At 37.2% G+C, this 72,089-nt stretch overlaps 2 protein-coding genes across 2 annotated transcripts; both read right to left on the reverse strand.

The window, feature by feature from the left end:
• Positions 1 to 3,141: 3,141 nt before the first annotated feature.
• Positions 3,142 to 7,496, reverse strand: LOC107287781 (ADP-ribosylation factor 4). Its single transcript, XM_015816327.1, has 3 exons — positions 7,414 to 7,496; positions 5,741 to 5,866; positions 3,142 to 4,352 (listed from the first exon to the last, which is right to left on the reverse strand). The coding sequence occupies exons 1-3, from the start codon at positions 7,414 to 7,416 to the stop codon at positions 4,266 to 4,268; spliced, it is 216 nt and encodes a 71-aa protein (XP_015671813.1). The 5' UTR covers positions 7,417 to 7,496; the 3' UTR covers positions 3,142 to 4,265.
• A 15,149-nt stretch (positions 7,497 to 22,645) lies between these two features.
• Positions 22,646 to 50,992, reverse strand: DENND6A (DENN domain containing 6A). Its single transcript, XM_015816335.1, has 20 exons — positions 50,804 to 50,992; positions 48,466 to 48,642; positions 48,346 to 48,388; positions 44,001 to 44,113; positions 42,556 to 42,636; positions 41,398 to 41,503; positions 41,017 to 41,096; positions 40,289 to 40,351; positions 35,840 to 35,895; positions 34,410 to 34,532; positions 33,320 to 33,415; positions 30,412 to 30,506; positions 29,725 to 29,790; positions 29,571 to 29,635; positions 28,659 to 28,748; positions 27,943 to 27,996; positions 27,747 to 27,856; positions 26,671 to 26,773; positions 26,301 to 26,375; positions 22,646 to 25,318 (listed from the first exon to the last, which is right to left on the reverse strand). The coding sequence occupies exons 1-20, from the start codon at positions 50,990 to 50,992 to the stop codon at positions 25,193 to 25,195; spliced, it is 1,911 nt and encodes a 636-aa protein (XP_015671821.1). The 3' UTR covers positions 22,646 to 25,192.
• Positions 50,993 to 72,089: the final 21,097 nt, after the last annotated feature.

Genomic DNA, 72,089 nt, shown 5'->3' on the forward strand with positions numbered 1-72,089 from the left:
CAGTTCAGTCTTAAAAGTGCTTGTGGAGAACCAGCCTACACTAATTACGTTGGAGGCTTTCATGGATGTTTGGACTATGTTTTCATTGATGCAAATGTTTTGGAGGTTGAACAGGTAATTCCACTGCCAAGCCATGAAGAAGTAACTACCCACCAGGCCTTACCAAGTGTTTCACACCCATCAGATCATATAGCACTAATATGTGATATAAAGTGGAAATAATTCAATTATTTTCCGAAATGTCTGCTACTTGTGAAAAGTTCAGTTGGAATGCTTCTTTGATCACAATTATATCTCATTTTTAATTCTTTGTAAGTGGTCATACTTTTTATAACAGCGTTCTTATGTACCAGTGCTGTATTATTCTTCTATTAATGAACAGAATCAATACATTTTGAAACTATCATTGTCCTACTTCATTTTTAGATGACTTTTAAAATAAGGAGTAAGACTGGTTTGTTTAAACTAATATTTATCAATCAGTCACTACTGACATGTTGAGGGAATATCCACTCTTGTCTTTATAAGACTGTATTAAAGATTCAAAAAATATTCTGGCAGTTCCCACTATTGGGGGAAAAGATCTTACTCATATAAACCAAAATAATTTGGGTTTAAATAATAGTGATAATATTGTGGTATGCTTGAGCAGTGATATTTTTTCTGACTACAGAGACTGATTTTGCTAGGGAGTGGTGATTTTGGTTAATTGTAATCCACCTTTAGGGGACCTTAAGGACTATTGCTTCCTTCTGTGTTGGAAAGCTTTTTAAAAAAGAATTTTCATGGTTTGAGCAAGGTCTAAGCAACAAAGACTGGGTGGAAGACAACTGCCTCCTATCCCACTTCTGTATTTCATTTTAAGCAAAGTTAAGTAATAAAAGAGATGTTGTAGTTGCAGCAGCTCCATCTTTGAGAAGCCTCTCTAGTGTCTTGTGTCTGATGGAGGCTAGAAAAGGTAATTAAGCTCCAGTTAACCCTCTTCCAGACCGGTTCACAAGACCAAGTTAAGAAGATACTCAACTGTTAATCCTGTGTACAAGGGTAAACTGTCTCCTTTATTATCTAAAGATGTGATCAACATACTGGTATTGCCAGTAACCTGGTTAAACATGTTTTGCATCCTGAACCATTAAATCCTGAATCTTTGTTAGCTGCCCAAAGTTACGAATTTGAGATAGGTGGCAATATAAAACAAATAAATACATAAACTAGCTAAAATGATTAGTTAACTGTTTGATATGTGTCCCCGATCATGAGTGCTAGGTCTACTTCTCGCAACTTATGTTAACTGTGACTAATAATGGGGGATATTGGCACCCCATTTCATTGCCCTAATTTGTGTAAGATAGACTATGTTATGGCTAGCTGCATTATGGCAAAAGGTCATGCAACCATAGTTACGGCTACTTTTATGATGTCAGTTTGCATAGATCGTTAAACTAGATAAATTTAATGAATATCTGATTAACCATGTTTTAGTATCCCATATGAATACAGTATAGTTCATTTTTGTTTGTCAGACCTGTTAATTTATGTAGTTTCTAGATCCTTTATTTGCCTAACCAGATTACTACAGTATATTCATTTTGTCGTGTTATATACTACTAAAGCTCTGATTTCTGTAACCTTTAACTGGGCAAAACAATACAACAAAGAGCTAAATATTTTGAATCAAGGTAGCTCAAATGGGCTAATTTACAGATTGTGTCCAAAAACTGGCACCCATGACTCTTGCAGAATTGAAATTTGGCAAATTCTATAAATGTTTTATGATATAAACATCATAAAACAAATTTATGACATAATACAAATGTCAAAACCTATTTCTTATTCTGATGTTGGCTCTGCTATATAGTTAAACATGGAGTATTTTCAAGGATGATACATTTCTGAATGTATCCCAACTTTTCCAGTTAAGGCAGTACACCCAAAGCTCTGCCGTTGTCAACTGCATCTTTAAAATGGTTGAATCCAAGAATCCTTTGGAAAATCATGAGATGCAGTTTGGAAACATATAGCGATTTTTAAAAAACCACTATCCTGAACCCTACATTTTGTGCTTAGAATACAAAACAATTTAACTGACATAATGATCTAATAAGCTGCAATAACCAACGTTGATCATTTTGAGTGGCAAGAAATAGTATTTCAGCCATAAGCCATGATATAAATGCAAATTTATCCCTTAAGAACAGCATCTTTTAAAAAAAAACTAAATCTCTTTTGTTTCCTGTAAGGATATTCAAGCAGCCTTGCCTCAGATATACAAACTGGAAATAGCATGAGCTATTTGTTTTTTAAAAAAATATTTTGGGGGTTGAGCACCAGATTTAGTTTTTCCTCATTTGAATAGCGTAGCAATAATCAGTGCTCCTGCTTGATTAAGATTGGAATGAGAACATGAGCCAAAGAAATAATGCTGATCTGTGCAAGCCCTATTAAATAACACATGGTCTTATTTTTTTTTGAACCAATAATTTTCTGAGTAGATATAGGAATGTTGTAAAAGTAAAGTATTTGCCAAAATATCTTATAACCTTCGGGTAGATAGAATGATTATTAAATGTATACATACATGTCTGGACATTTATAATCAAAGTCAAAAAACCTGGAGAAGGCATCAAATGGATTGCCAAACATGCAGTCATGAGACCAATGTTCCTTAACATTTTTATTAATGACTAGGATGAAGAGGTAGATGGAAATATGGATTCTGTCGACACTACATACCGCTATTACATCTCAACATGTTTGCAAAGTACTGATGGCAGTTCTCCAATTGTGCTAATTTCTTAAATACCATAATTTGTCAAAAGTATAATAAGCCTGAGAAGATATAGCTTAATATGAAGTATGCAGCTAATGTATTATTATGTCAATTTAGCAGTTTGGAGAATTATTTGAATGATATAAAGTAATTCAATAAATTAAAAATTCAGTTTTAAATGCATCATTTTTGTGGTGCCAGTTATAACTGAGATTAAAAGAAATTAGAAAATTCAGATTTTTGAGCAGAGATATACAAAGGTTTCCGAATTAAGCGCTATCTAAGCATCAGATAATTGACCACGTGGAAGGAACTCGCAGGACAATTGCTAGCAAACCAGAGTGTTCTGTCAATCATTAATGAAACAGACTCTTTGGGCAGTTTGAACTTTATTACCATTCTGAACTCTAAGTACTCTCATATCTGGACATCTTAAAAGGATTTAGATTTACAGCTTCAAAACACTTTTACAGGATTTACCTTTGATAATTAATCAGTTATGTTGTACACAACTTTAACTGCCCATCTTAATTTTTTTGCCAAATTGAAAACAATTCAAAATCTATTCAGATCTGTTTGTGTTCAAGGTACAGAAAAAACTCCGTTTATTGAAAAAGAATCTGTCACACATTCATATTATCAGTTCCACAAACGTAAAATTCAAGGAGCATACACAAAGCTATACATTTGTATCATTTTAATTAGGAATAATTCTGAATAGGTTATAAAGAAATTAATCCATCAAGTCTGAAGAATTTTCAAAATCTCTTCATGAAGATATGTTCACCAATAAACAGTAAAACTTTAGCAGAACTATTATACACTGGGCAAAACAGGCTGATACTGAAAGCAACATGCAAAAAGAAAAAGAGACAATCTGCTGAATATTTAAAAACTCCAATGAGCTTGTTGCAACCAGCACAGTAAGTATTAGGCTGAGTTCACACAAAGGCAAAAGTGGGTCAATTGGGAGGGGAAGTTAATAAAATGTTCCTCAGTGCAGAAGATTTGAATAGTGTTTTAGAGAATTCTTGGCAACATCAGGAAGTGTTTTTATAAGGGAGAGAAATAAATATAAATGGAATGGTAGATTAAATCAGCAGACTGTCTTATGGAATGAAACAAGGTATTGGTAACTTAAGAGATAAGAGGGGTCTTAAATATACTTAAATTGAATTGGGGCTCAATAAGCATTCAATAGATTTCAAAGTCACAACTATATTCAGGCATTTAGGCTAACAACAAAAGGAAAAATCAGAAGATACACTTTTTCCAAATTAAGGAGTTTCTCTTTTTAATCCAAGCCTATTGTCACCTTGGCAACATATAGCTTGGAGAACAATAATTGGCAACAAAATAAGTAAAAATGCTGTAATATCCTGCCCAAATCAGTTCCAGATACTGTATATTAACCAAGATGCAGCTAATTTTGATGTAACAAGCCTAGACCACTTATATCAAACGTGTCCTTGGTGCGAAAGTCATCCAGTTGCAGTTAACGCTTTGATAGCTCGTTTGACAGCCAATCAAGTCCCTCGTATAGACCAGTACCTTGTGTAGCACAGGTAGCCTGAACATACCACTGTAGAACAGAAAGAAGTGATATTTTAATATTTGGTACTGTTCTTGAGAATACATTTCAGTTCTAAAATCCAGGACAAATTCCCATGTCTCTCACTATATTAAGCAATAATAAACCAGAAGACAGGTAGGAATGTCAAAAAACGTCCTGGAAGAAGGCAAATGCAATCAGCCTCTGTACTGCTATCATCTCCAGCAATTACTAATTTCTAAAGAAATATTTTATGTAGAATTATAGTCAAAGATAGCATGAGTGTTAACTTGAATGAATCAAATGACTTATTTCATTTTCATAGTTCTCTTCTTTCCACAGTAGGCCAGAATGATTATAGATGAATATAAACATAGCCCTTGTTAAAATGATTATACCGTGCTTCCCCAAAACTTACCCCGAAAATAAGCCCTAGTTTTGAGGTGAGGCGCACGCTTAAAAATCAAGCTGGGGGGAGGGGGAGGGGGTGGAGCATACCATTGCAGCCAGGCCTCCCATGGATCGACACTTGCCTTGCCGGCCCACTTCTTCTGCGGCCGAAGGAGCAGCTTCATTCTGCAGCTGAGAATGGAGCTCAGGCCTGCATTTCTCTGTCAGAAGCCTTTCTGGAAGGCCTGGGCAGCCGATAACCGAGCTACGGATTCAATCCATAGCTCGGATCTCGGCTGCACAGGCTTTCCGGAAAGGCTTCTGACAGTGAAATGCAGGCCTGAGCTCCATTCTCAGCTGCAGAATAAAGCTGCTCCTTTGGCCGCAGAAGTGGGCCGGCTGGGCGGGGCTGTCGGTGGCATTGCCGCAAGGTGAGTGGAAAAGATCCCCCCCTTCCAAAATAAGACCTGGTGCCTCTTTTGGAGGGAAAAAAAACAAGACCAAGTCTTATTTTCAGGGAAACATGGATATATCAACAAAAGCAGTCCTAAAAGAAACACCAATTCAAATATTGCTAAACATAACTACAATTATGCTATCAGAATGCTCTTAATTATGATCTTATCAATGGTTTATTTCTTAACACAAAAAATTACAATCTTTCTCTAAAAACAGAACTATAATTCAGCTCAGCAGTTTATTGTTATATTTTACTCGTTAAAGTATCAACTCCTCTTAGAACAGCTAGTGCTGACAGCTGAAACTGAAATTCAGAAACCTCTGATGGGCTGCAACCAAAGGTCTGAATCTATGAGTGGATAGACACATACACATTGGCAGGAAAATGGGTTCACTAAAACACTATGCCAATCTCCCTTTGCAGTATTAAGTGCCACTTACAGACATTTGGGTATTGTTTTCTGAAGAAAATAGGAAAACACTGCCCTACTCAATAACCCAAATACTTATACCAAATGCCAGGTTTTTATTCAGAAGTTTCACTGAATGTACAAAATTTCAGTACTTACAGTTCTATTACGCAGGGACTGAAGGCCTAGTTTATCTGTCATTTCACTGATTGCCATGGCATTTGGCAAGTCTTGTTTGTTTGCAAAGATAAGGAGCACCGCATCTCTCAACTCGTCTTCTTGAAGCTGGAAGGGGAAAAAAAACATTAGAACTTCCCTCTTTTAAGTTTCTTACAAACAAACCTGCAAAGGAAGAAGACAACAGCAGAGGCTGTATTTTTCCTTTATTTCGCCAAATGGTGTTCAGTCACTAATATCACCAAATTACCGTATACAGGTTCTTTTTTTTACTACTTTTCTTTTCATTGTTTTATGTTGTTGGTCGAACTTTTTTATCGTCAACGTCCATATTCATCATATTGATCTATTTACAACTTTCCAACTACATCTTACTGACGCGTTGATTAAAAGGTATACATATTTCCGAAGTAGAGATAGAGTTTAAACCCTCTTAGATAATAACAAAGAGAAACCAAAAGGAAAAGGGAGCAAGCATGAATGCAACAACTACAGGGAGAATTAGTTGGTTAAGTGTCCCTGGGAAGATGCTTGGCAGAATTCTGACTGAAATGGTGCCAAAGGTGACAGTGAGCCAAATGCAGTCTGGCTTTATGCTGGAGGCATGCAGACTAGTTTTCTACATTAGGAAATGCATTCACTGAAAAAGGTACTCAGGTGAGAATGAAAGTTTATTGGACATTCATAGAAAGAGCATGTTATGTGAATGTGTGAGATTGGGAGGTTAAGTTATTGAATGTTGTAAGACCTATATATCATAGAAATAAAGTATGAGCATTAAATGGACCACATTTCAAATGGCTCAACCCTGAAGTTCTCTTGACTGTTTTAGGTATTTATGGGTAAATTTCTAAAGAGTAATGATAGAGCTGTTAGATGCATGACATGTAGGAATATGAATGAGCATGTACTTTTGTATTCAGATGCCATGTTGCTGGCTGAGAAATCTAAATGATTTGCAGAAAGTATTAGATAAGTAATATATAACAAAGAGAATGAATCTGAAAATTAATATTCCTATTTTTAATGTCGTATGCCTCCTAGAAGTTTTAGGAAGTCAAGCAGCTTTACATTTGATGAATAAATGCAATATCAAAAAATAACAGAAAGCGGTATGAATAAATCCAAGTTATACATAAATGGTGACAAGCAGGAGCAACTAAATGAGTTTGGGTACCTTGGTAGAATGTCTACTAAAAATGGAAAAATGGATGAAGAAATCTCACGATTTACAAATGCTGGTAGAACTGTAATGGGGCTATATGTGCACTACTGCACAAAATGTTTCTCTAAAAGTGAAAACTGCTTTATATAAATGCATGTTTGCATCTACTTTTTACACCAGGAGAAGCATAAAAGTAGACCGAATGCTGTGGGACTGGATCACTTAAGAAATGTGTGCAATAATACAAGAGAAAAAGAGTCAAGAATGAATCACTGCTGAATTATTGTGACTGAATATAATAACATATAGCCAATAGGAAAAAAATAGTAGTTTGGTCCTTATTGTGAATGATTACAACTAAATGACAAAATAAATGAACTATGGATGGAGGAATGAACTGAATATGAGGAGCAAGAACATGGCCATCCAACCTGGCTGGATGCAATTGACAAGAGGAATGCAAGATGTTTACATTCTGATTAAAAGTTACCATTTTCTGCAGTTCTTCTGCTGCTTCTTGAATTCTCTCTCTGTCATTGCTATCTACCACAAAAATGAGACCCTGGGGGGGGAAGTATTAACATAGTGAGACAATAATAAATAAAAAGACTCAAGTCAATTCTGTCTTGATTTCATATATCTTTACCACCAAAACAGTTTCAAATATGAAATCATGCAAAGTATCAAGCTTTTCTCCTAACATGCCATCTGTTCCTAGGTGCCAATACCTCAAAAGAGCCAGGAAAGGAAATAAAGTATATCCAAACTTTAGCAATTTATTATAGCTTTCAATGAAAAACCATATCTTCAGCTACAAATGAATTAACAGTATTTGCAAAATGATGCAACTTGCTCTAGCCAACTATAAAGAATGCATCTCCAGAATACTATTTCTATCAAACAATCCGACTAAATGATACCATAAGGTTTCTTTTTTAGTTTAAGCTTTCAAACGGTTACATTTTTGGACTAATTAGTTTCCATTCCTGCACTGAACGCTGGACCAAATGGCCCTTGCTGTCTTTTGTGAAGTTTCACTTATGCTTTCAGCCATTTTTGCTCCAAATATAGTTTTGCCCATCATGACTGAAGTTCTTCATTAAGCTACATAGCAAAACAATTCTATTCTGAGGGGATAGTAGCATAGAGGACTATATCTAATAGACTGCCCTCTGATGGAAAAGAATGGAAACAATGTCCAATGCCTCAGCTCACCTTGTGTGTTTCACAAGACTGGAAGAGGAGCACAGCTCATGAGAACAACTATGTAAGTGACATGAGACAGCTACTATATCCTGCAGTTTCCCTTCCCAATCATTTGAGAAATGCTGGGAACCAAATATCTATACGGCCACACTGTTGTAGTTAATTCTTCAGCCTTGCAGAATCATAAGCCCAAGGGACCTATGTTTGCGATGAGGACATCACAGATAAAATCCTTAAACCTTGACCTATCTTGCTGGCATCTGGAGAAACATAATCTTCAAGACACTTTTTGTACTGGTTTTAGCTATAGGATCCCGTCCCCAACAATAAACAAGTACAGGTAAATGAAATAATAAAAACAAACATAAAATAATTCAGTTAATTAAATGCGTTAACTTACATAGCACCATGAAATAAAGCAAAATTAAGGATATTATTTAAATCCTAAATAACTGAGTGTCATACTCAATTAAGTTACTCACAAATTTTTATTTATTGAACGATCCTGAATGGACACATAAGACTTTTATTACGGAGGTCTCACCAGATTAAAATAGAACTGGTGGTTGTAGGGTTTGTCATTTTGTTTATAAAAATATAAGATGACAAAGGTGTAATTTCGGATTTGTTTTTATTCTTTCAATATTAATAGTCTTTATAGTATTACATCAAACTGCAGTATTATACAAACTAGCTAATTTTAAGGACATTTCAATGCTTAAAGAGCTGATTGATGTAGGGGTGGGGATGGTATTATATAAACCTGACAAAAACAAAATATATTCACAAAGAGCTAAAAAAAACATAATTTGTTTAATCACTTTTTAAAAATTATAGTGCTAGAACACAAAAGAAATACAACAAAGATTTCTTCTTCTTGAGTTTTTATCTTGGCTTGTAGAACATTTTTCAATGTTGGTTTCTTTGGGCTTCTTTTATCGGATTATTATGAATAAAGTTGATCTTGGAAGCAAACGAGTAGCAGGAAAAATGGTATACTGGCCATTGACACTTTCATCTCTGGCTCTAGAATTTCTCTTTGTTGGGATTATCTTTAGTCATAAAATTTATGAGCTCAGTAATAATGTACCATAAATAGTGTAATATTCTAGAAATTTCATTCAAGCATATACTGTGACAAACTGAAACTTCCCTAAAAACCTAAACTTAATTAACATTATTATCAATAATATTAATAAATTAATATATTCCTAAGTTCTTACCAATTGTTGGAATTGTAGTGACAATCTCTCCTAACTTGAGTTTATAGAGAATTGTGGTTTTTCCAGCTGCATCCAAGCCAACTAGGAGGGAAAAAAACAATAAAGCCAATTTTCACTCTTCACACTTGTTACAACAGGTTCAGCCATGTGTGTTTTTTCAAAATAGATTTTCTATCCTGTAAATGTTTCTTGTCCACCTCCTAGGGTGGGTTATATCATAATTGTACTCTAATAAATCATATGATAAAAATACAATTTTTTTCCCTCTTCATTTTGCAATTTCTTTTCCTATTTTGAGATTTGTAACTGGTGTCACTTCTGGACCTGCTGCTTAACCAAGAGTTAAATATCAAAAGCAAGAGTTCTGAACATTAATTCTGATTCACTAGATCTGGTATTCAATATAGCTTGCAATATTAATTTTTTATCTCTAGGTCATCTGAAATATTCAGCTTTGTATCATTTTGGTTCCCAAATAGAAGATTGCCAGTTTCCTCAACACAAGACTGAATTAACTATGAACTGGCAATTGGCAAGTCTGAATAAAAATGGACAACAATATGTGCCAATCAACACTGATAAAAATTTGATTCATTATAGGGAAAAAAACCTCTACCTAGCTCTCCCTGCAACATCAGTATAAAACAAAACGCTAACATCTTTGAAATAGGGTCATGGGGGGGGAGGAAATATTAGCATAATTGTAGAAAAATGCAAGATTTGCAGAAGTATACTAAAATTGTGTTTTTCCCCTAAAAACAAATATGTATTATTGAAATGCATGTTACTATAAAGTTCAAATTCACATGAGTTGCATTCCATGCTGAGTAACCATAATATGTTAGCCTTAGAGTTTTTCAATTAACCTTTTTTTTAAAAAAAACAAAGACATACTATATTTTTACATAGGTTACCTAGATAAAAGCAAATTTGCATTTTGAGCCTTATTTAGAAAAATGCAGTAATGCTAAACAAATATCTTATACTTATAAATACAATAAATACTGTAATAATGCAGTTTCAGCCTGAGGCTGAAATATATTAGATATTAAAATACATAAAACATGACAATTTTGCATAAAGAAATTAAGCTCAAGAACTCACAAAATTTTGCATTACATGTTGCTATCCTTGAGAGATGTGAAATATTTTGTAATACAGCAGAATGCTAAGAATTAGCTTGGCAATTATGCTTCTTTTACACATAGCATTTCATAATTATTTAGTAAGCATGCTGGGGATCCTGATAACTGTAATTAAAAAAGACTGTATACCAGGGGTGTCAAACTCGCAACGTCACGTGTCGTGTTGCGGCGTATTGCAACTTTTTTTCCATTGCTGGCAATGGGGTGGGCGCGGTTTTGGCATGACGCATTCGGCGTGCGGGCCGGCAGTTTGACACCCCTGCTGTATATTGTCCCCTTTCCCCTGCAGACTTATGCATACACAAATGCTTAGTATGAGAAGTATGTAGTATAAAGCACAGGATTGTCATAAACAATTCAAGCAGATTCTGTATTAACCTTCCAAATGTGAAAGCTACATGGAATTGCAAGGTGAAAGGGGAGAGGAAAATTCACGTTGTTACAAGTTTTAAGATCTAAGCCAAGGTTTCATATGAAATTTTATATTTTGGGGATACAAACGTCAGGGTTAATCATTCCTAACTCGGATAAAGTACTTGCATATGCTAAGGTAGGCTGACACCAGAAATCAGAATATTTTTATTCCCTTCTTTCTATTTGATGAAGGAATGTGAATTTCAACTGGAAATAAGAAAAAATAAGGCTATATTATGCTCAACAGAAAGCCTTCTGAATCTTTCTCACCAAATGTGCTGGGCCTTCACATTTTCTTATGCTATTTTTTTTAAAAGAAATGTTTCTTAGAATTTCATATATAGTTTGTGAAAACATGTGACTTCATTTTACACCATACAGTGTGAAAAGCAGTTCTTGCATATGAACAAAATGTATAAAATTTATAAAAATCTAAATATGGCATTTGATTGACTTTCCTGATTTTCAAGACAATGATGTAGCATGGTCAAAAATAAAAATGTCCAGAATACTGCATTAATTTTAGGATTTCCCTATACAAAGAAAAACAACAATTGAAAAACTATTATTGTTCTACATAGGCACTAAGCAGTCAAATTCTTGCCACAGCCCTTTTTATTTTATAACATCAACCATATGCCCATGAAGGTATGTTTTTGATTTGCATGCAATCCAATCATCTAGTTAATTCTCATATAGTTTACTTAACTTTCAAATTGAGCCATGGCTGAAGTATAGAATCAAAGTCTGAAACTATGGCTTGTTATTAAAATAAGGAAGAATCGCAGAACTGGAGCTGAAGCATGCATTTAGTCTCACAAAATAAAGTTCATTATTTTCCCCCTCACACAGTACCATTTTTTATGTGTAAACTGAGAGATGCTCTTACAAGAGGACTAGAGAGAGGTACATGGGAATAGAAATGGGATGTTACACTCTACTTTTTGATCAGTTAAGAATATTTAAAGCAAGCCTTCCTCGTTTATAAAAATGTAATGCATGGGGTTTTTAATTTGGAAGAATATATTTCAGAGTGAAGAATAAGGTAGGGCTGGAATAAGCAAATAATATATAAAGGGGGGGAGGTTAGAATTTGGTAGGGAAGTGAGCAGCTCTGCAGGAAAATTGAAAATGGTGTGATAACACTATCCCACATCCAGAAATCAGATATACAGCATTCTCAAGAAAAAAAAGGGAAAAGGCCTTTAGAGATGTCACCACAAATTAAAAAACTATGTATGTTTTTTTCATGGCAGCTAAGCTTCTGAAACTACACCTTAAGTAGCGTTCTTACTTACCAAAGTGAAAAATATACTTTGGACTAAAATGAAACTTCTTATCTAGGGTACTGTCACTGATTGAAATACTTTAAAATATATTTAAAACAGATGATTAACAGGAACAACTTTGTCCTTATTGAGAATATCTGGAACTGTTAAGCTGAAGCTGTATAAGAAAAGTTACGGCTGAGCATTTTTACATGATTTTTAAAAAGGATTAAAACAGATCAATATTATTTCCTAAAGACTGGCACCTAGTTTAGTAATAAAGTCAATGACTATAATAGCTGTAATAATAATGTGCTATAATGAAGCCAAGCATTGGTAATATCCAATGATTGCAGTTCAGAAGAGTTTTTCCAACTATGCCTCTCTATACAATACAGCTTGCTCTGTTCAAAGGGACCACTCAACCCATTGAAGCTACCTGAGGAGAGAGAGAGAAAAGAAAGTTTGGTTGTGTGAGCTCTGGGGTTTTTTTTGGGGGGGGGGGGGGTTGCACACGCACTGGAGAGCCCTGTGAGAAAATTCCAACATACCCAATTGTACTGCAAAATTCAGATAGGCACTAAAATGCTTAACTCAATTTTTAAAATATCCCATTATTTATTGACAGAAGAAATAGTTTTCTTGAGTTTTGTGTATAATATTCCAAACTTTGGTGGAAGAGAATTTTTTTGGGGGGTGGGGAGAGAACCCAACCCTAAAATGCTTTTAACTCTCTTTACAATTACTGCATTTTTTAAATGATGTCAGAGTATTTCCCTGGTGAATACAAGTTTTGAAATCATGCAGAATTAATATGAAATGTAAAAAAAACCCACACTGGGATATTGTTTCATCAGCAAATGAAAGTCAAACTGATACACCTACAATGTCCATGAAAGAGCATGCTCTCAGTACTCTTATTTTTCTGTACTGTATGCACAAGTCTGATACATTCTTCATTGGATGAATAAATAGAAATCTGTTACTGTGTCCAACATTGGATCTGCATAGTTTAATTTGGTACAACAAGCCATACTTTAAACTATGTTTTCAACTCTAGTTGGCATAATAACAACTAGCCAAGGAAGACAGCACTTTTAGTACTGAAAGGTATGCAGCCAGAAACGTCTTATTTAAATTTGTCCTATAATACTGCTGTTTCAGTTATAAATTGAAACTAGTTTAAATCTAAAACTTGAAGTTTCCAAAATTCTCTTCTGGCTTTTAGTAGTGTGAGAAGACACATAAGTCAAACTAGACCATGTTTTCATTTTTCAAATGAGAATTCAAGATATATATTAAACAAGATTCAGAACATATGCTGGGGTTTCTGAATAAATAGAACATCTTCAGGCAGCTGAAATATTATTTTTTTAAAAATAAACTTAGATGAAGAAACTATCAAAATATTATCCTTAGCTACAAGAGAATAACAGAAAATGTTAAGAGAAAGCACAACTCTATAATTCGAAATAAAATCTTCTCTTATCAGTTGCACAATTTCAAATACACATACTTACTCATTTAACCTGACTTCAAAACCATGGCTATTTTAGAACAGCAACTATATATTTAGGATAAATTTTCAAACTAATATTATAAGCTATCAGCACATATAACCAATGCTTTTATACACCTTTTCTGCGAACATCTGTTTTTTTCCCTTGTTATTCAGGTCAATACCTAAAAGTATTTTTAGTATCTCAATTTAAAGCCCATCTCCCAACAGCAAATACTAAAAATATATGTGCTAAAGGTCCAGCCTCATACACAGATTCATTTGTACAGTTAACATTTCAACTTAAGCCCTTGCAATTAGAAACGATGTGAGAAGAGGTCAGAAAAAAAAGAAGAAAAAAACCTGTAGGCGACCTTGATTCGAATGCCTATTAATAAGCATTTAGGGCACCTCTCTTCTCTTACTTTTATGCCAACCCTCTTCCTGGTGCGGAAGAACATTTGGGATTGAACAAAAATAAAACAAAAAAATAATGTTTTTAAAAGGAACCCTAGCAACCACGAGGGCTTTGCAAAGGACCAGACCTAAGACTTATTTTGAAACACAGGAAGCTCCATCGCACGGAAAACAAACCACATCCTGGCCAGGGCCTCCGGAGGGGCTGGAGAGAAATCGCCTTGACCTAAACCTGCTTCCAAAGTGGATTCCTCGGGAAGATCCTGATGAGATCCTTGAGATCCCGGCTCTCACCACCCCGAGCCTCCACCCCGCCCCGCGCTTCTCTCTCTCCCTTTCTCCTTTCTCTTTCGGCGGCTCAGGCCTCCCCGAAAGACACGGCGGCCGCTTCCTCTGCCTCCGGCCTCAGTTGCGCCCCTGCCGCCTAGAGGAGGCGTTCGAAGCCCCGCCAGGCAGCAGGCAACCCCCGCTACGTGGGGGGACTCGAGCGCGGTGAGGAGCAGCCCGGTCTCCCGAGCGACGCGCTGGGCCGCCGGTTATACCCGGGGTGGGGTCACCGCGGGCTGCCCGGATCTGCGCCCAGGAGGGAAGGCTGCGCGGGGTGCGGAATCGGCGACGCGGCCTCTCACCCATGAGGATGCGCATCTGCTTCTTGCCGAAGAGGCGCGAGAAGAGCGAGGAGATGGTGAGGCCCATGGCGGCTCCCGGCTGGGGCTGCGGCGCAAGGAGCGAGCGGGATGGGGCTGGCCGCGTCGAAGGGGGAAAGCAGGAGCAGCGAGCCGAACGCCGGTCCCTGCTGCTCGCTTTATTTCGCTTCGCTTCCTCTCCGGGTGGCGCTGAGCTGCCGCAGGGCGCTGAAAGGAGCTGGCGGCGTCCGCTCACCGAGGCTTGCTCTGTCTGCGTCCGGGGAGCCTGGCTCGCTCTTCTTCGCTCGCTCTCTGCCACGTCACGACCGCCCCGGCTCCAACGCGGACAGAATCGCGTCACGCCCGCCACATCCTCACCGCGGCACCGCCCCCACGAACCTTGGAACCAGGCTCACGAAGGGCAAGAAGACTACAACTCCCGGGGTGCCCCTGGCTCGCAGCAGCCTTGAAAGCTTTAGTCTTGCGCTTGTGCGGCACGACGGGAAAAATAGTTCTCGAGAAACCCGGAGGTTTAGCCTTTCTAAGTGGAATGTGGCGCGGAGCATGCTGGGGACTGTAGTAGTTTCTTTTTTAAAACGCTTTCTGAACTGCTCTTCCGTTTTTTTTTCTGCTGCAATGTGTACTGGGAGGCATAGTCTTCCTAGTCGAGCTCGAGGCCTACTTCCGGTTGGTAGAGGCTTGAACAAAGGTAGTGCAGTTTCAGTTGTCACAGATTTCATTCCTGCAAGTGAGGAAACTGGATGACGACGCTCTAGATTCCAGCTAGTCCGAGTCTCATATGATGGAGGGAAGTTATCTGAGAGTGATTCATTGCAGACCAGCAAAGGTTCTCACCTCCATTGGACTAACAACAGCAGTAACAAAAAATGCTTTAAATCAAGAAAACTTTGAGAAAAAAATTAGAAGCCTATCTATCAAAGAATGGGTGTACCCAGTTCTGATACTGAAATTCCTGGAGTGAACTTGTCCCCTATGGTCCCTTTACTTTTATATTCATTTTTTTTGTTCTTTGCTTTTGAATCTGACAACTTCTGACAACTGCTTGGACTAGTCTCTCCAATTTTCTTGTCAAGTTTTTTTAGAAGCGGTTTGCCATTGCCTCCTTCCCAGGACTGAGAGTGAGTGGGCCAAGGCTGTACCTAAGGCAGAATTAGAACTCAAAAGTCTCCTGGTTTCTATCTTGGCATGTTAACAACCAGTGCTTTTTTTATTAAAAAAAAAAAAAAAGGTGCCGGAACTCACACATGTTATACAACCCGCCTTGCCTATCCTACAAGGGTCCATCCAAAAAAGGTGCCAGAACTCCGTTCTGGGTGTTCTATGACAAACAAAAGCCCTGTTAACAACTATGCCAAACTGGCTTTCCTTACCTTTATATACATTAATTATTCAGCTATTCACTAGTAATTGAGATTCACTAGGGAAGAAATTAGACCACAAGGGTAAACTTTACCATTAGGACAGAATGAACCAACTGCTTCAGATGATTCAGAGCTGTTCACCCCACACTGTTACCCCCATCTGGTGACAGATGCTCTGATGTTCAATATACATAAGAGAATGCTGTGTTGTCCTTTGTTTTCTTCAATAATAATATCCTGAGCTAGTCTAATATGTACACTCTTCTTCCACAGATGCTGGAAACAAACCAATTCTTAAAGGGGTATGATGTCTCTGAAATATTGTCAATCTTTCCCAAAAAATCATTACTCGACACCATTATGCAACATGATTTGTACTGATATAAAGTTTATTGAGAATTATTTTTTTGAGAAGTCTATTTGTTTAATAATGATTCTTTACTCTAAAAAGAAAACTTCAGCCAAAAACAAACTTATGGAACTTATTGAAAGTCCTGATGAGTTTTGCAGAATACCTAGCACATGTATTTATAGTTGCAATATAAGACATATAAACTACCAAAGTCCACAAACCCAGTCTAAGGTGTTAATCAAAATAATTCATCATCTAACCGATCAAATACAAGCATTCATATGTGTCTTTGAATTGCAGTGATTGTTCACAATTACAAAGTTTTCATTATTTCTCTCTAAAAATTACTGTATATCAACTATAACAATAAAATATATACAAATATTCACACTTACCTGAGGTTACTTCATCCCTGCAGTTCAATTGACTTAAACCAGCCCTAGTTTTAAGAAGGAGGCAAAGTCATGCAGTGGCAGATTTCTCAATAGGTATCTTTGAATGTTAATTCATTGTGAAGGACAGAATAAACAGTATGTGGTCTGGAAAACAGCTGAACAAATTAGCAAAATCTGCTTTCTGCTTTAAACGGTAAACTCATCAGAGGCAAATAGTTCTCCTTTGAGTAGTGGCTGAGAATGCAAATCTGTTTCCTCCTATAATGGATGTTCAAGTTGTATTGCTGTTGTAGCAGGAAAGAAAAGAGCAAATCAGTTCTACTTCAACGTTACCTCAAATTATAATGAAGCTTGCATGATGGGTTTTTCATTTATCTGTCTTCCGGTTACTATTTTCTCTCTCTCTCAATACTGGTAGTCCTCGACTTACAACCACAACTGAGCCCAAAATTTCTGTTGCTAAGTGAGACATTTGTTAAGTGAACTTTGCCCCGTTAAAGAACTTTATTGCCACAGTTGTCAAGTGAATCACTGCAGTTGTTAAATTACTAACAACTGGTATTCCCATTGACTTTGCTTGTCAGATCATGAAATGATCACATGAACCTGGGACACTGCGACTATCAAAATATGCATCAGTTGCCAAGTGTTTGAATTTTGATCATATGACCATGGGGATGCTGTAGAATAGAGAATAAAAACTTTATTGTCACTTTAAATGTACACTAATCAGCATACATTAAAATTAAATTTCGTTGCATTCAGCTCTCAAAAATAGTAAGTCATTAGTTATCTTTTTAGTGCCGTTGTAACTTCGAATGATGACTAAATGAACTGTTGTAAATCAAGGTCTACCTGTTGTCAGTCCAATTTTTGAAATCATATGTTTTATTCATTTCCTTTTTCCCTATAGACATTTTAAAAATATTTTTCAGTAGATCTAAGCAGATAGATAACTGGAAGCTTGTGTTTATGCTCTGTTGGTATACCTTGGCTTGAGTTCATGAATGACTTGTACTCTCAAAAAATGACTTAGGAATTACTTTCAGGCATCAGGTTTAACATGTTGAATTTAATCTTGGTATTTTCAACAAATAGTATGGGCCATCCCCTGTTATAAAATGATAAAATATGTTTAGGTTAAGCTTGGCTATTGATTATAGATATGGAAATTGTACATTTTGCCCTCTAGGCAATTTTTCAGTGTCCTAGGTTAGCATATAGTCCTGAGATTCTTGATGATCTCTCATGTAAGAATTAACTAGGTTCAATCCTGCTCAGTTACAAAAGGCTACACTGCTTGGATCTGCACATATACTATGCCAATACATTATGACATCCTAGGATCTTGGAAAGAATGTACATTTTGGCATACGAAGGCCAAAACCAGCTAACAAACTAGCAGTTATAATTTCACATTTTTGTGTAAATAATGATAATGATGGTGATAATAATAATACACTTTGGGTGCAGTTCTAAAATATCTGAAGCACCACTTGAATCACCATCAGCAATGACAAAATCCTTATCAGTCAATTACAAAAGGCAGTTTTATTTGGAAAAGCTTACATCTTGCAATGGTACCTTTAACACCATCAAACACCATCTGCCTATCTCAGGTCCTAGGGAAGGACTCGATAGTGGATAATAATGCCAAATCATCTAAATCTCTGGCTACCCATGCAACCAGCCATAATAACATTATGTGAAATGTAGCTTTAGAGTTTTCATCACTTTTAAAGTGTTAAGTGCAACTCTTGCTACCAAGAGGATGTTCACACTTGCCATGTGTGACTTGAGTCATAAACTCTGCTAAACCAAAATGAAATTAATTATGTTATGGCCCTATCTATACAGCTTTGCTAAGCCAAAAAGCTTGTTTTTTACTGAAGAAACGAAAAGGCCTAGTAAAAACATTAAGTACAAAGGAAAAAATAATTAAAATTTGGGATGTACCCAGAATAAAATTTGTACACTCAAAGACTATCTATTAGAGTTTGTTAAAATATAGCTAATAAATCCTGATGAGATTTTTAAAATGTGTAAAATTTTCAGTTAATTCAATTAATACCTCTCCCACAAGCCCTTGAGGCTTCATATTACGATAAGCTGCATCCTGCTTATAGTAGCTATTGGTACATTCCGGCATCCACCACTCGTCTCCTGCCTAAACTCAGCATGCAAGAGAGATTGGGTTCTCATGCCCTGTGTTGCCTTTCTGATCAACATTTGAAATCTGAAAAAATTCTAGCTAGTTCAGCAGAGTAATGCCTCTTTTGCAAAAACAACACAAATTGTGGACAAGCTCCTGGACCTAATTCAGTGTATTGGGTGCTACCTATGAAGCTGTATATGACTTGGATCCTTGTTGTCTTCAGGACTATCTTTTTGCCCTGCATCATCTGGCAGAAAGAAGATCCTCTGAATGCTGAATAGGACAATTCGCCATGACCAACACGCCGCAGCTATCTTGTCATGGCCATCCCACTGTGGGACAACTCGCCGCAGACAGTTCCATGCGGGATAACTCAACACAATAAATGTTATCTACCATTTTTTCTTTCACATTGATTCCATGGACAAAAATGGAAATAATGAAGAAACAGTGGCAGATAACATTTATTGTGTTAACCCCGTGGAATTGTCCATGGAAAGTTGACCTAGACCCCTTCTGAATGCCCACTCTTAGAGAAATCAGGGAGGTGCGGATCTGAACTCTCAGAGTGAAATAGTTGATTACACAGAGCCCTGTGATGTTATCTGTCAAGAAGCAAGCAAAGACTTTGTACTTCTGCAGGGCTTTGAGGAATGAGTTGGAAAGACAGCTTCAGATTAAGACTGAACATTATTTTGGAATTTCGGATTTAATGATTGTTTTTAAAGTATTATTGCAAGCTTCCTAAAGTTGTTCAAGTAAATAACATTCAAATAATTGAAATCAATCAAATAGTGGCTCCTCTGAACCATTTAACAGTGTCTAGAGCAGAGGTCCCAAACCTTTGGGGCACCAAGGACTGGGTCCATGGAGACAGGTTTTTCCGGGGACCAGAGGGTGCGTGGTTTTGTGTGCTCCCTCCATCTTGCGGATGGGGCTTTGCTAGCATGCTGCAGTCCAGTACTGATCCACGGATTGGGGGTCTAGAGGATCTATCCCTTCCTTCTTTCATTGAGAGAAAAACCAATCTCAAAGGAGATAAAATCAATTTTAAAAATAACCCTCTTTAAAACATTATTAACAGTTAGACATGCAGTGTGAAAGAAGATAATTACAGAGCTTTCCAGACAGTAGTAATTCAGCAGTTTCCAAATTAGTTAAGAAAAAAAGAAAGAAAATGCGGTCTTCCAAGCAGATTGTAAGATGGTATAAATGAACTTGTACAGAGGGACTAAAAGAAAGTAAAAATGAGACTTAGTACAATAAAGAAAACAAAAATGCAAAACCTAATGCAAATTTCTGACTATACATTATACCAATTTCTGTAGTCCTGAAGCAAACAACCCTCTCCTTCAAATTCTTGGCATGTCTATCTCCTTGAAAATTTCAAATGTTAAATGAAGGCTGCTGGAGAAGATGGGACCTGTAATCTTTACTTAGCCTCTCTGCACAGTCTTCTACATTTCCTTTAAAATAACCTAGAGAGAGGGGGTAATTTGATTCTGAACATGGCAAACCGATATTTCTAACTTGTGAGGATGGGCATTGCCTTATGACTCTAATACTTAATTTACCTGATGCTGTCACAAAGCACATGATATGGCTTATACCAGATGGCTATGTTGCCTACAATGCTGCCCCTGCTGCTTTGGCAGTAGCCTCCCTCCACTGCTATAACTTTGTTTTTACTACTGTGACCAGCTGTTGCCATTTGCCTCACTTTTATTCAATCAATATCCTTGTCCATGTTAACACTACATCATGCTTTGCCTGTAATGTGAACCCAGTCAGTGGTTGAATTTATGCTTTGCAATAAGCCATGATGTGGGATGTATCAATTCACACATTTTAAGCCAAAATCAAATGTATTGTGGTTAGCAGAGCATGGCTCAGCCCAATGTGTGTGAAGCGTGAACAAAATTTAATTTCCATTCTTTGGAAATGTTGCAGCAATAAAAACAAACCAAACTTTCCAACATCAGGAATTTCCTGCCAATAGTTTCTTGCTTAGTTGTTTAAATTGAAAACATCTAGCTGAAATGAATATGCAAGTTGCAATTGTGTTGAAGCCAGAGCTCTCATTACTTTGCTTGTATTACAGTCAAAGAAAAAGGCAATTGGGATTACTGAATAGATCCATAACGGCTCTGCCAGATCTTGAACCTGTCTGTTGTCAAATTTGGGGTGGGGGTGGTGGAAAGCAGATGTAATGCTATCAGCACAAAAGACAAACAGATTTTATCCTTTACTTCTTTGCCCAGGCAATCCAAAGGCTTCCATCAGTGGCCATTTTTGGTTTGGCAGGTTATGGAGCCCAGCTAATACTTTTACTGTATTTGACAAATGTTAACATGAGACTAAATTTGAAAGAAAAAAAAGCTTTTAAATCTCAGCTACTCCATATTACTAATGAGTATGGGTTGTATTTTTTGACTGAAATTTGAGAGCCAGCTTGGTGCAGTGGTTAAGCATCAGGCTAGAATCCAGGAGACTGTGACTTCTAGTCCCATCTTGGACATGAAGCTAGCAGTGTGACCTTGGGCCAGTCTCTCTTTCTCAGCCCTAGGAAAGAGGCAATGGCAAATCACTTCTACAAAATCTTGCAAAGAAAGCTGTGAGGGCTACTACAGGAGACAACAGAACTCAAAGGTGAGTGCACGCACACACACACACACGTATTAACACAATATCCAGTATATACAATATCCTTGTGGCAGGATTATCAATAATGGGTGAAAGATCCTAACCAAGTTGCCATATCCATCATACATGTTAGCAAGACACCTTAGTGAGAGAACATGTGGCCCCATTCCCCTCACATGGCTCTTTTAAGTTTCCAATTTGTTAGCTACCTCATGCTGTGGTTAAATACTTTAAAATGTAGCACAAACACAACCAATATGGGCATCTACAGAGGAAGGGAAGAAGTGATGAAAGATGTAAAATTACACAAAGTCCAGGACAAATGTACTTGCACTAGATGCCCAGTTGAAGGAACACTAAGGCAAGGATTTGTATCATGTTGCCACATGTACCATAATTTTTTGTATCACGACTTGCTGCCTGCTGACTTTACCAAGCCAGTGATGAAACCTTAAAACAGCTTTCATTTTGGAACTTATTAACCTGATTATTGTAGATGATAAAAACCTACAATTATCAGGCTTTCCCTCCCAGAGAGGATTAGAAATCCCTTAGAAACTCAAAAGAAAAATCAAATAATTGAGAATACTGTATATATTTACTGAGGCAGTTTGGAAGCCATAACCCAAAAAAAAGTTTCACCAACAATTGTATGGATATTTAAGGACAAGATTTGTGTATAGAATCCATTTTCAAATGTCTTTTGCAATTTGCCCTTTTGGTAGGGTCTCCATCCATCATGATTTATTACTCTTTTTTCTCTCACAAAAAAATCTGTGTCACCACTCTCACATTTTCAATTTGAATTTAAAGGTTCTGAGACATACTTTTTAAAAGTTTAAATGATACAATGACAGTATTAATAAACTAGGGGGATAGAGGTAAAAATACTGGCATAGAGGTTTTTTGAGGTTCCTTGAGTGTCAGAAGTACCAAACGTTTTCCATCACATAACACACTGAATAAAGATAGAAAGTTTCTATAAAAGTGATATTTATTTCATTTAAAAATACTCTTGGAAAATAAGCTAATGTAGCTAGTTCAAATGTACTATGTAATGCTTCAGTTAATGAAGATTTAGTGGCCATTATTTAAAATGTGCAAAAAGAATATGAGAGACAATAATGCAATAGTGGCATAATTGCAGAAGTCAGCTTTTTACAATTCAATTTCATCTTGGTTTGGAATTCATATAAATGAATATTAAAATACATTTTCTTAAAAATACAGAGAGCAGTTTGGAACTAAATCTAAGGAGTCTAATAATGGTACAAAATGTCAAAAGAGAATTCTCTACAAAAGGCCTACATGTTAATCTTACTCAAAATGAATATTCAGTGAAACAATAATTATGAAATCTCTGATATGAATGTACATATAATTTTGGACACATTCTTGGAACAAATTCTCCAAGTCCTATTTCATATATGTTATAAAATGCTTGTTTGAACAAAAAAGTTATACATTAGCAATTATTTATTGCCTGTGAAAAATGGCTCATTGTACAGACAGATGTGATTTGCATAACCTCTTCGAAGAAATATAAGTTAAATTAATATAACGTAATAGCAAAACACCTTAAATGTTTTATAATACTGGAACAGACAGTAATTTAATGCAAATTAGTGTTCTTTCAATAGCTATGCAGCAGACATAATTTGAAATAACTGTTAGTCCAGTCCAACATGGGAAAATTACATCTATAATCTGTCCTTTTGGATCAACTGCATATGCACAAAACTGCATAGAATCTGGTTACAATCTGTAGGATTGTTTAATCCAAAACAGTACCTGTACTTACATGATGTGCAAATTACTTCTGTTAATGAACAATAGTATTTTGCTGTGTTATTCCCTGTTGCATATGATTTTTTTTCTGAGACTAGCAATTTACTGCATTTTATGGCCTAAAGTGACTGTCATTTTGGATTTTCATAAACCAGTCTATAATCTAGAGACCACAGGGACAAAGTCTGGTTTCCATTCATCCATGATGGTTAGTTGAATAGGGTCTGCCTGATGTAGTACACCAGAGGGGGAAGAAAGAAACATGGCAGCAAGAGCATGCTCACTAGTTGCACTTACAGTTAATGTGTCGTGTGAATTCACATAAAACAGTAGGCCACCTTTGAGGAAACTCTCTTTACACTAGGACATGTCAGAAGGGACCACTAACTTATACATTTCGCATAAGGAAACAATTTTTTTTCAGTACAGTAGCCCATTTGGTGTGCAATGTTTTCTGCAGCCTGATGTGTGTATATTCTTGAAAATATTTTAATGTTTATTTACATATTGATTTGATATGTGTGGTATTTTACATAGAACAGGTAGAATGAGTAAACATGAAGCCCATGTGCCTGCTTCATTTGTATGAACTTTGGCTCATTTTAATAATATCTGGAGATGGGAGGTAAGGACTGTTTCAAAAGTTTCCCCAAGAAAGTGATTTGTGATGTTTGAAGCAAGAGAGGCAGCTGATCATTGTATATAGATTTCTAATTACTTATACTTTGAAAGTGAATGTTAATACTACACTTTAATTTTAACTTCAGTACTACAGTATAGCATACCACTGTAAAGGTCTAATTAAAAAGGCCTTTAGTGAGAAATACCGACTGAACTCTACAAAAATTGAGAAGGAAGGATAAACTAATGATAGTTTTTTTCCACAGGTTTCTAAAAAAGAAAATGATTTTAAGAAAAAGCATTTAATTATGTTATAGTTTAGCTGATTAACATCTAGAATTAGATCTGTGATCAAAGAAGTAATTTACTGTTATGCACAGGTGACAATCAGCTCCATTCAGGTGTCACAAAGCAGATGTGACTAGTCCTCTTTTTCCATGAACTCTCCTCATCCACACATTAATTAATAACATCATAATTTGCTGGAGCATCTAAGCTAGATAAACTGGGACTACTGATAATCAATTGCTTTCCTGAAACCAGGATCTGAAGGGGTTTCAACCTCAGTTCAGACCTCTCTTTGCCTATAATTTGAACAGGATACTTTATCAGACTACAATTAATGCAAAAATCTCAAAAGATAAGTAGAAGAGCGAGAGGTGCTCCTGAATGCTGAACCATACCTTGGCAAACAGAACTGTGATGTCTAAGAAGAGCTGTCAGGATTAGACAGCAATCTGAGATTTTATTAGGAGATAAAATAAGAAAATACCCACTGGAGAATATAAGCTATCATCTTGAAGTGGGCAGTGTTCCAAACCAGCAGGAATATTGCTTCCCCTGAGTGGAATAAATCAGGCAGAGCACCACCAGCTGAAGCAGTTCTGCAACGCCAGCATTGCACATCTAATTCTAAAATACATTAAGATTCAATAAGAGCACTTAATTTTACACATAATTGACATCATCTTCTTCTGTATTCAAGTTGAGATTTAAAGTCTGCTTTAAAAGGCTTTTTAAAAGCATTGATCAGGTGTGTTTCCATAACAAGATATTTTTCATGCTTGCAGTTCTCCCAAGTCTCCTCCTTAAGCCTTTGACATGTGTGATATGATAAATATGGAAGTATTCACTAGTCACACAGAACCTGTGTTGGTCAAAATACCCTGTAAGTCGTCCGGCTGTGCAAGTATAATTGAATCAATGTGCTTCTTTAACTTTTCGATAGTTCCAGGTTTCACAGGTAAATTTTCTCCATCAGTCTATAATTATAAAAATGCAAATTAAAATGTTTTACAAGACCAAGTTATCACTGCTACATCTAATATCTATCTACTTATTTCTAAACAGCAAAATTCAGTAAAAATAAAAGATCAAAGGCTCAAGGTTTCTAATATTTCAGTTAGGCCTGGGAAAGATATTTCTCTGAAACTGGAGTGCTACTGTCTGTCAGTATATGGAGAACTATATTCAAAGATTTGAACCAATGATATAGGGCACTTTTACTAATTCATTTCTGACAGGTTTTCAATGTTTTCCACTCTTGGAAGTAAATTCAGTTTTAAATTAAATGGAAAATAGCTTTTCCTTCAACTGCATTTGACCAGCAGATGGAGCTGTGAACAAATATATTATTCTGGTAAGCACATTAAAAAAAAACCACATCAATACATATTTGGCAGTAATGAAAATAGAAAGCACTACACTTTTATATCCTGGAAGGGGGACAGGCAATATCTGGGGGATATTAAAGTGGACCCAGCCAGCTACTCCTTCTCTAGCTGATTTTTATCTTAATCAATAATATTAATTTTACAAAATGGGAAGCTGCCATGCTGCAAATTAACAAGAAACCTTCTGGTAAAATGGATGGGGTTTTTTTGAGCTCAACATTTAATAAATGTCCGTTGGTCTAAAAACGTTTGCCTATTTCTCAGTCTAAGGAATTAGAGCAACTGGTATGTTCATGTGAAACTGCAGTAAACATGTTCCACAAAGATGCCAGGAGAAAAACTATTGACTGGGGAGTAACAATGCTAGTTAGGAGGAATTGGGAACCTTGGTTACTGATCATCAAAATTCCTTCGCATTATCCTTTCATGGATAGGAGAATGGACAGATATACAATATAGTTTTCTTGGATCATTCTGACAATGTAGGTGTCAACTGGAATAATTAAAAAGGGACAACACATAAAACATTAGCAAAGGCATATAGAATGCTTTGGAAAAAAAATCTACATACCAATTTAGCTTTTAATTTTAAGACTAGATCCACTGTTTCCACTTCAGTATGTTTCTGACTCCAGAAAAGCAAGTCCTAGAAAAAGAAAAAATGTGCCTGAAAATTAATTACATCCATAAATATTACATCAAGCAAGATGCAAGAAAAATAAAACAAGTCTGAAACAACTAAACTATTATCGATTTTAATACTACTACTCATACCAAGATTCTGCAATGTAATTAAAAATCAGAGGTGGGAAACTATCCTCAGCACTTGGTATTTCAATTTGATATGCACATTTTCAACTGGATTTTCAAGTATAAACACTGTTCTGCACTTAAAGAATGGATAGGTGAGAAAAAGCTTCATGGAAAGATGCTGATCTAACCTCATTACACAATGCTTCCAAATGAAGTGCCTCCAGTTTCCGTGTCATTTCTTTTCGCCGTGTCCGGAACCAACCATCAAAATTGTAAGATTTCAGAAAATGCCTTTAAGACAAAAGGAAAATTTGTTTCACTACAGGAATATTCTGCAATCAAAGCAAATATCTATCTTTTTAACCAGATGTATTTCCAAGTGAAATGTATCGTATAAGATATAATTTTGAATTACTTACATTTGTATGTTGACAAAGAACCCTCTTATAATATATGTCTATGTCTCATAACATATAATTAGTTAGGGTTAGTAACATATATTGGCTTTTTACTTGCAATATAAGCAGCCAGAAAAAGAATGGACTGATTCTTATGAACTTCAGCATTATTGTGTTTTGAAGACATAATGTTTTGAATGTAGAAGAAACTTCCAAAGAACTATCTCACAAACCAAAATACTATGAAGTGCCCATGAAACTGTTATCTGAAGATGTTTCAAGAATGAATGATATATATATATATGCAGATGCACTTTTTAACATAATTTTCAGAGTCTTGTTTATAAACAGCAGGTTAATCATGAATTTCCTATCTATCCTTCATCTACATACTCCATTCCCAAACTATAAAGTAGTTAAAGCTGATCTTATAAGGGATTGTGGATAAAGGGCAATATTTGACTTAGCTAGCAATTGGAAAGAATAGCATATTACATTTTGCGCTTTAGGCATGATTCTTTAGGAAGCATCAAAACACATTCTAATACCTTAGTAATAATAGCCTTCAAAACATAAAATAGATTTTTAAAAAGTATGCATTTTATAAGCAAGAAAGGGCAAGTGTAATGAGATGGTTACATTGTGTCTAGGATGCTGGTTCATTCTCCTGCAATCTTATTCATATTTATGTTTGATTGTTATTTTAAATATGTTTTAACTGCTTTATTATACACTGTCCAGAGTCATGTTTGTGAGATATGTGGCTAAATACATTTGATAAATAAATAAAATTCAATGTAGCTGTACACGGTCTACTAGAACACAATGAGCATCATGCTAAGGCTCTTTTAGTAAAAAAAAATTACCTGTACAATCCTATCCAGTCCCCCTTTAACCGAGAAGTAAGCTGAGGCCCTGTTTTTTCAAGAGTTTTCATAAACTCCTCTTTGCTGAAAGGCTTCAATTGTGGAGGACTCTATGAGAAGACAGAACTATAAGCTAACGGGGCAGAAATTGTGTGTGTATACGTAATAAATTCTTAGCTTCTAAAAATATTCTCACCTTCCAAGGTGATATGCTTTTTTGTAGAGGCATTAAACTTGCTACGTATCTTTCCTGAACAAAAACAAGATGCAAAAATAAGATACTGTACAGAAAGGCAGGTATTAGCCAAATTTAACATTGTATTTTATCTGATTCAAAAAAGTGACCAGAAGAGCTGTTTTGAAATAAAAGGTATAAAATTGGCATTATGCTAATTCTAGCATCTATTCTGTGAAAGACCAAATTTTGAAGTGCAACTTTGCCTAACTTCAAAATATGTGTTATCTCTGTATATGCACAACAGTACGTGCATAAGATCTAGTACTTTTTATTCTTGAGAAAACTCTTAGAATTTTGAAATCCTAAAATAAATTATGAAATGGACACAGTACAAAATAAGAAAAAATAGCCGTGTTTACTTATCTTGGAATTACAAGTAAGGTGCAAAAGAACATACTGCTAAGAAACATGTTTTTAGATTCAGATTCCTTTGAAAGAATCTAGAACTGGAATCTAGGCAACTTATACATTTTGATAAACAATTAAAAAGAAACCGCACTCAGGATTATGATTTATTTTATTATCAAATAAGTTTTGTACAATTCTTTTTTTTTTAGAAAGGAAGTCTACTGTTCAAATTGTCTCCATTCTAGGCCTAGAAATAAATGATTAAAATGATAAAAAATACAGTTCCCACTAAGAAACAAATGGGTTTCTCGTTTACATTTACTTACTAGAGGAATAATGAAGCTTTGAGTCAATTCCAAGAAATAACGACGAAGGATTATGCTTTGGGCTTCTGCAGGACGCTTCTGTTGTACTCCCTGAAAAAAAGCAATTATGTTCACTGCAGATACACTCTACTGAAATTGATAAGCAACTGTTAATGTACGATGTTTATATTGATAATGTTTTACAATATAATGGGGGAGAGAATGTATGCCAGAATTTTTGTCAAATTATTTAAAGCCACAGATTAAATTATGCTATAGATCTTTAACATATGACAAGGATAAAATGCGGCCCATTTAGGTTCAAGACTTTGATCCAAAAACATAAAATCCAATTCTTGTTCTTTGTGTAACATGATAGTAGAGCACAAATATGTGAATAATGGAAAACATTGTGAAGGTGGTATTTTAAGGGTCCCATTCTTACAGAAATAATCTGTTGGGGAATGCAAGGTGGATGAAGCTGAAGTAAGCAATGGGTGGAACCAGAATACAGACAAGAATGAGGACTCCTTCTTTGACATTACTTTAAAAAAACTTTTTGCACCCTCTTCTTTCTTTGCCAAGTAGCCAGCTGCAAGAAAGGAATGTTTTTATCATAGATATCTTGCAGCAGGTTGGCTGAGGTGAAAGTTAGTTGAAAGGTTGAAAGATTGTTGCAGTTTTAAGGCCACAACTCAGTTCCTGAATACCTCATCAACATATAAATACCAAACAAGACAACAACCCAAATAACACGGGGACATGGCCATCTTCCGTTTTGTACAGTTACGAATTCACAGGAGGACGGACCCTAATTAGGAAATATGTGAAAATGGAGCATATTTTGTTCAAAAAAAGGGAGAAAACAAAGCAAATAAGCATTGTCTCTGTCCAGTATCGATTACTGCTAATACTTCAAGTTTGAAATAATACCTTTTGTAATTGTTTTACGATGTCTTCATCTTTGTTTAAGTATGGTTTGTATGATGTATAAACACCTAGGAAGGAAGAACACTACATTTATCTCTGGGGTTGATCCACATGGACTCCAAATTGAAAATTTATAATGTGAAAAAAAATGTATTACCTGGTTTGGAATCCAAAGTTTTTAAGTTCTTCAGCTTTTTTACTTTAACTTGCTTCGGAACTTCACCTGCCAAATGGCATGAAAAGGTCATCCTTTAATAAAATATTAGTATCTTAATTAGTATCTTTCCATTTTAGTTAATGCCAGGCCCCACGGGGGGAGGAGGAGGGGGAGAAATACAGAAGATAATACCTGCTTCCAACTCTTTTTGAAGGATCAGGTTGCTGACAATTTTCCCAGATAAAGTCTCCATGCATAGTTATTAACCATCCTGCTCCCCAGGATAAAGAAAAAACTAACTGGGGTGGAAGGGACTCACTATTGTGGTAGACCTTTTGAGAGGGCCAACATGTTGGCCCACATCAGCTTTCACACTATGACCAAACAGGCAAAATGGTGGTGACATTAGCATGATCAAAGCTCTAACAATTTGTACATGCAACGTATCAGTTGCATTTAACCACTGTTATCCACACCACCTTGACAAGGCAACACACTTTATATTGGGCTGCCCTTGAAAAATAACAAGAAACTGCAACTGATACAAAATGCAGTGACCCATGCAAAGTATAGGTGCTGTGCATGTTCCACACATATTTTACATTTAACCACAACGGAAGGAAGAATATAGGTTTAAATTTCTGTACATCTCAAAAAAAAAATCACCAATCAATTTAAATACTTTACCTGAGACTTTGATATCTCCTATTCGAATGATGTGTGGCCAATGCTGAAGTGTTTTAGCAAAAAATGGATTTGTCACTCCTAATATGACAGAAGGCCTGTAATACACAAGATGCTTAAATGAGACCAGTAAGAGGTGGAAATCTGCTAAGTTCCAGAGGGGAAGCATGTTGGAAAACACATAAACAGAAAATATGCAGCATATTTTACATTAAGCTCAGATCCAATGTAGCTCTTTCCCGAACAAAAGGGCTCACTTTGTACATTCATAATAAAGAATTTCGATTCAGCGCCAATGACAGAAGCTGCTGTTCACAGAAAGGACTGTAATTTTGCAAATTCCCCTCCAACTTGCTTCCCACATGCTGTTTTTTAAACCAATCTGCAGTTATGAACAGAATTAGAAAAAAAAATATTTCCCAATTTCTCTTAGCGAGACATGTTCAAATTCATAGATCTCCCATAAAGGGGCTCTGCCAGAGCTTTACCCCTCAAAACGGTAACAGCTTCCTCAGCCAATTTTGTTAGCTGAAATTTGAAGAGAAAAGTGTGTGTGTGTGGGGGGGGGGGAAACAGAGTTGCTCGTAGGTGCCAGAGGATGAAAGCCCTTGTAAATATGAATAGTGGATAAACATACTGTCTAAATCCATGATTTGCTTCATCAGTGTTTGTTAAATCAGTTACAATAGATTGAGCTCACACTACACACCAAGCCACATCTAACAGTTTATAAACCACAGTGGATTGGGACTGGGAAGGCACAGATATGTGAGTCCCTTTCCTTTCCTGAAAGTGCACAAGCAGCACACAAGAAAACAAAGGAACCCAGCCTTTTCCTTTATCCCCCTCCCCCCAACTGAAAAGAATGTGTGTCCTTTTCCGCCTCTAATCCTCAACAAGAAATGACATATTCTTATTGTCTATTATTACCCAACTTAGTTCTGCTCTTTTCTGTCTGGTGACATTATGGTTCACAGCTTAAGCAAAACTTTCCCCATTAAAACTGAGGAACATAATAGATCCCCAGAGAATTAGCTGCCTTCACAAGATCTGGAAGATCCTGTTTCCATACTCAGGCCCTTCACTTGTGACTGAATGCCAAGTGAGAGCCTGCCACATCTCAGTACATTCCATGTCCTAGAGCACCTTCTTCGGATGCATGATGGTTTATGCTCAGCTGGCAGAGCTTGATAGTTATACATCTAGGCTTTACAGATCTAATTGTTTATTTTAGTTAACCATGCATGTATCTCTAGAAATTGATGCTAACATCATATAAATATAGTCATCATTATAAGAACCAAACAATTGTAAAGCAAAAGAGCAAGTGAGATTGGAAATAAAAAGAAATGGAGATTATTTTAAAATGTAGAAAATCTAAAAAATAATGCAAGCTAAAGTGATTTTAACAAAGGACTATGATAAAAACAACTAAACTAAACCCGTATCATGAGAAAAGGAAAAAACCAATGTAGTTACTTATCATACTTGATAAAATCATTGACTTGGCTAAATTTTCACCAATTTAATTTTAAAACAAGATAAATGAAATGTATATATACAGTATATCAACCTGCTGAACTGGAATTCTGTAAAACAGTAATATTGCTTTACATGTTATCTTTAAGTGTTTGATCCAACATGTTGTAAGGAGTGGTGAGCCAGCCTTCCCATCCCGCATAAATTAGATTGGTGATGTAGGTAAAAAACTGATCTCCCTGCTTAAAAGTCAATTGCTTCCATTAACTCTATGCATGATTTCTTTCTTCTGAACTGGAATTCTGAGAGTGGATGATTCAGTTTACAAGGAAACTTCTGCATTAATTTGAAGGCTCCTTGTGGTATACATCCAGTTATTTTACCAACAGATTAGGAGACAGTTGGGGCTGGTCATTGCTCCTTCATGTTGAATTAAACACTAATGGTGATATTACAACAAAATGCCAAGAATCAAATTACTAATCATAAACCTGCTGCAATGCTTTTTCAATATCCAGAAAAAAGCAAATGCAACAACTGAGAATAAATGCAAACCTATACCAGTCTGGGGGAGGGACTAAAAATGAAAAAAAAAATAAGAGATTCAGTGCTAAGTTAAACTCAAGAATCCTCCCACAGTTACTTAAAAATACAGGGCATTCTAGAGCAGCTTTTAAAATGAACATTACTTTATATTTTGATGGGCTTAACTTTATTTTACTCTAAACAGTTTAGACATGATTTTATCTCCCTCTCAATTTATCATCATAAAGTCTTTCAATCAACAGTTCTAGTAAATTCACACACAACCAGAATAATCCTTTGAATGTATGGGTGGTGAAAAATTCCACAGATGTGACAACTGGAAATGCTGCTTAAAATTAGACCACAAGGAAGTGTAGACCCCAAAACAAAATATTCATAGAGGGATGTCAGCTCTGTTTGAAATAACAGCATATGCTAAGCCACAAGTTGCTTCATCTTTTACATTTGTTTAATGGGATCATCAACATTCCAAGCATTGCTTTGTTTCTGTGAGGATGGTTAAGCACAGCACAATTTAATTTCTAAAAATAACTTGCACAGAAATATGTTTTCCATATTTGGATATTTAATCATTCTGAATAGATGACTTTTTAAAGAAAATACACAAAACTTATTATTTTACATTTCTTTTCCACATGGGAAAATAACATAGCAAGCAATGGTTTTTCTTTTTTTCAATTCTCAATTTAAATTCAATTAATTATGGAAAGCCAAACTGAAGAATATATTCCTGTTAAAACTTCCTCTGTTAAAAGTTCCTAATCTTTTCAATCAATATTCCACCACCAAATTCAGTGAGACATTTTTGAGTAGACAGGCGTAAGGTACTTTGTCAAGCCAAATTATGTCAGAACAACCTGTTTAACATGACCATACATTTACTTACGGGGTCTGTGTACGAGTGGTATAGTCCTTGAATTCACTGTCATGTATTGTAAAATAAGGTCTAAAATCACTGTAGTACTTCAAAGGTGAGATACAGCTGTGAAATGAACATATAGGAGATAAACCTTTCAGTTTATTACATGTTTGCTAGGTAATCTCGATAAAATCTTCCAAGATGTAGCAATTTTCTACTGTCTTTCAATGTATAACTGAATTCCTGAACAAATGCAAAGTGTATCACCATTGGTTAAAGGAGCCATGGTATTGCAGTGGTTAGAATGCAGTATTGCAGGCTAACTCTGCCCACTGCCAGGAGTTTGATCCTGATGCACTCAAGGTTGACTTAGCCTTCCATCCTTCCAGGGTCAATAAAATGAGGACCCAGATTGTTGGGGGCAATGTGCTGAGAGAGTGCTGTTAAGCACTATGGAGTGGTATATAAATCTAATAATATGTGAAGTAAAAAATGAAAAAAATTGCCTGACAAAAACACTGTGATGATTCAATACAGGGAAAATGTACATCTGTATGGACAGGAAAAAAAATCAGGCTGCCTTGATGCATAACATAACAAGAAAGAAAAAAGCCATAGTGACCTGTTGATGCATTCAGGTAAAATCTCCAGGCCTTCTCACAATTGTCTGGTACCTTTTTTTGAGGTTAACTTTTGCTTATTAACATCTATTAGTATTTAATTTCAATATTTTTTTAAAAAGTATCAACACAAAAAGAAGTATTATGTAACATTAATTATTCAGCTGGTTAAACTGAAAGCTATCACATTTACTACCCTCAGCAACCCCCCTGCAGCTTCTAAAATTACCTATACATTTAGGGACACATCACATTAAGAGATGATCTGTTTAATTGTTGTTTGTGGAATAAAGTATTACTAACTGGGGTTATCCACAATGATAAATCATGAAAAAGCAGCCAGTTTAATGGCTTAGGACATCCGATCCAAGTTTTCCTTCTGTTTTTTTTTTGAAATAAAAACTTAAAGGCTTTTAATCCCGCTACACTCTTTCCATTTTGTGATTCACTCCAAGAGCCCCATCATACAGCTTTTTAAAAATACTCCATATGTTTACCTCACAAGCGCCAAGACAGTGTCTGAAGATTCTGATGGTGATGGTGCCATGACAACTAATGGTTCCCCTAACAACACTAGTTCCCACAGCATCTGGACGTGAAAGAATACTGGCAAGAAACATCTGAAACAGATTCACAAAAGTAAATATTTTTTTCCTTGCCCTAGTTATAGCAGAGACAGCAGAACCAAAATTTGCAATAGAAATATAATCTTGGGTTGCACACTCAAGACTTTAAGGCAAAATAATTGTTAAAGCTTCTTGGAAAACACAGAAGTAGAAAAGCTGTGCAGATAAAGTGGGATTTGAACTTTTGGTTCAAACCATACAGTTGCCATGTGCCTACATTTAGCCAGCTATCAGGACAAGATGAAAGCTGAATTCACTCATATTGCAGCATTCGCAATGGGAGATCACACAGAATGTTAAATTCTTAAGAAATGATTTCCTGATTTCTTTTACTGCAAACATATTTAGACACTTTCTGAAATACAACAATAACAATTTGCATAAAGGGAGCAAAGAAAACCTACAACAGGAATTGATTTTCTAATTAGCGGTTAGAGTTCCTCTCTAACCTCTATAGACTCATCTCACACAAAAAGAAATCTGACCAAATTCCAGTAACAGTATGTTAAAATTAGTGATTATAATGTGCATCAAACAAGGATAGGTAATTTTCCTGGACTGGGCTCAAGAACTTTAAGCAGATAGCAATCGCACTTTGACTTATATACCGCTTCACAGTGCTTTACAGCCTCCTCTAAGCGGTTTACAGAGTCAGCATATTGCCCCCAACAATCTGGGTCCTCATTTTACCGATCTTGGAAGGCTGAGTCAACCTTGGGCCGGTGAGACTCGAACTGCCGAACTGCTAGCAGTCAGCAGAAGAAGCCTGCAGTACTTCATTCTAACTATTGTGCCACCACGGCTCAAATGCACAAATGGACATGGTATACGTCTCCTCCCCACCTCAATTTTGTCCTCATCTCTACAACACGTGGTGGAAAAGCTTTAATCCCTACTAATCCAAAGAATGAGTAAGATTCATGCTTTCTCATTGCTATTAGAAGCAAGATTAAAGTTTATTTAATTTTAAAAGTTCTTCAGGAGTGATTGTAATGAAAATGCTGTCTCTCCACAGTTAAAGGAAAAGAAATAGCTATCTGCTTTTACTGCCCAAATAGGCAATGTTAGCAAAAGAGCCAAAAACATAGGAAAATGACAGGAGTGTTTCTTGTGAGAGCACATAAACAGCTACATATTATACAAAGATGCATGTAACATAAATTTAAAAACTGTGTTTCATAGGATGATATCTTATCTCTGTGTCTCTTTGTTAATTAATCAATTCATGCTTCCAGTTCCTGAAACTTTGATGTAACGTGTGAACTTCAAGAAATCAAACCAAGATGCTTTTTAATCTTTACCTAAAGAGATCTACTTCATAGACAGTTGGCAAAGCAATGGAGATTTGTGAATCTGCCTAAAAAAAAGACAAAAAAGATTGTTGAGCAGAGAAGTACCAAACAACAAAATAAAAAGTGTATTACGCTATCTTTGCAACAATGATCTTCTATAATAAGCTTATCGCATAAATCTATAAAGTGCCCTTCATTAGATTCCCTACTTTTTTATTTCTTAATTTGTATACCACCTGTTACAAAATTACCCTGGGCATTTTACACAATAGAATTCACACAACTAGTAAAAATAACAAGAGGATCAACTCAAAAGTAGAATACATGGCACATATCAGAGAAGGATAATTAAACAAACTTACTCCCAACAAGCCATCAGGGAACCAATCACTACATCTATTCCAGGGGTTGCTAAAAGAACCAGGCTTTTATGCCTTTAAGCCATAAGTCAAAGTATCAGATCCATGCAGACTTCAGAGGAATGCTGTTCCTCAGCATCTACTGAGAAGATGCATCTCCAGGGTCCAACAAGATGACATTGCTTTATAGCTGGGACCTGGAATGTACCCACTCGTCCAGAACTTATCATCTGGACAGAAACAGTAGACAGACTGGCCTATTGGTAAACAGTGATATGTTCCATGGGCAAAATTGGGACCATCCATAATTATTCATGCGGCTGCATTTTGGATCAGTATAGCTTCTGAAAATTGCAAGAGTCCAAACAGGAGGTGATGATAGCATGGGTGACTGAGGAAAAAGGCTTTTCAGTCCAGGGAGGGACATAACTTTCACACAATATAGCCATGGCTACCACAAGTCTATAGTACATATCTGCTTATGAACAACTAGATTTATTCCATTTCAATCTTTCCTTTAATGAATATATTTCAGCACCCTCCCTCAGCTGCATGGCTTTTGTTAAAAATTCAGAGAGTTGAAGTTTACAGATCAGAAAGGTGCCCAAGGGGAAGACAACTCTAAAGCTGCTAGTAAAGCCTCTTTGAGGAATTTTATGCTTATTATCCACTCCTTAACTTACCTTTCAAGTCCAAACAGCTGAGATGGGCAAATCTGGGCTTGCTGCAGTGAAGGCTGGACAAGAAGCAATGGGTGGAACTTTTACAGTAAGAGATCCAAACTTAAACTAAGGAATTTCCCAATTGTGAGAGCTACTAAGCAATCAAACAACCTGTCTCTTGAAGTTGCAGGTGCTCCATCATTGGAGTTTTTCAAGAATATATTGGATAGCCTTTTATTCAGAATAGGAGATTTCTGCAGTGAGCAAGAGTTTGGACTAGAACACCCCCATTTCCTTGATTCTATGAAAAGAAGGTTTGAGAGCCCTTTATAGCATTTGCAATCCTGCATGTCTATGGAGATTAGGTCGTAGTTATTCCAAAGGTGCTTTTCACAAGGCAACTAGACTTTCCTGTTTTTCTTTGAAGACATTTTGCTTCTCATCCAAGAAGCTTCTTCAGCTCTGACTGGATGGTGGGGAATGGAAGGATTTATATACCTTGCAGACAACTGTTCATTTGCATTTTTTTAGTGAGCTGCTAAAGCTACCTGGAGGCTTATCCATGTCTTCAGGGTCACCTGAATAGTGCAGATGGGTGTGGAGCCTTCTTGGAACCGCTGAAAGGACTGTGTTGTAGACTGGAGATAGATGATGTCGGATCCTTCTCCTTCTGTTGAGAGAGGGCTGTTCAATTTTGACATAGATGGCCTCTTTGACCCCTCTTTCAAACCAGCAGTCCTCTCTGTCCTGCAATAATTGTAAATCCTGCAATACTCTGATCAAAAGGTGATCTGAGCTTCATCTAAGTTCTATCAATGAGCTGTCCTGATTAAACAATCAATACGTAAAATTGATATACTTTTGTCATATTGTTTTTATTAAAAAAGAAAGCCACCTGTTACTGTCCTATCCTGTTGACTATAGGTTGTCTTGACCCCTTTGATTAAGTCTGGTTCAATACTTTCTTGCCCCTTGGTGCTGTAGCAGACAATACTGGTTGCTGCTAGTCCAATCACACTTCCTAGCTTCTGCTGCTTCCACCCAAGGCTTCTCTCAGTTATCTTTTCTTGACCTTCCTTCACCCCTGCACTCAATTATGCTTTGCTGCCTCCTCCTATGGGAGGGGGTGGGGGGCAGCTGCTGCTCTGCTTGTTTTCTGGTGACTCTAACAAACTGCAGCTGCGCTTCAGTCAGCCCAGCCTTCAAGGTTGCCTCCTATATCCCCTCTTATCTTACCATTAAAAAAAAAAAAGGAGTGGGGAGGGTGAGGAAAAACTAACTAATCCTCCTTGCTTTTCTAGCTTAGTCATTTAAGGCTTAAACTTTCTTTTTGTGCTGTGGCCTCCAGGGAATTTACTTCACTTGGACTCCTCTTGGCATCAGCCAATTGGAACTCTTCTTCTCCTACCCTTCGGCCGAGTCTGCTGCAGGCAACTGTCTCTGGAATTTCCACTCCAGCTACCAAGGCCTTCACCCCACCCCCCAATCACAGGCTTTCACATGCTGCTGGCTGCAGGTTCCTCATTTCCACAGCATCTTTGGGCTTGCTTCTTGTGTTTATATGTCTCTTTTTCTCCTCTTTAACTTTTCTTTTTTCCAGCTTCTAAGACTTTGAAATCCAGCCCTACCTCTCCTGCCAGTCCAGCAAGCTCCCTTTTTTTGAAACTACGTAGCTTTTAAAGAGAGCGTTTCTCTTCTCTAAGCTGGGCCCTTCTTGGTCTATCAAAGGAAAGGAAATGAGAGTTTTCACTTCCACGCCCATCCTCTTACAGTGTTATCTGTTTAACCAGAATCTCTTTCTCTATTAATCAGGCTTAGAAGCAGCTCTGATCACCTTGTAGGTCACAGTGTTACAGGATTATGAATGGTTCTAAAGGCATCACATTTTTTTCAACCCTTTTGGGTTGTTGTTGTTGTTGTTATTATTATTATTATTATTTAAATTTATATACCGCCCTATCTCCCTTACGGGACTCAGGGCGGTGAACAGGCAATAATAAAAAACAATAAATATTGAATAAAAAGCCTGCTCTAAAATACCCCATATAAAACCCCTAGCAAAGCCCAATCAAAACTACGCCAGGCCGGCCGCATGGAATAGATGGGTTTTCAAGGCTCGGCGGAAGAGGCGCAGGTCCGTAGTTGTACGTAGGTCGGGGGGTAGGTCATTCCAGAGGGCAGGAGCTGCCACAGANAAGGCTCTCCCCCTGGGGGTCGCCAGCCGGCATTGACTGGCCGACGGCACCCTAAGGAGGCCCTCTCTGTGGGAGCGGACTGGTCGAAGGGAGACATTTGGTAGGAGGCGGTCTTGCAAATACCTAGGTCCATTGCCATGGAGTGCTTTAAAAGTTGTTACTAACACCTTGAAGCGCACCCGGAAGGCCACCGGCAGCCAGTGCAGCTCGCGCAGGAGAGGTGTTACATGGGAGTATCTAGAGGCCCCCAAAATCCCCCGCGCGGCCGCATTCTGAACTAGCTGGAGCCTCCAGGTGCACCTCAAGGGGAGCCCCATGAGGAAAACAATGTGCAGTATGCTGAAGAAGTAGGAGCCCCCCCTACATTTTTTTTCTTAAAGGCAGGATGATCTTTTAAAGAGATTTTAAAGGGATGGGCTGAAAATAAATGACATCCACAAGATTTATAAAAGTGAAAGTATCCTCTGGAATGATAAAATCTCCTCAATATTTAAATTATCAAAATTCCATTACACAACTGTAATGTGAAATGTTTGCAGGGTAGGATCCATTTACAGGAGGACTCCTTAATAGCCAACCCTTTCTCCCCTCGTCTTCCTTTGAGGCTGAATGGCTCATGTTTACCAAGTCTGACGGAGTGGGACAACTCGCCACAGCCAACTTGCTGCAGCCAACTCACCATGGCCAACTTGACACAGGACAATTTAACAATTCAATTTAATTATTTAAAATATATTTAAAAATATTTTAATATTTGTCATTCACATTTAATAATAACAATAACAACAACAATAATAATAAGAGTTGGAAGGGACCTTGGAGGTCTTCTAGTCCAACCCCCTGCTCAGGCAGGAAACCCTATACCATTTCAGACAAATGGCTGTCCAGTCTCTTCTTAAAAACTTCCAGTGTTGGAGCATTCACAACTTCTGGAGGCAGGTGGTTCCACTGATTAATTGTTCTAACTTTCAGGAAATTTCTCCTTGGTTCTAGGTTGTTTCTCTCTTTGATTAGTTTCCATCCCTTGCTTCTTGTCCTAACTTCAGTTGCTTTGGAGAACAGATTGACTCTCTCTTCGTTGTGGCAATCCCTGAGATATTGGAACCCTACTATCATGTCATCCCTCGTCCTTCTCTTCGTTAAAAAAATTATACTCCAGAACTTGGGACTAAGGTGCTAGGAAATGAAGTGTTTGAAGTTAGATCTTTGTATTGAGGGAGTATTATTCTGCTAGTGAAGTACCTGATGTGTCAACTGTAATACTTGAGTTGTTCCAGGCTTGTCATGACAGGTAGGAATCCGCACCTTAGGGAAAAAATATGTATTCTTCATTCACCCCAAATGTTAACTTTAATTAGCTTTAAGCCTTAAGACATTGTTCAAGAAAGCAATATTTTGCTAGATTTACATCTGTGAAAATATACTACTCTAAACAGTTCCCTCTGTGTGTGTGTGAATGTGAACTAGGAGTCAATTAAAAATCAAAGTCCAACAGTACCAATTAAAACAACTATTTAAGTTGCCAAAATGCTCTGCTTAACTAAGTTCATTAAAGTCTCACATAAAGATCAACTGAATAATCATTAACAATATCAAATGCCATTGCAGAGTTCATTAAGAAATGACATGCATGCTTACATCTCTCCCACAGTAGCCAATTAAATATAGTGCTCAACTAAAAGACCCCCTACATCCTACAGAGGCAGACAAGTGCATCTTTTTAAATGACAGATCTACATTGAAAAAAATATTTAGAAACACACTGTTCCTTTAGGATTTTACCTATACCAGGTTCTCCTTTAGGTACTCTTTTCCTTTTACTTCTGCAAGTATGAAATAAATATACATTTATAGGACCACGGCTTTTAAAAAAACGATACTGTTATACACAATAAATGTATTATATATAAAAACAGATATAGTTGGCTGAATTCAAGCAACAAACAACAATGGAAGAAATTTAAAATTACCTTAATTACAATGCCCATAATGGGCAAATAGAGTGTTTTCCCTGGGATTGGCAGTGGCCATCGATCAACATCACTACAAGCTAAGCAAAGGAGAAATAATCAGATTTGTACATAAAAGACTTTATTAACAATGCTCCCTAACATTTGTGAATAAAAAGATTTATTTACTGAATTAAATCTATTCAAGTTCATCTGATCAGTTATCAGATGATCTGGATTAACTGATAAAATGGCAACCTCACTAGTATGTCAGAAATAACAATTTTGAAATCAAAGTCAATGTTCTTCCACTACAATTCACAAATTATAGGCTGATGAAAATTTATAATTAATATGTTTTTTGAAAATATACAATATCAGCAAACCATCAATATTACCAACCTGCTTCCAAGAAGGGTTCATTTTTCTCAAAATATTCAGGTGCAATTTGTCCAAGCACAGTGTTAAATAAGTGGATATAAGGCAGCTTGCTAATCAGAACTAAAGACTATGAGAGAAGCAAAATAATTTATGATTAATTCTTCTAAAACCACTATAATTTATAATAAGCATCATATTAATTCCTCACTAAATTCAGATATTTTGCTTGTGGGAAGCCAACAGGAAATGTCAGAAACTGTGATTCTGGCTGTGGCTCACTATGATATTGTAGTCACAAACTGAGTTCCCAGGATATAATCAAGTGACTATAGGTATAGTGGCTGAAACTTTGAGGACCAGTCATAAGTCTCTCTCATTCAGTGCCATCGTAACTTTGAACAGTTGCTGAATGAATGGACATAACCTGAGGACTGCCTGTATGTATTTACTTCTGGGGGGGCTATATTCATAAGCAGATTTTATAAGCTAATTAGACCAACATGTTCCAATGTGATTTGGTGGGATCACTAAAATTAAGTGGTCTCACAAGTTTTCAACTATTTTTTAAACAAATTACATTTTAAAATATTCTTTATTTCATTTGGGTAACCATGGATTGCATTCAGCTCAGCTAATGTCCATGAATTTTCTGATAAAGTCAGCTTCATATATGAAAATAATGACAAATGTAGAACAGGACAATGGATAAGGTAAGGCAATCAGTTTGTTGTGTTTTTGAATGCCTTTGAGTCAGTATCCTTACAGTTGTCCTGGCAATATTTCAGAACTGCTTTGCTCTTACCTGTTTCTCAGGACTGATAGAGGTGGACTGGCCCAAGATCACTCAGATGGCTTTGTGCCTAAGCAGGATTAGAACTCATGGTCTCCCAGTTTCTAATCTAACTCTTTGCACCCAACAAGTTCTCACTTATTTTGTTTACATATACCTAATTTCATTTGCTATGACCCAAATATGTACTGCAGATAGCATTGTGATTTATGTATTCTGGCCTTTCAGATTAGCCAATGTAATATGTTTACAACTGGGGAGTGAACATTAACTCCTCAATCTTAAACATATTAAAGGCAATACTTTCCACTGATTTAAATGGAGCTTATTTTTTTTTCTTGAGTATATTTAAAAGACAACCATGAACAATTTAGCTAAAACTAAATTACCTTCTGAAAGTAACCTCGCTTTAATGTCTTGTCTTGTACTTGTCTAAAATACACATATCCATAAAAATATGCAGGATCCCTCTGTAAAATAAAAAGAAAACATTCCAAAACACTGAATACTTTCTGAGTAATGCTGTGTACTTAGCAGGTGTTCTTTAAGGAACTTTTATTAAAATCACAGGAGGATTATTCAGGATATTTACATTTTCAGACATGATGTCACTATAAACATTTTAACACATTCTAGATCAAGCCTATGAAAATTAAGAACCTATAGGAGCTAACATTACAATTATACAACATTCACTACACAATTAGCCTACATAGGTAATCCTCAACTTATGACCATAATAAAGCCTGTCCATTACAGTCATAATTCATGACAGTCATAAACCAGGTCACTTTTTTCAGTAGTCGTTAAGCAAATTCATTAAGTGAATTCATGGTAGTTAAGTGAATGCCACAGTCATTAAGCAAATCCATTGTTGGCTATAGGGTATTTTTTTTTGCTGAAAACTGGAATTAAACATTGGCTTTGGGCAAAAACCAAATTATAAATCTCAGACACAGAACAATGGGACATTGCAAACGGCCAAAAATGCAGGCCGGTTGTCTAGAGCCGAAATGTGTCTTGGAACTTTGCAACCGGGTTGTAAACATCTTTAGGGATAGTCCATTATAAGTTTGAACAGCTGCTAAGCAACTGGCCAAAAATTAAAGAGCTACTTGTATTTTATATACTTTGTTTCTAACATTTTTAATATTTACAGAAGAGGAACAAGAGTTGTTGCATAGATTACCTGCAATCTGTGACAATATTATGTCCCTTATGATAAGTCTCCATGAAGGAAAAACAATGATCCCCCCCCAATTTAATTTACACAATAGGTGCTTTGGACCACAATTCTTTATCAGCGTTACATAATTGTGAATTACATAATTGTATGTAATGTTGAAGAATACTATGCAGTACTAGAATTTTAATATGTAATTTCTGGTAGCTATTAAATACTAAACAGAAGTGTTTTGAACTTTTACCCATTACAATTTGCCAGCCCCTGAAGAGGTTGGATATGTCTTGAGATTAACTGGAGTTTAATAATTCCCAGAATCCTCTCAAGATTCAGGGACAAATGGGTCCCTGAAGTCTAAAACAGCTGAGTATAACAGCATTATAATTAGGTTTCCCCAAAAAACACCCAATTATAAATACAATTAAAGCGGCTTTAATTATTACTATTTCAGCAGAAAGGATAATTAATATGTTCACCATTAAAACAATCTGAAAGTTATTGGCCACACAATACAGGGCAATGCAACAGTACATTAAACAATGTCTTACTAGGTACAAAACTTACAATTCCACCATTAAATACCATCACAATAATTAGAATTAAAAAGACACCTTCATGCCTGGACAAGATAAAACATTCTACTTTCCCAACCTTCAAATAAATTGGTAGATCTCTGTCCAACTGATCCAGCAAACAGTGCCACGAAAGCTTTCTGCTAGAAGACTGCCGAAACCTAAAACAAAATTGTGTGTTTCCAAGGCAACCTAAGCCAAAAAGGAAAGAGGAGAAAAAAAACAGCAAAGGACTATACTGAGTGGGTAATATTTAAAAAGAATATATGTAACTAGCAGGTGCTTCTAACAAATATTAGTAAGTTTTTAAAATGCTCCCTAAATGCCAAGCACAGTTCTAGGTAACTCCATGCACAGAAATCAAACCTACTGTGCTTTACATTGAGAAAAGGGTGAAGAAGCAGACAGTGGTGTTTTCTCCTGGAAGACTTTCTACTTGACAAAGTCCAAGTATGACTCCGTCTTCTCTTGTTGAATAAACACAAATACTATGGTTGCAGCAAATTATACCTCTTTTTCTCTGCCAATAAGGGGTGTCCACAGAATAATACTATGGTTACTGCAAATTGTATCTCTTTCTCTGCCAATAAGTAAAAATCTCTGCCAGATTATAATAAAAAGATGTCAAGATGGTGTGATCAAAGCTTTTCCTGTTTTTTAGATGGAATCCACATTAAAAAAAAACATACTCTGTGGATACCCCTGCTACCAAGAGAATATAGGTATGCACATGTGACCACTTTGCACTCTAAAGTGGTCACATGTTTATACCTATATTCTCTTGGCACTGATTACCAGACATTAAAATGAGAATAATTTGCCCTCTTTTCACCAGTTTACTTGGGTCTCCTTTAGATGCTAACTATCTCCAAAAGGGCAGAAAGCCCTTAGAAAGTGGTATTACTCCATTTAAAGGAAACCCCATTGTCCTGCCTACTATTGATGTGGAACTGTAGTGCTCATTTCCTTCTGCCTAGATCAGGGGTGTCAAACTGCTGGCCCGTGGGCTGGTTGCCTCATGCGGAGGCCGCGCCCACCCCAGCTCCAGCAATGCAAAAAAAGTTGTGATATGTCACGACACGTCACGTGATGCAGTGAGTTTAACACCCACGGACTAGATGATTTAAAAAGAACCTGTAATATCTACTGAATGTGAGTTGCCAATTAAAATCATTGCAGATTAAAGCTTTGCATTAAAAACTTTCAGGGCAGCACTTTGTAGAAAACACTATTTTAACTTTAATGTGATTTTAACTTCATCTCAAATCAGATGAAACTGGAAATCCATACACACTTCACCAGATGGAAGTTTCAAAAAATACCAAGGTATTTTTTAATATTCTAAATGCTACAAGAAAAATGAATATATTCCACCCAAAACCTCACAATGTAAATTCGTAGTTATCAAGATTCATACTACAAAAGGTTTACACTACTTATAGCTTTCCTTATTTAAGAACCCCCCATTTATATAAAATTCTAACCATATAAATTTTAAAAGACAAGGTAAAAACAAGCTTTTCTCATTCTTCAGCATCAAGCTGATCCCAAAAAAATTCCTTTCACTAAAACTCTTAATATAAATAATCTTAAAACAGTGAGCAGGCAGCATATAAATGTAATAAACAAATTTGATTCTTAACAAAAGAAATCATTTTAAAAAGAAAATCCCACTTTAGCAATTCTTTCCACAAGACTGAAAAAATTTAAATTCTCTTTATAAATACCTAGGTAAAATATGACAAATAGTCAGAGGGGAGTTATATAACTTGATGAAATATTCTTGAAACATTATTAAATCATTATCACTCAAATTGATTCATATATATGGAATATATTTGAGCAACCAATTTTAATCCAAAAAGCAAATTCAATCTAAACCAACAGTCTCCAATCTTTCCGGCTTTGTGGACCAGCAGGGTGTGAGAGCGGATGGTTCCGCACAAGTGGTGGGCGAGCGTACATGCGTAGCTCCACTTGTGCAAGCAGCAGGCACACACGCCTGCTGCTTGTGCAAATGAAGCTGTGCGCTTGTGCAAACTCGCCCACAACTTTCACAGCCTGGTTCTGAATGGGCCACAGCCCGGTAGTGGGCCATGGCCTTGGGGTTGGGGATCCCTGATCTATTTCTGGTAAGTGGTCTATAGAAAAAAAAATCTTTCTCTGAAGAAGAGACTAGACAGCCATTTGTCCGAAATGGTATAGGGTTTCCTGCCTGAGCAGTGGGTTGGACTAGATGACCTTCATGGTTCCTTCCAACTTTACTATTATTATTATTATTATTATTATTATTATTATTATTATTATTATTATTATTATTATTATTATTAAGTAACGTATAGATATTCTAAATGCCAATAAAGAATTGCAACATAGCTTGACCAAGGCAGAATGCTTCTATAGGAGTATACAAAATAATTATTACATTCTTACTTTGAAACATTTTATGATGGAACATTTTACAGACTAGGCAGTCTCAAGCATGTTCTAAGCCTTTTCCTTAGAGGCTCCACTAATGTTTTCACAATAATGGTAATGAAGGTGACTTATATTTTTGAAAAATTAAGAACCGTCTACAAAATATTTACCAAATTGCTGACAAAAAAGAAACCTTGTAACCTATATTCCAGGAAAACATCCAAAGCATTTGTAACAACTGACAAGCATTTTACATTTATTTAAAAACACTTTAATACATTCAGTAATTTATAAACATAGTTTTATTTAAGTAACCTTATGCTTAGGTCCCAGCCTAAACTACTACTCCAGGCTAGAGATTAATCTGAATCCTTTTGAATATTGTAAAATATTCTTAGCCGCTGGTGTCCACAATTAACTACGATGGAGCCAAAATGACACAGGTGCCTGTTCTGATGATTCACAGCATTAGTGTGATGTAATTACAAACATGTAATTTGCTTCTTCCCATTTGCTTCCTATGGATGCCCACATTCTTAATTATCATTTGTATTATATGTGTTGCCCTCAAAACAGTATAGTCATTTTAAGATAGTTCAAGCAGCCAAACTGTACATAGTTTGAATATATATACAATTTCTAAAATGAAAATTAAGAAATTTATCATACAAAATATTGAATAGTCTCACAGTTAAAAATCTGTAATCACTTGAGCCAACAACTACAATTCATCATGTAAAATTCCAGGTTCAACTATTACAAATACTTCAAGATTTTTTTTTCACCTGCACTACAAGCATGTAATTTTAAACTAAGTGATTTCTAATAAGATACCTGCAAAACTCTTACTTTCAGTGCAAATTGAATTTTTATGGAATGGATATAAGACGTTTCCAGTACTATACTGTGCACATTATTTAGAGCAGATCTCACTGATTTCAATAGGACTTGCTTCTGAATAGATATACATAGGATTGTACCTGCAATCTTTGTGTCTAGGACATTTGCAGTGTATGTACGTGGGGGGTATCAATGAAATCAAAATGACAGGTACAAGAGTGCAGTTGAAGCCCCACCTCTTTTGACCCTTTTGACATAAGTTGCACACATGAAACACATTAAGAAGGGGCAGGGCTTTGATTGCCACATTGTCCCCACCATGTTGATATTATTGATCCTCCTCTGGATGCATCTTTTTGCATCTCTGCATTGGTACCGTTGAGTTTACACTCAATGTAAGTTATGGTTTGCTTAACCACAATTACTGACTAGATTAAAACTGGGTGAATTGGCACAACATACTAGGTCATACTTTACAGACTAAATGACTTCTCATAATATGCAATATTTAAAAAAAACAAATAATCTTATGGCTTAGTACAATGTATGACTTAAGCCTACCATTAATATTAGTAAGACTATGTGAAGCATTGAGAGGAAGTTTCTGGAGCAAGAAAGTATTTCTCAAAATTTCTTGCTGGGAGTATTGAGGCTGCCACATTTCTTAGAAGCTCAGCATGGCCTTTTTGAGGCAATGTCCAGGTGTTCAGGGCAGACATGTGCATATGCAGAAGGCACTTCTGCTGGACAAGGCTTCCAAGCTGTGACCCTGAACTTTTAAGAAATGCAGCCTTCTGAATACTACAAGCAGTTGTGAAGAAAATCCTCTTCCAAATATTTTACATAATTCTGGCATCCAATTATACCTTCTAACCCAGGGGTCCTCAACCTTGGCAACTTTAAGACTTGTGGACTTCAACTCCCAGAATTCCTCAGCCAGCAAAGTCTTAAAGTTGCCAAGGTTGAGGACCCCTGTTCTAACCCAACAGCTTCCTAGATCTTGACCGTCTGTGAAACACTCAAATAAAAGTATACTTATCACTCATACTTCACTTAATAAAACTGAAATAAAGACAACATAAAATAAAAATAGCTATTGCACATTTCTAGTTAAACAGGAATAATTTATACAAATATATATGTAAGTAACATACATATCTGATTACCTGAATTGGAATCTGGGAAAGACAAATAGCAAATATTGGTTTTCTAGGGGAGAAAAATAGAAGTTACATTTTGGAGGAGAAAATATATTTTATAAATGTCTTCTTAATGGTTTTACTCACCTCTTTATCCGTAAGTTTTGAATGCTGTGGATATATTACCTGTAAATGAGAATCTCTATCAGTCGAGAAACGAAGATACTCTATTAATTTATCACATAGTGCACAGGACCAGGTACCAATATGACTGGACCTTTGGTTATTACCCAAAAAGAGCATACACACTGCTAACCTATATTCCTACGGTAATTCAAAGATACCACATATTCAACACCAAATGCATCCAATAAGACTTTTCTAAATTAATATTTCCACAAGCAGTTCCAACAACAATCATGTCAAATAAAGACCTGGCATGTTTAACAGATTTTATAACCTATTTTCACTGGCTTCCTAACACAGATTAATACTTCACCTTAATTATTACAGTATTTTAAAAAAGTGTGAAACTGTCTTGCTTCTTATATTAAATTTATAGCATTTTTTGATTTATAAAAATGTCTTTTACTCTATCTTGGGCTCCAAACAGTTTTTTTTTAAGGGGGGGAAACAAACTGGAGAAATGCTCTTTTTGGGAAGTGAGCCATCCTGTCCCTAAAAAAAGCAAAAGCCAGCTGTGGAAATTAAGAAGATCAGGGAAATGGCTAGACTAGAGCAACTTAACCGATTAGACTTCTGGAACTTGTTATAATATGTATGGGAAATTCCAAATGTGCTCATCAAATCCAAAAGCTCACCAACTTGGGTCCCTAGGCTACTTAATGCCCAAAATCTATGTTCATGAATGCTGTTGGGAAAAAAATGTTATGAGATTGTGACTTGTAATCACAAGATGCTTATAATTTCATTAAACTCTAACATAAGATCTATTTAGTAAATACATGTCCCAATTCCTTTTTCTTCTAACAGCTCTCAGAGCTGTAGAATACTTAATACTGGGTTATTATTTATTCAATTGTTTATACTCTTCAGAATAAAAAAAATGGGGCTAATCTATTTAGTATGTGGTTGAAAATTATAGCATTTGAAATCTTACACATCTGGAGGGCATCAGGTTAGGAAACACCACTATACTACAATCTTACAGTGATACAGTGCGAGAAAACTGTATACAGTTTTCAATTTGTAACATAAATCTATGGGGACATTTCATAAGTACAGACCAGGACAGATAAGAATGGTAAGTTTAACGATATAAATGTCAGTCTACGTTTATCAACACTATGCTGCATTGAATAAAATTACCCTTTACCCCTATTCCTTTTCAACAACAAAAGCCATGGTTTTATTTCCAGCTAGGCCAGGCCAGAGCAAACTCATGTTTAGTAAACTCTAAGGATGGAAATTAACTGGCCTGATTCATATTTAACTCCTGCCTGCCACATGCTCAATTACTCCTATTTGAAACAAAACCTAGCCAGTATAAATCAAGTACCAACATACAGAACATTCTAGTTTCAATGTGGCTTCTAGGCAATTCATTTGCAACCACATATTCATTCAAATCCCAGATTTCTTTCATTTTCCTGTCTAACTCTATTCCATTCTTCCTTGGCTATTCTTATCTATTTAACTATTTAGCATATGGTATGAAGGCTCGGAAGGCACACAATTCAGCAAAGACACTGAACAGTCAAGACCAGAAGAAATAGGAGACCTGCAAACTGCTGCCTCTGTGATTGCACTGCTGGTCCTGGGAAGTTAAACACACACACACATCTTCTTATCTGGAAGCCTTAATTGGGGAATAAACCATCAACAACGAGATCCAATGTGTGGAGTTCTTCACGCAGGTTCCTATATTTTTCAGGGATGTCTCTAAAAATTACCGCCATTCCGAACATCACATTTGGACCAAAAGCCATGTAAATAAACCAACATTACATAAGTTGCCATAAGCAACACTAGAGCATTTTAGAAGGGCAGAAATGAAACCAATAGGTGAATCTATTTGAAAGGGTGTTGTTGTTTTTTTTTTTTTAAAAAAATAAATCTGTTTATTTTCCAGCCTGCATGAAAACACTGCTTGTATTAAAAGACCTGCGAATATAAACCCCCGACAGTTATCATTCAACGGCAAGCGAAATTCTTGCGCTAGTTGTTTGCTGCACCAAAGGGGAGAAGAAAGAGCCTCTTCCCGCTTTTCTGGGCGCCTATCCTCTGCAACGCCACCAAACATCGTTCGGCGCCGTCCCCGTCTAATAAAAAGCACAAGGCAGAAAAGGCTTCCACACTCCTGGGTTTCTGCCCCGGGCCACCTTCGCCTAGCCCGCCGGCAAAGGAGGCACCGCTTCTCTGCAGAGCACGATGTCCTGCCTCGCCCGAGGACGGGCTGGGCTGGCACGGGCGGAACACCCGACCTAGCCCCTCGCGGCGTGGCGTGGCTTGGCGCGTCACCCACCTCCACAGCTTGGCCGAGCTCCAAATCAAAGCCTACCACGCACACGCAGTGCAACCAGGCCGAGAAGCGGTCCCAGGGCAACACCGGCGGCGGCAAGGACGGACTGGGCGAGCCATCTTCGGCTTCCTCCGCCCCCGGGGAACCCGCCAATCCTCCGCTTCCGCCCTCGGCCGGCTTCTGCAGCGACATGGCGCTCGGCAGGGTTGCAGCGTCGGCTCCGGCACCGCCGCAGTCTCTACACCCGGCCGGGCTCCTCTCGTCTTCAATTTAAGACGCGGCGGTGTCCCTTCCTAGCCCCGGCTCGAGAGGAAGAAGGACCACATGACGCACGTCTCTTTGGGGCAACCATCCCCCACACTCTGTGGGAAAATCCACAGCGATTGGAAAGGAGGGACGTGGAAGAGTCCAAATTAGCAATGGGGGGGGAGGAATGGAGCGAAGGGAGGGGACTAAGGTACAGTTGCGCGGAGGAAAGGAAGTTTCTAAAGCAGTGTGGTACAAAGGGGAGATGTTGAAAGGTTCTCTTCCCCTCCCCCTGACAAAGAACGCAAGATTCTTGGGAAACAGCAAGGGTGCTATGGATGAAAGGGAAAAATCCTTTTGTTTTTAGCCTCCCATTTAAAGTTCAGTCCAGAACGTGTGGGTTTAAGAGCTGATTTCTTAAATTGGACGCATTGGTACTCCAGCTTGGAGGACTGGAAGATCCCGACAATTGGTCTAGTACCAATGAAGGAGAATATTTGCAGCTCAGGGTTGAAATGAGGGGTCCTTGGTGCTCTCTGAGCTTGCTTGCTTTCTTGCAGACGTTTTATTACCCTAACTGGGTAACATCATCAGTGCTAGTAAGGAGTGCTGTTTGCTGTCAGTTTATATTCTGGTGCCTTGCCTGCCTGTCTGATGATGTTACCTAGTTAGAAGCTCAGAGAGCACCAAGGACCTCTCAATTGGTCTAGTACAGCGGTTCTCAACCTATGGGTCGCGACCCCATTTGGGGTTGATCGACCATTTCACGGGGGTCGCCAAGCAAGGCTGTCCTCCATTTTTTCCCCTTTTCCGGCGGGTGCCTTACCTCCCTTGAGCTGGGCCAGCTGGTGATTGGCCTGCTCCATCTCTGCCGCTTGCCAGCTACGCCTCGGCCAGCGCAGGGGGCGGAACCACGCATGCGCGGCACTCCCGGGCAGGGAAAGTCCTTGACTTACGACCGGTTGGGTAGTCCTCGACTTATGACCGGTTTAGTCCTCGAAGTACGACAGGTTGGAGGTCACGGTATTAAAAAGGTTGAGAACCACTGGTCTAGTAGTTCTCTGCAGCAAGACAGACTTCCCCTCTCCACTCTTCTGATGCTTTATAATGGATAGGATTTTTCGCTGTTGATGAAATACTGTACTGTAATTAAGTACCGTGTTGTTTTCTAGGCTTCGTTTGGTAAAGCGCATCAGTATCACAGCTACAGTTATTTACTTGCATAGAAGATAGTTTTGTGAAGCTAAAATGCATATTCTGAAGATTGCTTACTTCCTGCTTCTTCAGGCCCTACATGATACTGTTAGTTTTCTAATAAAATAAATGGAAGTTGTCTTTTAAGCTTTCTGTTTGGTTTTCCAAGTGGTTAAAATATGAAACACTGAATTGTGTGCTAAATGAGCCATTTATTTGTATGGGTTGGGCTTAAGAGTGCTGCATCAGCAGGGCTGGTCAATTCCTAAACTATGTTTGGGGCTCAATCTGCTCAGGGAATCCACTCGTTTGGTTAAAGCTCTCATGCTGCAAAACCATCTGCATGATATCCTTGGTTTATTCAATAAACTAAATTTTCTAGATTACCGTGGCGCATTGAACCATAGATTAATCATATTGTCATAGCTCAGAGGTGCATAGCATTATTTCCTCTAGTTTTTCTACATCATTCCTGAACAGTAGGTTCGGGTAAGACAATGGCTGGTTCAGAGTTTTCATTTCTATGGCTGAGGCACTTTTCCAGTGCAAGTCACAATCACTTAGTGATGTAGCAATGAGCATGTTTAGGGCAATTTCCCCTAATTTGTGGCCATCCTGGTTCGGCCACTATATTCAGGCATCCTCATTCAAGGTTTAATTCTTGTATCTGTGTCATTTAAGATTAAAAGTTCATGTAAAAGTTAACCTAAAATCCCATAGTTGAGAAGGGAAATCACTGATTCTGGGATAACTGGAAATAATTTGCATCAGTATAGAAGCGCTATGAGAGAATCTGCCTGTGGTCTATAATAATATGTTGTAAATAATAGTGACTATGAGTAAGAAACATGGTTTTGCTTCATGTGTACTTTGCATAATGAACTTACGAAATCCTATTTTAATGAATGGGACTTGGAATTCACTCAAGGATTCCACTGTGGGTGTATCTTGGCTCAAGAAAAATTACTATTGCAAGGTAATTTGAAATTTCCTCCGTGCATTGATGGAAATGAAACTCCTTTCAAAATAACAGAATAACCGAGTTGGAAGGGACCTTGGAATTTTATAGTTCAACCCACTGCTCAAGCAGGTAATCCTATACCAGAGTTCCCCAACTTTTCTGGCTTTGCGGCCCAGCAGGGGGGAAGAGGGGATAGTTCTGTGCAAGCAGCGGGGACAGCACATACTCGCCCACTACTCACACAAGTGGGGATGGCATGTGCACTCACTACTTCTGTGGCCCAGGTCCAAACGTCTCAAGGCCTGGTAGTGGGCTATGGCCCAGGGGTTGGGGACCCCTGCCTTATACCATTTCAGACAAATGGTTGTCCAATCTCGTGAAAACCTCCAGTGATGGAGCACCACAACTTCTGGAGGCAAGTTGTTCCACTGATTAATTTCCTCCTCATACAAATGACTACAATTTTAGAATTTTTGAAATGAAAGTGGTACTGGATCTACTTGGGTTCACTTTATGCAATTAATGCTTTTTGCAGTGCTGTATTGTCTAAAAGGTTTTCTTTCCCTTTTGTAATACCAATGGTTGTTTTTTTTAAAGCAAAATTAATGTTTAAAAAACAAACAAAAAGTGTTGGCCAAAGGTGCTGGGATACTATCTAAAATAACAAGTCAGCAACAAACCAGAGCTGATTTTGGTTTCTGCATCATCTGACACCATTCAGATGGATAAATGGCTTACCCATTGCTGGCACCAGATGGAGCTTAATGTTTACTATGAATGTGAAGTGTCAGAGGATAAAAAGACTAAGGCTTCTAAATATTGAAATCCATTGATGAATGAGGACATCAGGTTAAGCCAGGGATTGTTTACTAAGCCGTAAGTGTTGAATGCATAAAACACACTAAGCTAAAGTCACATAATAAGGTGGAGTGCAATATGTGAATCCAGTAAAAAAAAAATTATAGTAAGACTAAATTATAAAAATTTATCATCCAGCATACAAAGTGCATTAAATAAATCTGAACAAACAAAACTACTAATGGTATAATAAAATGAAATGTATATTACCAGTGGTGGGATTCAAATATGTGAACAACCGGTTCTCTGTGTGGATGCCACTTCTGGAAGTCCATTCTGGGCCTAGGCAACAAAAATTAGCTATCGGTTCTGCTGAACTGGTGCGAACCAGCTGAATCCCACCACTGTATATCACAGGTATTTTAGTTTTATGATAATCCTTCTAAAATTGCATTCATGATGCATTATAATTCCTATTACAGTTACTCAAAATATTATTATTATTGTGCCAGATTATTAGACTTTCTGGAATGCAGTTTAGTAGACAGGAATTCTTACAGCAGTAATAATTTATATTTCTATCTTTTAATCTACTCTTTTATTTCAAGTTTTTTGCCCATTGATAATGTTGCATATTTCAATGACTGAAATAATTAAATAGCTGGCACTTTAAAAGCAACCTACAATCAAAAGTTAAAACTTTATGTAACTGAAGTGCCTAGCGGAGATGCGCTAATAAGAAAAATTTTGTATTGCGCAGAATTGGATAAGATGACTAAAGAATTAAAAAACCAGGAGGAAACAGAATACTACCTAATTTGGAATAAATTTTACAAATGGAGGGAAAAAAGAAGGAAGTCGATAGAAGAGATATAAATAGAGGAAGATTATCAGAAATGTATAGCTGCATATAAATATATAATATTTACTCTTATACGTACAGTATGGAATGATTAGACAAAAGATATATGTCAAGGATGATACACTACGTTCAATGTTTTTTTAATTTCTTTTTTCCTTTTGTACTTAATAAAATTTATTTTAAAAAAAAAGTTAAAACTTTACAATTGTAAACATATGGCTGAGACCCATTACTGTTACACCTTTCACAGGGAGAACAAGGATGAGCAGTGCCACAGATTGTAGTTGCTAAGGGCATACTATAGTCCAAAACGTAGTCAGGCCTGGGGGGAAGAAGTGGGAAGAGTCAGAAAGTTAACAAAATTTGATTTGCTTTCAAATTTGATTTTAAAATAATGATAATGTAATGTAATTAAATGCAATTAAACTTATTACGCCTCATGTACTGTATTTATCACCGTGCAGTACAGACAGACCATTTGAATTTTAAAAGATCCCCTCCCTCCTGAGATAAAAGTCCTGTGCAATGCTCAACTTTTCAATCCTGGATCGTCAATTCTAGCTGAAACCAATCCTAGAGACTCTACACACTACCCAGTAGATATGTCTAAAAAGTAGATTAGCTGAGTTAATAATTATGTACAAAATCAGTAATTGCTTGAAGAGAAACATCTTGTTTCCATAGTTCCTTTCACCTGGCATGTATTTACAAGACCTGGCTGGGCCTAGTGGGAGGTGCCCCTCTCGGAAATATGCCCAGCTAGATTTAGGGTTTGGCAGGAGCTGAGACCCCAGGGCAGGGGAGGAAGGGTAGTGATTGTAATCCAGGAATCTCTAGTAGCCATCAGGGGCCTTATTCCACAAGTTGCTGGTTGTGAGACCCTGTTCCTAAAGTTAGGCTCTTGGGAGCAATTGGGATTGTTGCTGCTATACCAGCCTCTCTGCTGCATAGCAACTTCCATGCCTAAATTCCTTAGGACATCTCAGGGCTGTCTGTGATGTTCCCTAGGCTTATGGTTCTGGGGTGCTTCATCCCAGGGACTTCATCCCTGGGATGGACTTCTGAAGCAGCCCAGGAGTTCATGGCCTCTATGATGGCTTTGGGCCTTTCCCAGGTCATTCTTGGCTTGACTTGGGACAGTGGCCTCACCCCAGACTTGGTTTTCTTGTCGGAGCAGTAGCAATGTGATCTGGGGGAAGAGCTTTTCTTAATTCATCTGTCATGATCAGATCATGCCCCAGTGACTTTTTTGAGGCTCTCTTGCACTGCCCCCCCCTCTGTAGGGAGGCTGGACTCCCCAGGGTGGTTGGATTTATTTGATTGGTTTATTCCCAGCAACTGATGGAACCAACTGAGCTTCAAAGAAAGCTGGGGAAAATATGTGCTGATCTGCTATATCATCCTTCAGAGGCCCCAATGAATGTCTGCAATAGGGAGTTGGCCGGAGCCTTAGAAAAGATTGTGCCTATGTGGCCTCTCCTAGCCCATCACTCCTGTTACTCCCCGTGGTTCATTGAGGAGTTGAAAAGGGTCAAGAGATGCCAAGAGCACCACTGGAGGAAAACAAAGAATGAATTCGACTGAACACGAATTAAAGCTGCTTATAGGGTTTACCTCATGGCAGTAAAAGTGGTGAAGCAACAATACTTCTTCACTCTTATTGCATTCACAGCTGTCACTCAGCAGCCCTTTTTAAGGTCCCCTGCACTCTTTTGGGAAAGGGTGACTCAAAGATTCATCTCAATGCCATGTGGAGGAATTTTCAGGCATCTGGAAGATAAAATTGCTCAGATTCATTCCTAGTTGGATATCAAGCATGGTGCAAGTCCTGTGAAGATGCCCAGGGAGCAGACTTACCCAATTATCTGGAAATGTTTTGATTCTGTTGGATCTAAGGAAATAGACAGGGTCCGGCAAAATGCAAATACCACCACCTGCATTTTAAATCCATATCCTTGCTGGCTAATTAAGGCCACCCAGGAGGTGTGTGTATGGGTCCAAGAAATAATGAATTCATCTTTGTTGGAGGAGATGTTCCCAGTTCCTTTTAAAAAGGCACTGATATGCCTCCTACTCAAGACTCTATCGCTGGTTCCTATCCTTCTGAACAATTTTCACCCAGTCTCCCACCTCCCCTTTTTTCAGATGAGATGGTGATGCTCTTCTTTCTTTTATCATTTATTTGTGTCTGTGTGTGTGTGTTTAAAAAAAGGAGAAATGTAATTAAAGAGGCAAACAGGAAAGAACACTTCTATCAGAAAAATGTACTCAGATCAGCACATCTGGGAAGCATCCATTCATCAAAATATGTGTTTTGTATAAATAAAAACAACAGTGCAAGATTTGTATACTCAAAGCAATTTTATTAATCTTTTTTGGAAACAAACACATTTGCTCAAAATTCCATTAAGACGACACCAAAACCACCCAAATTCAAACTTTTTTCTTCTTCTACATATTATAATACTTTAAAATGCACTGCTGCCAGTAGGAAAATCTCATTTATACACATATTGATGTTAACAGTTGTATTAAAATAATATGAAATGTTTAATAAAAAAAACAGGAAACAGAATAATTTTTAATATTTGCCTTTAAATGATCTTAGTTAACCACATTAAAATTAAAACCAAACATTATCAATTTCTGCAGAACAGAAGGACTTTTTCAGAAAATGTGATTAGCCAGAGAGGGATTTATCTTATTTAAGAATAATATGTTTAATTTTATGTTCCTAAAGAGGTCCAATTTCTATTCCCAACTTATCTATATGCCTGCAACTATGATAATAATAATAATAATAATAATAATAATAATAATTTATTATTATTATTATTATTATTATTATTATTATTATTATTATTATTATTATTAGTTGGAAGGGACCTTGGAGGTCATCGAGTCCAACCCCCTGCTCAGGCAGGAACCCTATACCATTTCAGACAAATGGCTGTCCAGTCTCTTCTTAAAAACTTCCAGTGTTGGAGCATTCACCGCTTCTGGAGGCAGGTTGTTCCATCGGTTAATTGTTCTAACTGTCAGGAAGTTTCTCCTTAGTTCTAGGTTGCTTCTCTCCTTGATCAGTTTCCATCCGTTGCTTCTCGTCCTGCCTTCAGGCGCCTTGGAGAATAGCTTGCCTCCCTCTTCTTTGTGGCAGCCCCTGAGATATTGGAACACTGCTATCATGTCCCCCCTTGTCCTTCTCTTTGTTAAACTAGACATACCCAATTCCAGCAACCGTTCCTCATATGTTTTAGCCTCCAGTCCCCTAATCATCTTTGTTGCTCTTCTCTGTACTCTTTCTAGAGTCTCAGCATCTTTTTTACATCGTGGTGACCAAAACTGGATGCAGTATTCCAAGTGTGGCCTTATCAGAATTGACTCCTGATTTAGTTACTTGCTAAATATTTATGTAAATTAACATATATTCTAATGTCCACAAAGTTATTAGTATTACCCTATAATCTTCAAAAACATTTTTGAACCCTCCTGCAAATGTCCTTTCCTCTGCTAGCCACACAGTCCTGGGAACTGCTAATGGAATACTATGGAATACCTGCTAATGGAAGAATTACTAGCTGCCTAGTATTCTTCCAGTTGACCAAAAGGGAGTACAAGTATTAGTAGCCAGCTGGGGGCCCATACCTTATCCTCCTCGCTTTGCAGCATTTATTTTTCCATGGGATAATGATCAAATGCTGCTTAAGCCATTCATCTGATTAGTGTGGCAACTTCCTAACAGCTGATGGATTGGGAAACCAGGGAAAGCCGATTTCCCACATTGAGAAATTACTCGTCCCAAGTTCCAGCAGAGCACATTTCCTATTTCAGCCAAATTATATAATTTGAAACTGAGTAATTATCTTATATACAATTACTTATTGTTACCACCTTCACATTGCACACTTGGCTCTCTGATATCACCAGATTTTTCCAACCTAATATGATAGTCCTATATTGTATTGGCTCAACCTGAAAACATTGTTGAGGTTTGCTTTCTCTTCCAGGGTCTGGAAACAATCTTACAGATGGATGCTTACAATGGCATCATAAAGCAGGACTGGTTCTGTAGATTATTTTTTTTACACATTTATCCCATTGCATTCACAGTTATTTTAACCCATTTGGATCACTATTGTTTGCTTGAAAACTTTGACAAAATAACCAGAACTGTCATGATGTATGATAGTGAACAAAACAAGTTAGTTGTCCCCCAACCCCCATGGATTAGTTGTTTTTAGCTGGTAAAACCAGGTACATCTTTTATCTTATAATAATGGCAGACTCAATCACCTGTGCTGTTTGAATTCAGCTAATATATAAACTTAATGAAATTTTGAGTTACTGTTGGGAATCATAAGAAAACCAAATTTTGTAGCTTTCTCTTTATCAATGAAGTGAATAGTTTTGCTAGCCAGTTAAAAATTACCTTCAGATTAAAACTGTTGAAAGAAAAATCAACAGGTCCAGTTCCAAGCTGGGAGTAAATAAAATGGAGGTTAAGACGCTGGAAATAAAATGGAGGCTGTTATTTGGAAAGAAGGTTTAATGATGAGCAGAATCACCAGTAGCATGTGGTTCTGGGACAACTGACCAACTGGCTGAATCAATGGATGGATCTTTATGGGGCTCTGAGACATTGAAGTGGAAATAGAGCAGAGCAGAGCAGAGCAGAACAGAACAGAATAGAATAACAGAGTTGGAAGGGACTTTGTAGATCATCTAGTCCAACCCCCTGCCCAAGGAGGAACCCCTACACCATTTCTGACAGATGGCAGTTCAAGAAGAGACTAGATTGCCATGTTTCTGGGTTGTGCAATAAGGTGGGCTTTTGTGTCTTTTGCTAGTCTCATGGTGGTGGGTTAATCCTATTATGTCCTAGTGATCATGTCCTGTTCTTAGATTTTGGATAAATTCTTAAATCCCTTCAGCTATGGGGGTGAAGGCATTTTGCTTATGAATGGTTTGCCTCAGTCTTTCTGAAAAGATTGCCAAATCTGCATTTCTAAGGGCTGGCCTCCTGAGTTTTTCCTGGGGACGGGCTGCCTTTAAGATTTTTCTCCATTATTCCTTTGGGGAAATATAATATTCTGCCTTTTTAATATTCCCCAAAGTATTTCCTTCTCTAGAAGGGTGGGTAGGTGCTGACTTTCAACAAAACTAAATGGGCAGTTATTTTGTTTTAGGTATTTTCATGATATCTCACTTTTCACAGATGGGCATATTTATCCCAAATTAAAATAACTGATATATTAAATTTCAAACTAAATATCTATCTTTTCTAAAATTAGCTAATTATCCTGAGAGTTTGAGACAATTTAATTTCATTCAAATTTTCCTATATTTTGACATGCACTATATGGAGTCTCCTTATCTTACTGAGATGACTACTGTACTATGTTAATCTCTTTATCTTATAATTCTTGGAATGGGTGGCAAACTTTCCTATCTGTTTTGGCAGCTCCACCTGAATGAATGTGAACTAGCTATTTAATTATAGCAAACAGCTACTGAGGATAGCAAATAAAAAACTGTTGAACAACATTTACCTGTTTTTCCACATTGGATATTATAATTATATTCTACATGTGTCATAATTAGCTTCTTTGAATCATAGAATATGAGACTCCAAATTCTTAGGAATGCCCTTAATTACGTGTGTAATATTTTTATTTTACTAAAAACATACATTATGTTTCAGATAACTTTTTAAATAATAAAGCTGTTTTCTTACAAAGAGTCTGAGTGTATTTCTATACCAGGAGTCTCCAACTTTGGCAACTTTAAGACCTGTGGACTTCAACTCCCAGAATTCCCCAGCCAGCTGTGGAATAATAACAACAACAACAACAATAATAATAATAATAATAATAATAATAGTAAAGTTGGAAGGGACCTTGGAGGTCATCAAGTCCAACCCCCTGCTCAGGCAGGAAACCCTATACCATTTCGGACAAATGGCTGTCCAGTCTCTTCTTAAAAACTTCCAGTGTTGGAGCATTCACCGCTTCTGGAGGCAGGTTGTTCCATTGTTTAATTGTTCTAACTGTCAGGAAGTTTCTCCTTAGTTCTAGGTTGCTTCTCACCTTGCTTAGTTTCCACCCATTGCTCCTTGTCCTGCCTTCAGGCGCCTTAGAAAATAGCTTGACTCCCTCTTGAAACACCGTCGGGGACTCTATAACCTTGTGACGATAGTACAGGGGGGAGCAGGAAGAGAAGTAATTTGATCTGTATGGGTTAAGGTCGTCGGCAAGGAATATACGAAATCGGAGGTCAGGGGACTAGTAGAAACAACGAGAAGAGACATGAGAAAGATCTCAGAGTTGTAGAAAAATACATCGTGGTGACCAAAACTGAATGCAGTATTCCAAGTGTGGCCTTACCAAGGCATTCTAAAGTGGTATTAACACTTCATGTGATCTTGATTCTATCCCTCTGTTAATGCAGCCTAGCACTGTGTTGGCCTTTTTGGCAGCTGCAGCACACTGCTGGCTCATATTTAGGTGATTGTCCACTAGGACTCCGAGGTCCCTCTCACAGTTACTACTAGTGAGCAAGGTACCCCCTATACTATACCTGTACATTTGTTTTTTCTTGCCTAAATGTGGAACCTTACTTTTTTCACCATTAAATTTCATTTTGTTAGATAGTGCCCAGTGTTCAGGTCTGTCCAGAGCCTTCTGTATCTTGAGCCTGTGTTCTGGAGTGTTGGCTATTCCTGCCAGCTTGGTGTCGTCTGCAAATTTGATGATTTCCCCATCTGTCCCCTCGTCCAAATCGTTGATGATGTTGAAGAGCACTGGGCCCAGAACAGAGCCCTGGGGCACCCCACTACACACTTCCCTCCATGTAGATGCGGTTCCATTGAGGACCACACACTGAGTACGGCCGGTCAGCCAGCTACGGATCCATCTGGTGGTGATGCTGTCTAACCTGTATTTTTCTATCTTATCGAGTAGTAGGTTGTGATCTACTTTATCAGATGCCTTACTGAAGTCCAAGTGAATTATGTTCACAGTATTCCTCTGATCCACTAATTCTGTCACTTGGTCAAAGAATCTTAAAGTCTTAAAGTTGCCAAGGTTGGGCACCCCTGTTCTGTACTTTATCTATATCAAGCAGGAATAAGGGATCATGTAGGTGCCACAAAGTTTTGTCCAAGATTTAATACAGGTAGTCCTTTACTTATGATCAGTCACTTAGTGACATTCAAAGTTATGATGGACCTACCTGGGGACTACTTACGACCTGGATTCAAGGTTCCAATGGTTGGGTTCCCCTTGCGGTCACATGACCAAACTTCATGCATTCAGCAACCAGGCCCTATTTATGTCCGTTTGCAATGTCCCATGGTCATATGATTGCAGTTTATGATGGTTTGCCAATATCTGGCATTTTCTTCCGCTTTTTGGCAAAATTGCACCCAGAGCAAGTCATTGGCTCACTTTGCTAAATGACCACTGCAAAAAAAGTCATAAAATCAGGTTTGTCAACCCATTTTTATGAATTATGACTGTGATGGGTAGGCTTGTAAGTCAAGACCCACCTGTACTGGTTTGTGTTTTATTAATAACTTGAATGTATAGAAAGAATGCTTATCAGATATGCAGGCGATTCAAAACACGATGGGAGGACAGTTAATATTCTAGAAGATGTTAAAAGTGAATTTACAGGTTGGAGAAATAGGTTGAACGTAATACAGTGGAACCTAAAAGATACCAGTAGAAAGAAAAAAAAAATTAAATGTACCAGGATATGCAAAAAGAAAGACCTTGGGGTAGTCTGATCACTAGCTGAATACAAATTTGCAGTGTGAAGTGACTGCCAAAAAAGGCAAATGCAATTTTAACATGTAGCAATAAAGGAACCGTTCCCAAATCATCAGTAGAAAAAAGCCAGTTCTTTTCCCCATTAGTGGGATCTCACCCTGAGGATTGGTATCCTATTCTTGTAGTCACTGTGCAACAAAGTTGTATGAGGAAAGATGGAAAGAACCATATACTATTGTGCTTAAACCTTTATGAACCCTTCTGAATTTTCAATATTTCTTCACTTTCATGTGATCAAAATTGTAGTCAAGGTGTAAATACAACCAACATGTACATAGGAGATGACCAGGCTGAGCCAAAGGAGAGATCAAATGCACCATTAGTCGAGTCCTTCGTGCCCACAAGAGATCTGAGCCCACCTTCAATTCCGTCAACTGTTAGCTATTACCACCTCACTACTCACCATTAGTAGTTCAGATTCTTGAAGAGAGCTTTACTATGCAATAAAGCTAAATATTCATTTGAACTGTCTGGAGTCCTGATTTCCTGTCCTTGACAGTGTATTTGTGATGATTGCAGTGTTCCGGGGTCACGTGACTGTATTTGGGGCCTTCCCAGCTGGCTTCTGACCAAGCAAGGTCAATGGGGAAAGCTGGATTTGCCTAAAGACTGAAGTGATTCATTTAACAACTGTAGGGGGAAAAAAATCATAAAATCGAGTGCAACTCATTTAACAACTGCCTTGCTTAACAATGGAAATTCTGGTCCTAGTTTTGGTTGTAAGTTGAGGATTACCAGCATGTTTTTGACTCATTTGTTACTAGATAAGAGTTTTAGGATTTGTGCGGAGAATACATCACATTTGAGGTCATATTTATGCAGAAGTATTGAAATAAAAAAAAGTTTCACAAATTTTTAAGTACCATTGAATATTTAGCCTTTGAATAGGAGACCAAGAGGGAATATAACTCCCTGAAAATGTGGTCCTTGGAAGAATGCATGACTTATTTTTTATTCTCCCAGAACCTGATTGAAGGTTAGGATAAAAATTCTGTATGCAAAGCAATAACCTAGAGTTAGAAATTTGGATGTATTCCAGATAATTACTTTGGATTCCTGAACTGAGAAGGGTGTAGGAAATGACGGCCTAAATTTTCTCTTCCAGCTTTCTGATTCTTTGATAAGGAAATTATACCTGCAGTATATTATGCAATTATTGCAAATGTACTTACAGAACTGGATGTCAATTTCCCACACATAGAAATGCATATTTATTTTTACATAACATCTTTGAAACTACAAATGAATTTATAATGCAAAAGTTGCATTTCAAATATACAGTTCAAATATTGGAAAAACAAGTACATGTGATCCTCGACTTACAACCACAATTGTGCCCAACATTTCCGTGGCTAAGTGAGACATTTGTTAAGTGAGTTTTACTACCTTTCCTGCCACAGTTATTAACTGAGTCACAGGAAGTTGGTAAGTTAGTAACTGTTGTGTCCTGAGCCTGCAGTAGCAGGCTCGGGACGTTGTCATGGTAACGGGCTGTTGCAAAGCTGTCCGGCCCAGACAAAGTGGCGCCAGCCTGCGCGCATGCGCGAGGCGCAAAGCGCGCCATTTTTTTGTATCTTTTTTACCCGGGGATTCTGGCTATTAAACAGAGGAGAGAGGCCTGCGAGTCTCTGAGTTGTGACGTAGTAATCAGGAGGAGAATAAAGAACTTGTTGCTGACAGCATGTGTGCCATTCTTTCGCCGCTAAGACGAGGACTTAACAGTAACGTTGTTAAGTGAATCCGGCTTCCCCATTGATTTTGCTTGTCAGGTCGCAAAAGGTGATCATATAACCCCGGCTCACTGCAACCATCATAAATATGAGTCAGTTGCCAAGCATCTGAATTTTGATCATGTGACCATGCAGATTCTGCAACGATCGTGTGAAAAAAGGTCATAAGTCGCTTTTTTTGATGTTATTGTAACTTCAAACGGTCACTAAATGAACTATTGTAAGTCAAGGACTACCTGTAAAATAGGCATGTGTGGTATATATCTAAAGACTGGGTTGAGACTGTAACACTTGATAGGATTCCTTAGGTGAGCACTCATCTCTACACTATAGAAGTGTAGATCAATGAGTGGAGCTTAAGAAAGGAAATTTACCTTGTTTGTAGGAGACTGCGATCCTACTGATAATGCTGATCAACCATTTCTGACATCCATCACTACTAGCCATACTGGTTAGAGATATTGGGTGTTGTACTTCGACAACAGACGATGTGACAAGATTGCCTATCTTTAGCCATGCCTGCATGTGTGTTACGGAATTATAAAGAGAAAAACAAATGCATCAAGCTTATACTATTGTAAGAGGAGAACCATGTTAGTTTATGATGGCAAAAAAAAAATAGAAGTTGTTTGGTAGCACCTTTTCTAACACATTTTATTAAAAGGCAATTCCATCAGCAGGCATACAGCTCACATAAGCTTATGACTTTTAATAAGGCACAAATAGAAATGGTGCTACCAGACTCCTGATTCTGAGCTTGTGATAGCGAAGCCTCAAGGCAGCAAGGTACTGTACTAGTCACAAACCTGGAAGTGGAAATTAAGCAGAGTCATGGAGCCTATGTCTTTTAGGCTAAGTTCAGAGGGTGTTATTTTTCAAAGGAAATGCCTCTTGGTTAACATTTGTTATGAAACCTGCATTGTAGAGGGCTGTTTATACCCTTATTTCTGCTTGTGAGCTTTCAGTTACAAATTCTGTACTGTGAGAGTAAAACATTTGAGTGGATCGACCTTTCCTTTGTGCCAGCTTGGCTCTTATGATAATATGAGCTCATAAAGTAGCATGGAGATGTCATGCAAAACATTCCCACCCTTTGGAGAGTAAAGCTACCCACGTGTTTGTCAAGACTAACCGATCTGGGTAGCAAAAGTATGGATGATGCCTATGAGACAATGAAAAAAACAAAACCCTGTTTGTTACCATCTAGCAGTGGCTGGTCTTGCAGCCCAAATCTTCCAGCTGTAATATTTGCAACGTAAAGGAAAAAAGTGGTTTACTGGGTCAAAATCTCACATGGGATCTATAAGAAGAGTTGCAGGCAGTAGACACTTGCTTTTCTTGCTGAAAATAGTGCATTTGTTTACAGATTCCTCCCAGGTAGAATTCAAAGTCCTATTGATTTTTAAAGCTCCAAATGACTGAGGACCAAGGTACAGTATTAAAGCATTGCTTTTTCTTGTATAAACCTGTTCATTTATTGATATTTTTTTAATGTATTGCTTTGTCCCTCTAAGAAGTAGAAAAGATATTAAAAAAAATTAAAACATACTGATGAATAAACATATTTAAAAAACAACAACCAATGTTTAAACCTTAACCAGAGGGTAAAAATGGATCAATTTGTCCATTGAATCACTATTAAAAAATGGGTAGATAAAGGGTGATAACATATCATCAAGCCAGCATTTAAATTGGGTGTAATAGTCTTTGCACTGAAATAAAACAATCTTCTTAGCTATGCTCAATGTGTTATAGATCCAGAATTTTTGATGAATGAATTCTAGATTTTCAGTATATAATTTAATGTTGTATGTTATACTTTCTCTTTCTAACATGATATGAATATTCATAAGAACCTTTCAGAAATATGTCACAACTATAGAATAAACCCAAATTATATATGTCAGTATTCCCTGAATAGTTTAAGTCATTTAGTCTTTTATAAATATCCTTTAGTTGATAAGTATCAACTAAACTTACAAAATGTTCTGTTGAATTATTTTAATCTAAAAGTTATATAAAGAAAGCCGTTTGATCTAGTGGTTAAGGCACCAGGCTACAAAGCAGGAGACCATGAGTTCAAGTCCTGCTTATCCATGAAAGTCAGCTGTATGACTTTGGGCCAGTCACTCTCTTTCAGCCCAACTCACCTCACAGGGCTGTTGTTGTACAGAAAAATAGGAGAAGGTAATAATAATAATAATAATAATAATAACAACAACAACAACAACAACAACAACAGCAACAACAATAATAATAAAGTTGGAATGGACCTTGGAGGTCATCTAGTCCAACCCCCTGCTCAGGCAGCAAACCCTATACCATTTCAGACAAATGGTTGTCCAGTCTCTTCTTAAAAACTTCCAGTGTTGGTGCGTTCACAGCTTCTGGAGGCAGGTTGTTCCACTGGTTAATTGTTCTAACTGTCAGGAAGTTTCTCCTTAGTTCTAGGTTGCTTCTCTCTTTGGTTAGTTTCCATCCATTGCTTCTTGTCCTGACTTCAGGCGCTTTGGAGAATAGCTTGTCTATTTTGTGTGTTGGATAGCTTCTCCACCTTATTTGTAAAATGTGAAATACAAATTAAATAAAGAAGAGATACAATTAGCTTTATTTAAAATTCTATTTATTGATTTGTTAAAAGAGGATGTCCCACCTCTATACCAAATTTCTTGCAGATGTTCAAGTTATCTTAATCAGTGCTTTTTTTGAAAAAAAAAAAAAAGGTGCCGGAACTCACACATGTCATACAACCCGACTTGCCTACCCTACAAGGTTCCATCCAAAAAAGGGGCCGGAACTCCGTTCTGGGCGTTCTATGACAAAAAAAGCCCTGATCTTAATACTTCAAAATATGGAGTTAGTTTAGTATAACTGAAAACGCTTTCCAATGCTAATATAAGTTTTGGTCATAAGATATTGTAGTTAAATATTGCCTTTCAGCAATTTTAGGCAATCTAAAAAATTCTTCTTGAAGCACTTCAAATGTTTTAAAGATTGATCAACATTAGATATAAAGCAGTAAGATAATTTTTTGCTCAAAAGCCCCCCCCCCCCCAAAAAAAATTACCTGAAATTTTCAGATCAGGATTAATCAAAAGTATAGTTATTTTTACAACATATCCAAACGATTCTTGTGGTCTTTATTAATGGGAAAAAATCTGAATTTTGATTAGTCCCTTCCAAGATATCTCTGGAGTTGTGTCCAAAATGATAGCTGAGATAAAGGACATGAATTCTAGAAAGAAATAGAAATATATAAGCCCAATAATATTGTTGAAAATCAATATACTGTAAATAAAAAAGATCTTCATATCAAAAGTGTAATTTAGAAAAAGAAGTATCAACCCATCCAATACAAATTTTCTTCACTGTCTTAGCAATGTTTAAAGTATCTAGAAAATATTAACATGGGAATCAACTTAGTTGCATATATTCATTTTGAAGTAACATTACTTTTAACATTTATTCTCTCCCACAGATTCACAGGGAATTTCAACCATCCCCTAGTATTAAAATTAATCTGACTTAAACAATTTGCAATATTTATCCTTACAAAGGGGAAAACCTGTAAGTTCCAACAAAGTTTGAGATCATTTTAGCTGAGCCTGAAGAGGATTCAGGAATTTTGCCACCTATAGAATTTTCCTTTCACTTCCTATAGAGGAGCAGCAAGATGGGGCTTGGAAAAGATATGGGGAGATTGTGAGTAAAATATGAGTTCAAACCTTTATAGAACATGAGCTCAGTCATGGAAACAAGGAAGCATGAGAAAGAAAATAAAATTGCCCTGCCTTGATTCTGTTGGATATAAGAAAGAAGGAAAAGGAAATACTGTCAGGTTTTCAAATTATTATATCGTTTAATAATAAAGTAGAATTACAGAACTTCTTGTGATCTTTGCCTCCAGACTAGACCTAGCATGAAACGCTGACACTTCCTATTAAGCAACTTTTTGGAAGTTGTTAAAGTGATTCCATTTTTAACATGGAAAACACCACAATAGTTCTGTTGTTGCTTTTATTAAACCTTGTTATTTTTTAAAAAAAAAAATACATTTATTATTTTTATGTTTCTGTGTTTTGGTATTGTGAACCCCCCATAATGCTATAGAGCAATACTTCCCAAACTTTATCCTTCAATACCCAAAACTACTTAGCAAAAAGCCTTTATTTCAATGTTCCTGTTGTGATTGGTGATGGGTTTGTGTGTCATTATCCCCCCCCAACCACTTTTACCCAATTTGGGGTAGTTTATCTGGATTTGGGAAGCATTGCTTATAGGAAAGGCAGGATTTAAATATTATAATGAGTTAATAAAAGACGTAAAGTCAGAGACAAGGAAACTGCAAGTTGAGCAACAGAGCATGAGTGAAAAGGTAATGAAGATGAAAAAATGCCAGAAACTGTTAGACCTCAAGGTAATGGGAAGGAAACTTCATATATAGATTAATAAAGCATAGGGAAAGGATAGGTAACTTGATGCCTTCTAAGTAGGCATATCTAGAGGGCACCAAGTTACCCATCCTTTCCCTATACTTCCCTTTAAAATATCTGACTTTAGGCATATCTAGAGTCAGATGTTTTAAAGGGGCTAATTTGGTCCAACATATCATTATTTTAACTGTGTTTTATAGCAATGACTAACTTTTCAGGTTTTGTATATCAAAACACACCATAAATTGACCATAAACACTACACTGTTTATGTAATTATACATGCTTCAGAAATGATTAAAAAAAGAAGTGCTTTGGATCTAGAATGAGCACAACACCTTTCTGCAGCTCATTAAAATCTGAGTGTCTTTTTTCAATTTTTTTTGTGCAAGTGTGAAAATGACATTGCTGCTCAAGAGCATCCACAAGGAGGGACAAATGATGAAAATGGCCTTGCGGTGAGGCAACACAAGCTCTGCTTCTTCTGTGCACGCTGTGTCTGTTATAAACAAACAGGCATGAAAGAGGTAGGGGTTGCATTGTGATGGTGTGATGTTATTTTCAACTTTTTGATAAAAGCGCTCGATCCTCAGGATGCCTTTGCTGCTGCTGTAATGAAGTAAATTATTAAAGCAGTATATGTTTAATGCAATTCTTAAAAATAGCAGCATATTTTTCAGACTCTCATGGAAGCCGGAAAAAAAGGCTCGTGTGATTTAACAAATCATACAAAGGTGCTGTATTTGAGCAAAGTCTAACACAATTCTTTTGAAGCACAGCACTAGTGTAATGCATTTATTTAGTTTGTAGATTAATACGCTGGTATGAACACATCTGGCTTGTTTATGTGACAAAGCAAGGCATATTCAGCATTAATCATCATTAAGGGCCCCACCTAGCAAACTACAGACAAGTTTTGACAATTTACTGTTTCATTTGGTAACCTAGTAAACTTTGTTGAGCTTTATAAGTCAATTATTCCTGTTTGTTTGTTTTTATTTACTTGAATTATTGAAACAAACAAATCATGGTAGTTCAGTGAGGCAACATGCACGCAAAACTATTTCACTCCCTAGCCTCTTTGTTTCGAAAATAGCTCCTTGTGCACCTGGGGATGGAAGCAGCAGCAAAAACCAGGCAGAGGAAATCCTTCTACTGTACAAGACCCACTCTGGTTTGTGATTGTATTGCTTTCTTCCCTACCAATTTTTTCCAAAGAATCATAATTTACCAATAGTCTAAGTCTAGTTGGCTTGCTGTACTACAGTGAACTAGCCTTCAATAAATCATGGTTATAAATTGTGGTTAAGCTCTTCTTTTACTACAATTTAACCTATAGTTTGGATTTGGATGTCAGATCCGACAGAGTCAGAAAACACGCTAAGCCAAAATGACTTATGACCATTAGTTTAGCAACTGTTAAAAGTTAAGACCGCCCTGAAAAAAGTGACTTACAGCCAGTACTTGCACTTACAACTGTTGCAGCATCCCCACAGTCACGCAATCAAAATTTGGGCACTTGGCGACCAGGATGTATTTAAGATAGTTGCATTGGCCCAGAGTCACATGACTGCCATCTGTCCCCCTTGCCAGCTGGATTCAAACAAAGCAAAGTCAATGGGGAGGAAACTGAATTTGCTTAATATCCGCAAGATCTAACACCACAGCAAAAAAGCTTGTAAAATCTGGTGTGACTCACTTAATGACCATCTCACTTAGCCATAGAAGTTCCAGTCCCAATTGTAGCCATAACTCATAACTGTATATGAATAGAAACTAGACAAACATGAATGGAGTCTAGACACAGATTCAGATCACACTAAACCGCAGAAATGGATCCAAGTGCAATTAAGAATCCATGTAGGTCAGTGATGGCGAACCTTTTAGAGACCGAGTGCCCAAACTGCAACCCAAAACCCACTTATGTATCGTCAGGTGCCAGGTGGGCGTGGCCCATTGGGTGGGCGTGGCTGCGGTGGTAACGGCAGACTGTGTGGGACTAAAAAGTTCAATCAATCAATTCCAACTTTGTGAGATCTTTTTTTTTCCATGAGAAGTTGAAATTGATTGATTGAACCTTTTTTTTTGCACACTGCAGCAGAGGCCTAAAGCGAAAAGGTTTTATAACACCCAGCTGAAGGCCTAGGACTGGGGCGATGGTGCACGTGCCCATAGAGAGGGCTCTGCGTGCCACCTGTGGCACGCGTGCCATAGATTCGCCACCACGGATGTAGGTCATTAGCTGAGGCTTAATGTATCATATAAACTTGAAATTGTTACCATTTTGGACTTCTGTAAATTGGAAGTGAAATCTTCAACCTGATTTTAAATTGTTTTTGCACATCCAACATTGGACTTGTTCGAGATTCAGATATATTAAACCTCTATTGTTGTTGTAAAGAATTACATATATGGCAGAAAGGAGAGAGGTAAGAAAACAGCATATTTTGCATGTTGCTAAAGGATATCTTACAAATACAATTACAAATTAGGATTGTAATTTATATGGAAAAAAGGAAAAGTGTTGGCAAGGAAATGATTTTTAGGAAAGACTGTAATTGAGAGAGGATGCTCACATTTAAAAACCGGCTATTATGATTTGAAAATACCTGAGCAATTACAATTAGGATTTTATCATTGTTTCAAAATTAAACATATTTAAATAGGTGTGTTTACAATGACATAGTTAACCATTGTTACCTTATTGGATTCAATGGTCGTGTACTATGTAATTACCCATTAGCAGAGTTTATATAATCTGGACAGATACTCCATATTCAATGTGCTCATGTCAACAGAGCCAGTGTTTATTTTAATTTTTTAATTAACTGGTTTGAATATTGAATATGAAAAACAGATTAATTTAAAAACAATTGCTGTGATAAATTGTACTAAGTGATTATATTTGCATGACAGTCATAAATTAGTGCAAGCTTTTTCAGTTCAGTGGGACTTACTCCCCACGAACAAAGCAGAATTAGATTACTGTATAGCCCAACTAATTTAAATGTTCTGTAACCAGTTATCTCCTACCCTTCTACCGTTGTTTCCTCAACAATTTAAACTTGACCTTGGTTTTGCTAATGTTGCTCTTGATTTGTACTCAACCTTCCAGTTCAAGATAATTTTACATACTGTTTTGTTTGACATGTCACCTCCTGATATCATTGATGAAAATATAGGAGGCATTTGTGTGAAAGGGAACGAAGGGCTAAAGAACTATCTGCAAATCGATCC

Source organism: Protobothrops mucrosquamatus, unplaced genomic scaffold, assembly GCF_001527695.2.
Source record: "Protobothrops mucrosquamatus isolate PMUCROS unplaced genomic scaffold, P.Mucros_1.0 scaffold428, whole genome shotgun sequence".
NCBI classification, from domain to species: Eukaryota; Metazoa; Chordata; class Lepidosauria; order Squamata; family Viperidae; genus Protobothrops; species Protobothrops mucrosquamatus.

What these genes read in the sequence shown, in the direction of transcription:
- LOC107287781 (XM_015816327.1), bottom strand. An exon ending in AGTCCCTGCGTAATAGAACT is followed by an intron (nt 4,353 to 5,740) that starts GTAAGTACTGAA and finishes TCTGTTCTACAG; the next exon opens with TGGTATGTTCAGGCTACCTG.
- DENND6A (XM_015816335.1), bottom strand. Translation starts at nt 50,992, where the DNA reads ATGTCGCTGCAGAAGCCGGCCGAGGGCGGAAGCGGAGGATTGGCGGGT. An exon ending in TATTACAGTTGACACATCAG is followed by an intron (nt 35,896 to 40,288) that starts GTACTTCACTAG and finishes TCTTTTTTTTAG; the next exon opens with GCAGATTCACAAATCTCCAT. An exon ending in ACCACTCGTACACAGACCCC is followed by an intron (nt 30,507 to 33,319) that starts GTAAGTAAATGT and finishes TGTGTATTACAG; the next exon opens with GCCTTCTGTCATATTAGGAG.